The sequence below is a fragment of the Pygocentrus nattereri genome, chromosome 2 (genome assembly GCF_015220715.1).
Source record: "Pygocentrus nattereri isolate fPygNat1 chromosome 2, fPygNat1.pri, whole genome shotgun sequence".
Lineage (NCBI taxonomy): Eukaryota > Metazoa > Chordata > Actinopteri > Characiformes > Serrasalmidae > Pygocentrus > Pygocentrus nattereri.
In genome coordinates, this window is record NC_051212.1 from 6,120,071 (window position 1) to 6,183,490 (window position 63,420).

Sequence of the window (63,420 nt, forward strand, 5' to 3'; positions counted from 1 at the left end):
CCTCAGCGCTGAGAAATCTGATTACTGAGCTGAAATCCAGCCTCTTTATCAGATTTATTAATCGGGTTTCTAGACCTCAGTCTAATCTAAGAAATCAGAGTAAGAGTTCACAGCACTGAGAAATCTGATTACTGAGCTAAAATCCAGCCTCTTTATCAGATTTATTAATCGGGTTTCTAGACCTCAGTCTGATCTAAGAAATCAGAGTAAGAGTTAACAGCACTGAGAAATCTGATTACTGAGCTGAAATCCAGCCTCTTTATCAGATTTATTAATCAGGTTTCTAGACCTCAGTCTGATCTAAGAAATCAGAGTAAGAGTTCACAGCACTGAGAAATCTGATTACTGAGCTGAAATCCAGCCTCTTTATCAGATTTATTAATCAGGTTTCTAGACCTCAGTCTGATCTAAGAAATCAGAGTAAGAGTTCACAGCACTGAGAAATCTGATTACTGAGCTAAAATCCAGCCTCTTTATCAGATTTATTAATCGGGTTTCTAGACCTCAGTCTGATCTAAGAAATCAGAGTAAGAGTTCACAGCACTGAGAAATCTGATTACTGAGCTAAAATCCAGCCTCTTTATCAGATTTATTAATCGGGTTTCTAGACCTCAGTCTGATCTAAGAAATCAGAGTAAGAGTTCACAGCACTGAGAAATCTGATTACTGAGCTAAAATCCAGCCTCTTTATCAGATTTATTAATCGGGTTTCTAGACCTCAGTCTGATCTAAGAAATCAGAGTAAGAGTTCACAGCACTGAGAAATCTGATTACTGAGCTAAAATCCAGCCTCTTTATCAGATTTATTAATCGGGTTTCTAGACCTCAGTCTGATCTAAGAAATCAGAGTAAGAGTTCACAGCACTGAGAAATCTGATTACTGAGCTAAAATCCAGCCTCTTTATCAGATTTATTAATCGAGTTTCTAGACCTCAGTCTGATCTAAGAAATCAGAGTAAGAGTCCTCAGCGCTGAGAAATCTGATTACTGAGCTGAAATCCAGCCTCTTTATCAGATTTATTAATCGGGTTTCTAGACCTCAGTCTAATCTAAGAAATCAGAGTAAGAGTTCACAGCACTGAGAAATCTGATTACTGAGCTGAAATCCAGCCTCTTTATCAGATTTATTAATCGGGTTTCTAGACCTCAGTCTGATCTAAGAAATCAGAGTAAGAGTTCAGAGCACTGAGTAATCTGATTACTGAGCTAAAATCCAGCCTCTTTATCAGATTTATTAATCAGGTTTCTAGACCTCAGTCTGATCTAAGAAATCAGAGTAAGAGTTCACAGCACTGAGAAATCTGATTACTGAGCTAAAATCCAGCCTCTTTATCAGATTTATTAATCGGGTTTCTAGACCTCAGTCTGATCTAAGAAATCAGAGTAAGAGTTCACAGCACTGAGAAATCTGATTACTGAGCTAAAATCCAGCCTCTTTATCAGATTTATTAATCGGGTTTCTAGACCTCAGTCTGATCTAAGAAATCAGAGTAAGAGTTCACAGCACTGAGAAATCTGATTACTGAGCTAAAATCCAGCCTCTTTATCAGATTTATTAATCGGGTTTCTAGACCTCAGTCTGATCTAAGAAATCAGAGTAAGAGTTCACAGCACTGAGAAATCTGATTACTGAGCTAAAATCCAGCCTCTTTATCAGATTCATTAATCGGGTTTCTAGACCTCAGTCTGGTCTAATAAATCAGAGTAAGAGTTCACAGCACTGAGAAATCTGATTACTGAGCTAAAATCCAGCCTCTTTATCAGATTCATTAATCGGGTTTCTAGACCTCAGTCTGATCTAAGAAATCAGAGTCAGAGTTCACAGCACTGAGAAATCTGATTACTGAGCTAAAATCCAGCCTCTTTATCAGATTTATTAATCGGGTTTCTAGACCTCAGTCTGATCTAAGAAATCAGAGTAAGAGTCCTCAGCGCTGAGAAATCTGATTACTGAGCTGAAATCCAGCCTCTTTATCAGATTTATTAATCGGGTTTCTAGACCTCAGTCTGATCTAAGAAATCAGAGTAAGAGTTCACAGCACTGAGAAATCTGATTACTGAGCTGAAATCCAGCCTCTTTATCAGATTTATTAATCGGGTTTCTAGACCTCAGTCTGATCTAAGAAATCAGAGTAAGAGTTCACAGCACTGAGAAATCTGATTACTGAGCTAAAATCCAGCCTCTTTATCAGATTTATTAATCGGGTTTCTAGACCTCAGTCTGATCTAAGAAATCAGAGTAAGAGTTCACAGCACTGAGAAATCTGATTACTGAGCTAAAATCCAGCCTCTTTATCAGATTTATTAATCGGGTTTCTAGACCTCAGTCTGATCTAAGAAATCAGAGTAAGAGTTCACAGCACTGAGAAATCTGATTACTGAGCTAAAATCCAGCCTCTTTATCAGATTCATTAATCGGGTTTCTAGACCTCAGTCTGGTCTAATAAATCAGAGTAAGAGTTCACAGCACTGAGAAATCTGATTACTGAGCTAAAATCCAGCCTCTTTATCAGATTCATTAATCGGGTTTCTAGACCTCAGTCTGATCTAAGAAATCAGAGTAAGAGTTCACAGCACTGAGAAATCTGATTACTGAGCTAAAATCCAGCCTCTTTACCAGATTTATTAATCAGGTTTCTAGACCTCAGTCTGATCTAAGAAATCAGAGTCAGAGTTCACAGCACTGAGAAATCTGATTACTGAGCTAAAATCCAGCCTCTTTATCAGATTTATTAATCGGGTTTCTAGACCTCAGTCTGATCTAAGAAATCAGAGTAAGAGTTCACAGCACTGAGAAATCTGATTACTGAGCTAAAATCCAGCCTCTTTATCAGATTCATTAATCGGGTTTCTAGACCTCAGTCTGATCTAAGAAATCAGAGTAAGAGTCCTCAGCGCTGAGAAATCTGATTACTGAGCTGAAATCCAGCCTCTTTATCAGATTTATTAATCGGGTTTCTAGACCTCAGTCTGATCTAAGAAATCAGAGTAAGAGTTCACAGCACTGAGAAATCTGACTACTGAGCTATAATCCAGCTCTCTCTATTGAATTTTGTAACCAGATTTCCAGATCAGGCTGTGCCATTTACATGACCATTTGAAATATCAGATATCAGCAGAAATCCGATTATGATCGGATTATTGAGTGCATGTATATGCACTGTGATTTAGCTGCTCTCCAAAAGAAACCGCAGCCGGTCTCAGTGCGGACCTCTACGTTGGAAAGATTTGTAAACCTTTTCTACATCATCAAATCGTCCAGAAATACAGTGATGAAACGTGCAGTTAGAAAGCCTGAAACTCAGGATTCGGTTCCCACAGAATGTTTTACACTATTTACAGCAGTTCTGATCGTCTCATCACATCGTCTCATAAGCACATGATGTCAGTAATCTGTGTCCTCACCTTCAAAGCCTCGCCGCCTCCGCAGAGACACAATAATCCAAAACGTGGTCTGATAACCCGGCAAGAGTCAGAGATCAGTCTAGAGATCTGTGGGTCAGGAGGAAATAAGCACCTCCATTCCAGCCTCTGTTACTCCGTGTCAGTAATTCATACAGTTATTCTAACTTGACGGTGTTTCCTTTTAAATGAGACCAAAATCATGACTGCAGCCCAGAGTATGTGGAAACAGCGCCCTCTTTGACCTTGGGTATGCTATTTCAGGCAAAATTGGGGTGACCGCTAACAGGTTGAATGTACCTCGTTCCTGTAACTTGTTCGAAAAGGTGGAGTTTGTGTTGCAAGGCATGAGGCATATGTTGTGAAAATGTGAAGACCTGTGATGTTATTTTCTTTGCCCTGCTCATGTTCAGGGCTCATTTGCGTGTGATTGATGCTCTGAGCTGGTTTTGTATTTATAAACTACATACAGCATTTTGACTGTAATTATTATTCAGAGATAAGCAAACGCATGCAAAGCCGTGTGGAGCCTGCTTCAGTGGAGCACAGCTGCAGTCAGGCCGTTTCGATGCGTCACAGCTACAAAGTGCTTTCGCTCTGACAGAAGCAGAAGCTGCTGATCAACCACACTTCCTCTGTTTACTTTGGGAACTGAAGAAGCTACACTTGCTGGCTGAGGTTAATCAGTTCAGCATTCTCTAAAACTGACTCAGTGCTCATGATTCACTGGAAGAAGCTCAACCAGCCCAACCAGATGTTTGTCCTACATCTCACAGCATCTTACTAGCGCCAGTAATCTGAAAGGAATTGTTTTTAAATCGAAAAGATCAATCAGCCAACCAACCAATCAGCCAACCAGCCAACCAACCAATCAGCCAACCAGTCAACCAACCAATCAGCCAACCAGTCAACCAACCAATCAGCCAACCAGTCAACCAACCAATCAGCCAACCAGCCAACCAACCAATCAGCCAACCAGTCAACCAACCAATCAGCCAACCAACCAATCAGCCAACCAGCCAACCAACCAATCAGCCAACCAGTCAACCAACCAATCGGCCAACCAGCCAACCAGCCAACCAACCAATCAGCCAACCAGTCAACCAACCAATCAGCCAACCAGTCAACCAACCAATCAGCCAACCAGCCAACCAACCAATCAGCCAACCAGTCAACCAACCAATCAGCCAACCAACCAATCAATTAATCGGCCAGCCAACCAATCAGTTTATTAGCCAACCAACCAACTAACAACCCACCAATCAATATGCCAACCAACTAATCAATCAGTCAATCAATCAGCTAATCAGTCAATCAGTTAATTAATCAATAACCAATTAATCAATACATTAGCCAACAAACCATCCAGTCAATGAATAGATCAATCAAAAAACAAGACACTCAAAATAGTAAATATAAATTTATGATAGTAAAGATATTTCAAAGAAAATAAAAACAAATAAATATTATTATTATGCGTATTATTATTATGCTTATTATTATTATTATTATTATCATCATCATCATTATTATTATAATAATACGTAAACAATAATTAGGGAACTTTAAGACAAGATTAATAAATCAAAATAATCAAATAAAACTATAAGTTTTAGAAATATAAATAAATAAATAAAGTAAACTCTTAAAAAGTTTTTTCAAAGGTTCTTTAGTAAAGACAGCGGTTCTATACAGAACCATGAACACTCAAAGAAACCTCTGCACGCTTAAATGGCTCTCCGCATCATGAAATGGTTCTTCAGACAAAGAACGTGTTCTGTACAAAACCTTTCTGAAAAGAGTTCTATGTAGCACCAAAAGGGTTCTGCTACTGTGACGATGTCAAGCTTGTAACAATAGAAAAACCTTTTTTTGGGTGCTACAGAGAACCCTATGCAACACGGAACACATTCTCCATTAGTCTGAAGAACCAATTCACCGTGCAGAGAACAGTTTAAGCATGCAAAGCATCCTCTGAGTGCTCATTGTTCCATAAAATCACTGTCTGTGCTAAAGAACCCTTGAAGAACCATCAGAAAAAAACAGTAAAATGATAAAAATGATGGGAAATTAGTTACACCACTAAAAATCATAATAATAACAACAATAAAAAAAATAGTCCCTCCGCTGAGGAACATTTGGACGACTCGTGTGGGTTCTCTGGTGGTTCTGGATGGTAAATAAAGTGTCTGTATTTGTATTTGTAGTCATGGCGACGTCTGGTTCCCATCACCACCTCTGTAAAGACGTCTGAACCACTTCACACCAAACCCACTCAAAATCACTCTGTTCACACCTCACACACTGAGTTATGGAGAAAGCTCCCATAATGCACCACAGTGACCACAATGATAAGCCTCAAGGGACTCGGCGATGGACCAGATAACAGGAAGCACCAACGCAGTTTCAGTGTGTGATCAATAGCAGCAGAGCGAGGGTCACCACTGAAATGAGGGAGGCCACGTTTGAAGTGGAGGAGGTGACCTTTCTTTGGCCTCCACCTGACGTCACCGCACGTCTGTACACCATCCAAACGGGCACTGAGCTCAGCAGTCTGCTCCACTGCGCCCCCTTCTGACACCAGGGCAGCTCCACAGGCTGCTTTTCTTAATCCGGCTCATAGACCTGGTGTCATACCTGTTTATCTGACACGCATAAACATCTGTCTGCCTAAACACTGAACCCGTTAAACTACAGCCTTACTGTTTATTTATTCAATTATTATTAGATATAATCATAATATCATAATTATTATATCAACAACTACACTGCAAACAAGGATGTCCTGGTTTGGGAAAAAATCTGAAATATGATCAATATATTGAATATTTCTGCTGCTTTATTAAGACTAATGATGCTGTTCTGTGATATGTAGTCGTTATTTCACATCTTTACAGACTTTTATTGCTCGTTTTAATGTGACCTTGAAAATGCTAAATTAACTGTGAAAATAATTTCACTGGTTAAAACATCTGGGAAATTACACTCATCTCATAATAAGAAAAACTAGATTCAACACTTGCTAAGAGATTGGCTTTGTTATTTATATTTATTATTATGCAACTGCTTTTTCAGTAACTGCTATGGATTAATCCTCAGTTACGAATGATTTAGTGATCACTATGAACTAATCAGTAACCACTGTGAATTCTTCAGCAGTTATTATGAATTATTCAGCAGTTATTATGAATTATTCAGCAGTTATTATGAATTGTTCAGAAGTTATTATGAATTATTCAGAAGTTATGAATTGTTCAGCAGTTATTATGAATTATTCAGCAGTTATTATGAATTATTCAGCAGTTATTATGAATTGTTCAGAAGTTATTATGAATTATTCAGAAGTTATGAATTGTTCAGCAGTTATTATGAATTATTCAGCAGTTATTATGAATTATTCAGCAGTTATTATGAATTGTTCTGCAGTTATTATAAATTATTCAGAAGTTATGAATTGTTCAGCAGTTATTATGAATTATTCAGCAGTTATTATGAATTATTCAGCAGTTATTATGAATTATTCCATATCTATCATGGATTATTATCTAATATGAAGGATACACTATGCACTATGAGTCATTTATTGTCTATTGTAAAGAATTCAGTAACCACTATGAATTATTTGGTGTCTATAATGAATTATTCAGTGTCTATTATTAATTATTCAGCATCTGCTATGAATTATTTGGTGTCTATTATTAATTATTCAGTATCTACTATGAATTATTTGGTGTCTATAATGAATTATTCAGTGTCTATTATTAATTATTCAGTATCTGCTATGAATTATTTGGTGTCTATTATTAATTATTCAGTATCTACTATGAATTATTTGGTGTCTATAATGAATTATTCAGTGTCTATTATTAATTATTCAGTATCTGCTATGAATTATTTGGTGTCTATTATTAATTATTCAGTATCTACTATGAATTATTTGGTGTCTATAATGAATTATTAGTGTCTATTATTAATTATTCAGTATCTGCTATGAATTATTCAGTGTCTATTATTAATTATTCAGTATCTACTATGAATTATTTGGTGTCTATTATTAATTATTCAGTATCTACTATGAATTATTTGGTGTCTATTATTAATTATTCAGTATCTACTATGAATTATTTGGTGTCTATTATTAATTATTCAGTATCTACTATGAATTATTTGAGAAGATAAGATAATATAATCCTTTATTAGTCCCACAGTGGGGAAATTCACAGTATTACAGCAGCAGCAGAGTAACAGGAGTAAGGCACTCAGTAATAGAAACGGGAAACAGTATAAACCTTATCAACATTATAAATAATAAAAATTAAAGCTAAATCTCGAGACTATTTACAACAAAATAAGGATAATAATAAAATAAAATAAGAGTTGCATAGGAATCTGTATTGCACTTAGCACTTAGCATTTGGTGTATATTATTAATTATTCAGTATCTACTATGAATTATTTGGTGTCTATAATGAATTATTCAGTGTCTATTATTAATTATTCAGTATCTGCTATGAATTATTTGGTGTCTATAATGAATTATTCAGTGTCTATTATTAATTATTCAGTATCTGCTATGAATTATTTGGTGTCTATTATTAATTATTCAGTATCTACTATGAATTATTTGGTGTCTATTATTAATTATTCAGTATCTATTGTAAAGAATTCAGCAACTACTATGAATTTTTCAGTGTATTTAATGAATTATTCAGTAATCATGATGAACTTTTCAGCTACCATTATGAGTTATTAAGTAACCACAATTAATTATTCATTAACCCCCTTTAAAATCCCAGGTTTATTACATACTGAGGCGTATTATTCAGTAACTACAGGGACTTCAGTGCAAACTGGCCGAGCTGCTCTTAGCTTAAAGACGTGAGACCGTTGGGCCCATCGACTGGCTCTGGCCATGTCAGTAGTTAAAATATCAAGACGTATGTTGTACAGAGGACAGAATGACTTCAGCAGCTATGGGATTAAGTGGACCCACATACAGACGCTTAAGGATGTACACATCACTGCTGTCACTCTGATCGTAGTCATGAGCTAAACTGGACGAAGAAGTTGCACGTTGCTGAGACGTGTTTGAGGCGCTCTGTAAAGTGTATCAGATATTTTGCTGATCTGATGAGGCCTGGTCACGTTTCTCTGCCATGTCTGTGAGCAGTGGGGTAGAGTTGGGGGCTGGGGTGGAGGTGAGGGGGCTCCAGTAGAGGGGGGGTTGGCAGTGCAGGCCGTTGGGCGCCGGCCTGCTGCACTTCCTGAGCGTCTTAAGCCTGAAGAAGTTGTTTGTCTTCCTCTGAGAATGAGGCGGTGGTGCTGCAATGCTAAAGGCCCCGAAACCTCAAAGCAGACAGAGAGACAGGAGGCAGCTGCACAAAGAGCAGCAGATCAGTATCTCCACACTGTCACAGCACCACAGTAAAACACTGCACACGCCGTGTCAATTCAGAATGTGAATTTTCATTCTGTAAATTAACAACAGCTGCGTTAAAATACGGTAAAAGTACCGTTTCTTTACACAGGGTAAAAAAGGAGCGGCCCATTAAACGTTAAAGACGTTTAACAGTGAAGAGATTTCTTCCACAGTGTAATTCAACGGCGTGCAGTGATGAGCAGTGTTCCCAAACGCCTGAAAAGCTACGTTTCCTTCCAAAGCGGTCTTTAAAAAACACTTTTTACAGCGTGAAATCTTTGTCGATGAAGGCTATGGGAACATGCATCGTCAGCAAAACGTTTTGCATCGCCTAAAATGTTACGAACCCGTATGGCTGTGTTATCTTCTCCTGTAGAGGCTCACTTTTGGAGATACACCGCTTTGCTCCGACAGTGGCGATGTACTTATAGCAGCACTGTTAATTTATCATTTTATTAACGTTTCTACTCTTAGGGCAGGGGTGTCCAAACTTTTTTCACTGAGGGCCACATACATAAAAATATAGGAGGGGCTGGGCCACTTACTAGCAATGAGATATATAGCCTTAACTTTAGTGTATTCAAGTTAGAAAAATCAATTAAAAGTGGTCAAATATTTTATATTGTTGAATGTAATTAAAGACAACTTTCCATAAATGGATCTTTATTGATTTATTCAAAAAAAAACTTTGGTAGCTTTTTCTCAGAACAGCAGCCTCAGATTTCTTCTTAGAAGATTTACAGTACAGAGAAAAAACAATAAAGGGGAAAATGGGACGGGCAAATTTTAAGCTTGTTATTTAAGTTATTAACATTCGTTATCAACATTAGCAGACTGAACTGGACTTAATAACAGGAGTGCATATAATTTTAGTAAATTATTCTGGTGAGTAGCTGCGCTAGGTATGTAAATCGGGCCATCCAGCTGCGGTGCTGATCCGACGCCACTTGTGCCAAAAATCCAGACAGATGTAACTTGATCAAGTAGCACATCTGCATCAGATGAGATCAGCTGACTTTGTACGCTGTGTGTTAACAAGAAAAACGCATATAAGAAAGTAGGTAGTGACAGAATTGATGCGCATTATTGACATTTGCAGCATGTGTACTTGCACATGCATTCACTCACGGCTACTGTGGAATATATTTTTTACTCACCTAAAGTGGGAACGACATTGCACTCAGTGGGAGCAGTGCTGCTGCGCTTTGGAGTGAAGGATGGCTGGCAGGTCTGGAGTAAACTTAGTGGTTGAGATGCATTGTGGAGATGGCTGTCGGTCAGTTTGGTTCTCAATCTGCTTTTGTTCAGTGTTAACAGCGAAAATGTTTGTTGAGCCAAATAGACTGATCATTTTTTTCACGTTTTCACGTTTCCAAGCCCCGGTAGAACTCAGGGAGGGAAAGCTGCTGATGTTGGTTCTTCAGAGAATCATCACACTGGATTTCGATGAGTTCTAATTGCAGATTCTCTTCCACTTCTTCGGGATCCACCAAGAAAGGAGTGGCGAATAGCTTGATTTCTTTTTCAATGACAGAAAAATCCTGGAAGCGCTGTGAAGCTCATGAAGCTCATGAAGAGGTCGGTCCTTCTCCTTCAAAAACTGGTCAATTTCTGTCCTCAGGGAATAAAAACGCTTGAGTACGGCGCCGCGGCTTAGCCAGCGCACATCCGAGTGATAGAGTAGATCCCCATATTCAGCACCGACATCAGAAAGGAAAGCCTGAAATTCTCTGTGGTACAGTCCCCTTGTTTGAATTATGTTGACAGTTTTCACAACTTTGTTCATTACATCTCCAAGATTGACTGTCTTGGCACAAAGGGCTTCTTGGTGAACAACGCAGTGCATTTTAAAAGCCTCACCTCCAGTCTCTTTCACCTTAGAGCAGATTATAGAGGCCATTCCTTTGTGTGCACCTGCCATAGCTGGAGCCCCGTCTGTTGTAACTCCACACAGCTTGTCCCATTTAAGTCCCATTTAAGTCCCATTTTGTCAATTGAGTCTGACACAGCTTCAAAAATATCCATACCCGTTGTTGTGCCTTTTAGACTCTTAGGATCGAGCAGCTCCTCTGTAACTCCAAAGTTCTCATCCACTCCCCGCAAAAAAAATTAGCAGCTGTGCGGTGTCTGTGGCATCAGTGCTTTCATTGCATACTTCTTCTTCTTTCGGCTGCTCCCTTTAGGGGTCGCCACAGCGGATCATCTGCCTCCATCTTGCCCTATCCACTGCCTCCTCTACTTTTACACCAACCATCTCCATGTCCACCTTCACTACATCCATAAACCTTCTCTGAGGTCTACCTCTTCTCCTTCTACCCGGCAGCTCCATCTCCAACATTCTTTGCCCAATATATCCACTATTCCTCCTCAACACATGTCCAAACCATCTCAACCTGGCCTCTCTGGCTTTATCACCTTCACTGTCCCTCTGATCTGCTCATTTCTAATCTTGTCCAGCCTTGTCACTCCCAACGAAAATCTCAGCATCTTCATCTCCACCACCTTCTTTCTTTGCATGCGATGGAGTAAAAATTAAAAGCACAAGCTTTATCAGACAGTTTAATGTTGGCTGACATGTCTTCAATGCGTCACACAACTGTATTTCTGGACACGCTGACGTTGTTGAAGTCCTGCACTTTTTCAGGGCACATTGTTTCGGCGACTTTACCGAGGCATTGTTTTATGAGGTCTCCATCTGAAAAAGGCTTGCCATGTCTTGCGATGAGTTGGGTGACCTCATAGCTGGCTATTGTAGCCGTTTCCTGGACTTTTTGAGCACGAATAAAATACTGTTGCTGACCCTGCAGGACAGCTACCGTTTGCTTTCCTTTCTGCTCTCGCTCAGCACCAGTGTAGGATGTGTAGGCCTGATGTTTGGTTTCATAATGACGTTGTACATTATGCTCTTTCATAAGTTCCACAGTTTCAGTGCAGATCAGACAGACACACTTCCCCTTGAATTCTTTAAAGAAATATTCACACTCCCGCCGTTTCTGAAATTTTCTGCACTCACTTTCTACCTTTCGCTTCTTTGGTTCTGCCATGTTTAGTAACTTGGGGGAAATTTTCTTGGTGGAGCAACTGCCTTGATCAACAGTAAAAAACAGTAAAACTAAGAAGTGCAATACACTCAAGCAAAAGTTGAAGTGCGGGCCATATTCTATTCTATTTATAAAATGTCTTGTGGGCCAATTAAAAATGGACCACGGGCCACAGTTTGGACACCCCTGTCTTAGGGGCTCCGTAAAAAGGTCTTTAACAAACACTGAATTTTTTTTTAATGTAAAAAAAGAGTGTAATTTTCACAAGTGTAAGTTTAGGGGTGAGGGTTTGGGACAAACACCTCTCAGTAGAAAGTCTATGAATTACAGGTATATACACTAAAACCAGGACCTTCGCACCTCAGACCTGTTCGCTGTGGAAAGCTGAGGTAGCTGGAGGAGGGAACAGCAGCACTGCTGAGCTCAACACAACACAAGGTAGAAACAGCGTAGCGCTATCAGAAGGGCCTGGGTTCGATTTTCCGGCCGGGCGACCAGCATCCTGGCTCTGTGGAGTCTCCCCACATCTGTGTGGGCTCCCTCCCGCAGTCCGAAGACATGCAGTTAGATGTCTTAACTGGCCTTAGAGTGAATGTGAGGGTCCATGTCTGTCTGTCTGCCTTGCGATGGACTGGCAGCCTGTCCAGGGTGTCTCTTGCCTCACGGCCAGCACCCCGTGCGACCCAGGAGGATAAGCAGCTTAGATGATGAGTGAATGAATAAATAAAAGGAGTAACTTTTTAAACTAGTAGTAAACTAGACTAAAACCATGAAGGTGACAAATAAAATGATAACCCTACAGCCTTAATTTCCGTTTGAATGAGTTTCTATACCGGCTGCATACGGAGTGTGAGCGGCTGAGCTTCAGCCTGACTGTTAATCCACTGTTGCCACCTACAGGACATATTGTGAACTGCAGCTTATGAAGCAAACGGGAAAGGAAGTTTAATTATGAGGCATGAACGCGTTTTTACAATTAACGGTTCTTCAATGGTTCTTCTATTGTTCAAAGCTTGACATCATAATAATAGCAGAGCCCTTTCCGGTTTTACCCGTTCTTAGCCACGCTAGCACTGCGACCCTGCTAATATTCTACCATTCTTAGCGTTGTTAGCAGTTCTAGCTATATTTTTAACCGTTCTTAGCCACGCTAGCACTCCGACCCTGCTAATATTCTACCATTCTTAGCGTTGTTAGCAGTTCTAGCTATATTTTTAACCGTTCTTAGCCACGCTAGCACTCCGACCCTGCTAATATTCTACCGTTCTTAGCGTTGTTAGCAGTTCTAGGTCATTTCTACCCGTTCTTAGCCACGCTATCACTCCGACCCTGTTAATATTCTACCGTTCTTAGCCTTGTTAGCAGTTCTAGCTAATTTTTACCCGTTCTTAGCCATGCTAGCACTCCGACCCTGCTAATATTCTACCATTCTTAGCGTTGTTAGCAGTTCTAGCTATATTTTTAACCGTTCTTAGCCATGCTAGCACTCCGACCCTGCTAATATTCTACCATTCTTAGCGTTGTTAGCAGTTCTAGCTATATTTTTAACCGTTCTTAGCCACGCTAGCACTCCGACCCTGCTAATATTCTACCGTTCTTAGCGTTGTTAGCAGTTCTAGGTCATTTCTACCCGTTCTTAGCCACGCTATCACTCCGACCCTGTTAATATTCTACCGTTCTTAGCCTTGTTAGCAGTTCTAGCTAATTTTTACCCGTTCTTAGCCATGCTAGCACTCCGACCCTGCTAATATTCTACCATTCTTAGCGTTGTTAGCAGTTCTAGCTATATTTTTAACCGTTCTTAGCCACGCTAGCACTCCGACCCTGCTAATATTCTACCGTTCTTAGCCTTGTTAGCAGTTCTAGGTCATTTCTACCCGTTCTTAGCCACGCTAGCACTCCGACCCTGCTAATATTCTACCGTTCTTAGCCTTGTTAGCAGTTCTAGGTCATTTCTACCCGTTCTTAGCCACGCTAGCACTCCGACCCTGCTAATATTCTACCGTTCTTAGCCTTGTTAGCAGTTCTAGGTCATTTCTACCTGTTCTTAGCCACGCTAGCACTCCGACCCTGCTAATATTCCTCTGTTCTTAGCCTTGTTAGCAGTTACGTAGCCGTAGCAAGGTTAGCCATTATACCCTGCTGGTTTTGTCCATTAGGCCTTGGGTGCATTACACTGTTAGTTTAATACCCACTAAACCTGATTAACATTAAATAAAAAGCTTCACATGATTATTTTACTTTGGGCCTTTTGTAGGGGACAGTATCACTGGAACACAACAGGAATACACTCACTGGCCACTTTATTAGGTACTCACTAGCAAAAGGTTGCCTTCAGAACTGTCTTAATTCTCCATGCCACACTTTCAACAACGTGTTGGAAACGTTCCTCAGAGATTCTGGTTGGTTATTTGAGTTCCTGTTGTCTTTCTATCATCTGGAACCAGTCTGCCCATTCTCCACTGACCTCTCACATCAACAAGGCATTTTCGTCCACACAACTGACCGCTCACTGGATATTTCCTCTTTTTCGGACCGTTCTCTGTAAACCCTAGAGATGGTTGTGTGTGAAAATCCCAGTAGATCAGCAGTTTCTGAAATACTCAGACCAGCCCGTCTGGCACCAACAACCACGCCCTTAAATCCCCTTTCTTCCCCGTTCTGATGCTCGGTCTGCACTTCAGCAGGTCGTCTTGACCACCTCTACATGCGTAAATGCACTGAGTTGTGGCCGTGTGATTGGCTGATTAGCTATTTGTGTTAACGTGCGACTGAATACCTAATAAAGTGGCCGGGGAGTGCAGGTGTGTTGGTCGTGGTCACGCTGCTGCTGTTAACTGAAGGATGAAGTTAATCTGAGGTTGTTTAACTTTTTAAGCTAAATGAGTTTGTTTAGGGGACAAAACTGTGACACAGAGTTCTCTGTGCATCGCTGACGTCAGTTAGCTGTGTGCTATTTTATCTCAAGGCCCCCCGGCTCACTGCCGATGAAGGTGGTCCGCAGACGTGTTTTAAATCATTGTCTCCCTGCTATAAACTTGACAACTTGATTTCCTGCAGCTTCTCTGGTTTGTCAAAGCTTTAGCGGGCTGTACGTGTCAGGCAGTGAGCTACGGACTGCTTGTTTGGTTGTGGTCGAGTTGTGGTTTTAACTGTTTGTTCAACACAAGGCAAAGCTACACTGCAGGCCGAGTGACCCAGAAATAACGAGAAAGGCTTCGGACTCGCCGCCACAACGCATACGAGTTTCCATTTCCGCCCGCTGACCTTCATAGTAGTGCTAAATGTTCCACTGTGACCTGATTACACACCCAGACCCAGGGTTTGGGGGCCGGCTACTGGTTAAGTGGGCCAACTAGAAATCTTTATGAACCCTGAGACATGAGCCCTGAGCTATAGTGAGGAAGACCACCAACCAGCCGGATTCATCATAGCCAAATAACTGGAAAATGAGTCGCCTCATTACTGTAATCAGAGAGGAATGTTTCTCGCCTCATGTTTGACTGAGTGCGCTGACATTGTACCATGGATGGAGCTCAAGCTGCCTCCAATGTTAACCTCTTCAACTCCTCAGGACCACCGGTGGGTCCGAACCGCACTTCCTCATGTTCTTCATGACGTTCATATTCCATAAGCTCCATTCAGAAGCTGGGCGTCGTGTGAGGCTGCAGCTCTTCTCTCCAGTCTAATAGACGGTGATGTCATTTTAAACCCTTATAATAAAAGAAGCTGAACTCAGTTTGTTTTTCTACTGAAAGTCGACCCGTTTTTCCCCAAATCTGGGCTCTAAACTATAAACAGACGGCGTCTCTTCAGTGATCTGCTCTGGAAACATCACTTTTAGAAAATAACACAAAGAGCGTCAGAGATTTTTGGCTTTAGCAGTAAACTGTGAGCATATGTGGAGATCATAAAACACATGTTCTGTTCATTTGAGGGAACTTTTACAATAAATAAATAAAATAAAATAAAAAAATCACATTTATTTCTTGCAGTTACTGAATAACTCGCCTTACGATTTGGTCAGATGGACAAACCAGAGCCTACCCTGAAGAATAAGAGGTTAAGGCCCAGTTTTCTCTTTCCACCTTGAAGAGCACAGCAGTTTAAACCAGAAAAAAAAAAAAAAGTACTTAAATATCTGGAAAAAAAATTGTAAGCTTGAATGAAAGGGAAAATTTGGTCCATCAGTGAAGGAGAAATGGGAACAAATGCTGACGTGAACCGATTTTTCACCGATTTTTCAGATGGGAGACGAAGCCACGCACTTCCACTCCATCTGACGCAGATAAGTCTTCAGCGCTGCGTCTGGACTGGCGTTCGCAGTGTTCGGTGGGTGGTGGGTGGTGGGTGGTGGGCCGCTCCGCTCCGGTCGACGTGAAATGAACGGGAAAGGTTCAGTAAAAGTTCTATATCTATAAGTTAAACTACAGTAAATGTACTGTTTATTTACATGCAGTAAAAATGAGTTCTCCATTAAATTCTGGAGAAATTTAACAGTGAATTTTTTTTTGCAGTGCAATTCAGTGGCTTGCGGTCAACAGCGGTGTCCCCATTCAAACATTTCGGAAATTTTAAAGCAAAAATTCTGAGATGTCAATAAAAGAGAACATGAATTATTGAGAAGCTGGAAGTTTTTCTTTTTCTTTTTTTTCCCAAAAAAACTTTTTAAAGCTTGAAAACTGCGTCGATGTTGGCTACGAAAACGTTTATTATCAGGAAAATGTTCTTCCTTTTAAGTTTGCCAGAAATGTTGCAAAAACTTGGAATGTTTTTTTTTTTTCTCCAAGGAAATTAACACAGAAATGTGGACAGGGAGTGTTTTCAAAGGGAATACTGCCACATTTCATACTGCATGATGAGTAGCTTTATCTGCAGGCAAGTTGGACAATCCAGCAGCACTGCTGTGTCTGATCCACTCGTACCAGCACAACACACACTAACACACCACCACCACGTCATCGTCACTGCAGTGCTGAGAATGATCCACCACCCAAATAGTACCTGCTCTGTGAGGGTCCATGGGGGTCCTGACCACTGAAGAACAGGGTAACAGAGTATCAGAGAAACAGATGGACTACAGTCTGTAACTGTAGAACTACAGAGTGCAGCTACACAGTAAGTGTAACTGTATATATACACATATTTAATATTCATGATTCACGATCGGAGCCCTGACTGCACTGGAAGCAGATCGGAGAAGTAAAGACCTCCATAGAGAACCTCCATCCTTGCAGGTGCCACGCTTTACGTTTTATTTTCCTATATGTTGACTTTAGTGAATAAACGGTAATCACACCAGAATCACACCAGCATCTTCAGGTTCACCCCAGATCTGCCGCGACGAGGGAGTCGGGCCTCCAGACGTCCCTGTCTGACAGCTCAGAGACGCTGGGAGGAGCAGGGACTCTTTAAGGAGGACTGAAGATCACCATCACCCGCTTCCTCCCCGCTGCATCACTCCTCACTCTAGACATGGTTCCATCACCTTTTCACACTCCTCCTACACCAGCAGGCCAACCGTTCCACCTCACGCAGGAGTAAAGTGTAAAGTTACACACACACACATACACACACACACACATATACACACACACACACCTGCACACACACACACATACACACACACACATACACACACACACACACACACCTACACACACACATACACACACACACACACACATACACACACACACACACATATACACACACACACAGTTCGAACATGACTGGACAGTTAAATGTTTTCAAGCGGTTTTTATTGATAATAAAATATAAACATGTCATTTACATATTAGAATATATAAAAAGCGAAACTCAGACAATTTTATTCACTTAGAAGACGTTACACCTTAAACTGACACTTAAAAACACACAAACGTTTTTATCGCTGTGATAATGAACTGAATTTCACACACAACACATTTTGTTCCACTGCAAGACACACGAAGCAGAGATGAGACTCGCTGAGAAGCCGCGTGATGAAAACCTCGACTACGTCTGTTTCGCTATTAGTGCAGAGAAAAGCAGCAAACCTCAAAACATTTCACAGAACTGTAACGTGGTAGACAGAGAGACAGACAGAGAGAGAGAGAGAGAGAGATAGAGAGAGAGAGAGAGAGAGAGAGAGAGAGAAGAGAGAGACAGAGAGAAGAGAAAGAGACAGAAAGAGAGAGAGACAGAGATAGAGAGAGAGAGAGACAGAGAGAGAGAGAGAGAGACAGAGATAGAGAGAGAGAGAGAGAAGAGAGAGAGACAGAGAGAAGAGAAAGAGACAGAAAGAGAGAGATAGACAGAGATAGAGAGATAGAGAGAGATAGAGATAGACAGAGATAGACAGAGTTAGACAGAGAGAGAGAGAGAGAGAGAGAGAGAGAAGAGAGAGAGACAGAAAGAGACAGAGAGAGAGAGAGAGAGATAGAGAGAGAGAGAGAGAGATAGACAGAGATAGAGAGAGATAGAGATAGAGAGAGAGATAGACAGAGATAGACAGAGACAGAGAGAGATAGACAGAGATAGACAGATAGAGAGAGAGAAAGAGAGAGAGACAGAGAGAGAGAGAGAGAGAGAGAGAGAGAAGAGAGAGAGAGCCGAGAGAGAGAGAGAGAGAGAGAGAGAGAGAGAGAGAGAGAGAAGAGAGGGATGAGGCCAGGTGTGCTGCTGGCGCAGTGCCGGCCAGGTGGGGTCCCTGCGCTCTACTGCTTCTCAGGGCCGTTAGACTTTTTACTCCAGCCGCGTTTGATCGACTTGATTGACCGCTTCGCCGACTGCCGCTTCACCGACTGCCGCTTCACCGACTCCTCGTCTTTCTCCGACTCGTCCTCTTTCGCCGACTCTTCTCCTTTGGGCGGCTGCTCCTCCTTTGACTCTTCGTCGTTCCTCTGCAGATCGAAGTAGGACTCGTACACCGGGACCATGTACTGAGAGAAAGAAGGACAGAACTCGTTTCAGCTCGGACTCAGACGAGCAGCCACGCTGCAGGACAGACGTCTGTCCACTGCTGCTTCATCTCAGTCGGCTGTGAATCACAGCCCTGTGGGAGACCCGTGCGTCTCACCATGCCCTGGTGTTTCATCCGCGCTCAAATTTGACGCTACTGGCGTGACTTTGTCAGTTTGTCGTGGAAGTAAGTCTGAGAGTCAGACCTGCGGGACGAACCTGCCGGCGCAGAGCGGAAATCGAACCGGACTGTAGGACGTAACGCAGAACTTTCCACACGGCCGGCCGGCCAGACGACGGCTCTGCTGAGCGTCTGAGTGAAAACAGGCGAACCGTCTGAAGGGAGCTTCAGATTTCAGCTTCAGTGTTTCAGCGCTGAAACACTGAAATATAAACAGAACTCTTGTGGGTCACATCGCCTGTTTTTCCAAAACATTTAAAGATCAACTCAAATAAAAGCGAATATGAACAATTAAATTAAAGCATGAATTCGCTTAGAATGGTTTGTTTGTGTTTTCGTGGTGTAGCAAAATAACAGTGACTGGATTTCTACGAGTTCAGCAGCGCAGCCACTGTCTGTCTGTTTTATGGTGAGACAGTGTCTCTCTCTCTCTCTGTCTCTCTCTGTCTCTCTCTCTCTCTCTCTGTCTCTCTCTCTCTCTCTCTCTCTGTCTCTCTCTCTCTCTCTCTCTCTCTCTCTGTCTCTCTCTCTCTCTGTGTCTCTCTCTCTCTCTGTCTCTCTCTCTCTCTCTGTCTCTCTCTCTCTCTGTCTCTCTGTCTCTCTCTCTGTCTCTCTCTCTTTCTCTCTCTCTATCTGTCTATCTCTGTCTATCTCTCTCTGTCTCTCTCTCTCTCTCTGTCTCTCTCTCTCTCTCTCTCTCTCTCTCTCTCTCTCTGTCTCTCTGTCTCTCTCTCTCTCTCTGTCTCTCTCTCTCTCTCTCTCTCTGTGTCTCTCTCTCTCTCTGTCTCTCTCTCTCTCTGTCTCTCTCTCTGTCTCTCTCTCTGTCTCTCTCTCTCTGTCTCTCTTTATCTCTGTCTCTCTCTGTCTTTTTCTCTGTCTATCTCTCTCTCTGTCTCTCTGTCTCTCTCTCTCTCTCTCTGTCTCTCTTTATTTCTGTCTCTCTCTGTCTTTTTCTCTGTCTATCTCTCTCTCTGTCTCTTTGTCTCTGTCTCTCTCTCTCTGTCTGTTTGTCTTTTGACATAGACAGAAAGACAGAATAACAGACAGACAGACAGACAGACAGACAGACAGATAGATAGATAGATAGATAGATAGATAGATAGATAGATAGATAGATAGATAGATAGACAGACGGGTGTCCCATTCAGTTGCTCAGCCGGGTCAGTGCAGTAATACTGTGCAGTAAGGTATCATAGCTACACGTTGGTCTTGGGCATAAAACTGTACGCAGTGACTTAACATTACAGACCCAATCATAACAGCCCTCTGCACTGCCAGACCACAGCCCTCCCACCCCCACACTGCAGGACCACAGCCCCCCACCCTCTGCACTGCAGGACCACAGCCCCCCACCCTCTGCACTACAGGACCACAGCCCCCCAACCTCTGCACTGCAGGACCACGGCCCCCCACCCCCCGCACTGCAGGACGCAGTACAGTTTCTCTCTGCAGTTTCGAAAGATAGAGAGCAAAATAAAGAAATGAAACATGGACTGAAGTCTCCTGTGATCAAACTGTGTTAAAAAGTTAAAACACTGAGAAACGAAACAAGCTAAGAATCACCTCACGCGTCGGCCCTGAGCCGCCGCGCTCAGCTGGCCTCCCGCAGCTGGTTTTAGAGCAGTGCAGGTTTGTTCTTGTTACACCTGCAGCTCAAAGGGATCTTGTGGTGCGAGCTAGCGTGAGAAACAGCCTCGACTTGGTCTCTCAGAAGACCTACTTACCGTCTGGCTGAAACACACGGGTCAAGAAACAGAAGCCGTTCTTAGTTTGCGAGAACTGAGCGCATTTGTGTAGACGCCACGGCCCTCGGGTGCACAATCTGACGCTGGAGCTGGACGATGACCGAGTAAATCTGACCGCAGTCACTGTTTCACAGCAGTCCTGCTCCGGGTGTGAGTTTGAGAGACGTCTCTTACCCACTGGGTGGATCCTCTGGAGTTCCTGGAGCTGTCGTCCTCCTCGCTGACCTCTGGCTCGTCTCCTTCACTCGGCGGACCCTCCCGAATCACCACCCTCTCTACAACCGCAAAAACATCACAAGAGCGGTCATCCACCCAGCAGAATGTACATCTATAACTGCTTACTTGTGTTTCGGCACGCCCTCATATCCGCTGTGTTTCGTTAAAGGGGCATTTCGGCCTGAAACAAGTTTAATATTTTATTTGTTCATGTTTTAATTCTCACATCATCCAGGACGCACTACATAAGTACATCATACAGCCTTTGATGGTCCCTGTGGTGTCAACCATCCTGACTGCTATTCCAGCTGCTGGTATACAGCCTAATAAATACAACCAAGCCAGCATTACTAGAACTACCTTGGTCGTCGTACAAAATCATAAACAAATCAATGATTCAATATTTATTCAGTACAAAATTGATCCAGACATGTTTTTACCCTTTCAGCCAGAGGAAAGGAGCCAAACTGAGGTGAGGATCTAGATGGTCAAGCGATTGCCTTGCTGTCTTTGGCTTTTAGCTCCCAATCTGATGGACCATTTCTGCTTGAGTAGTTAGTTCTGTCCTTTATAGCTCGAGGATGATTTGAAAACAGGTACAGCTGCCCTGCCGCAATAAGATATTGAGCTTCCCAGCTACAAAAACCAAGCTAGATTAGCCAGGCTGGTCACCAGTAAAACCAGCATATCGCTGCTTTTGGGACAAAACCTCGTATCTCCAAAACTGTGACTTTACAGGAGAAGGAAAAAACCTACTGTACTTCTAATGTAAGTCAATGCAACCAGAATTTTTTGGGGTCTTTCCTTTCTTTTGGTCCATTCATCATGAAGTTTACATACGGTGAAAAGGGAAACAGGCATTTTCAAATATTGTCAAAACCTGAAAAAAAAAACGGCGAAAAATGGAGATACGGGGTTTTGTTTTCCGTCAGCAGCGATATGATGTGTTTTGGATGCTGGTATGCTGGTCAACCAGCATGACCATGATGGGTGCTAGGGTTCCTAGCAGTAATGTTCAAATGAAAGCAAAACAGACTGGTGCTAAAAACCCACCCTAAAGCAGCAGAGCTTTCCTCCACCTTCACGACGGTTTTCCTGGTCTTTAAACCTGAAAATCTCACGAGTCAAGTCAAGTCGAGGTTTAGTTATAGAGCTCTTTGTATAACAGGCGTTGTCGCAAAGCAGCTTCACAGAAAAATCTGAGTCCGAGCGCCCACATGGCAAGGGAAAACTCCCTAAGAGCAGGAGGGAGAAACGCTGAGAGTGATGCACTTTTATTGACATAGTCTTGTAGCTCTAAAGAACTCTAGACACCAAATCCTCTCTTTCCTGATTGACTCGATTTGTGAGGTGAACCGTATTCTTGATATGGAGACATTTTTGGATGTGAGGACTTTTTTTTGGTGCTAATATACTCTATAATATAATATAATATAAAAGTCCCTAAGTGGCATTTAATCAGTACAGAACCTTTAGAAAGTTCTTATGCAGTAAAAAGGCAGTTTCTTTGCACGTTAGTGAGACTTTCGGGAGCAGCATATTAAAAAATACATCGTTTTTGATAATGCATATGATAATGCAGTGTGGTAAGAGGTAGGTAGCCCTGCCTTCCTTGGCCACAGTTGCTCTCAGTCTTCAATGGTAAAACCCTCAGTAAGAAAGGAGCAGACAGAAGGTTCTTCAACACACGAAACGCTGTGATCTTGCAGTTATTTGATGTTGCTTGTTGTCTGATGTAATGTAGCTCGTCTCCCTACATGCTTTATGTTATCTACAGGAGGTGCGGCTTTAGTGTAAGAATGAACATGTTCTGTATCCTCAGTACAACTTGGCTGTACCTGTTTTTCTGCAGGTTCTCCACACAGCCAGAGACACACAGAGGAATATCAGAGCCAGAGCGCCGGACACGGACAGCACCACCACCGGCAGTTCTGGAGATGAGGCTTGTGTCGATGTCAGAGCTGGAGTCTGCGTGGTTGGACTCTGTGCCGACTCACTGGCTTTACAAGTGGAAGATAAAAACAGCTATTGTCATTTAAAATGTCCCCACCGTCATTTTATTGCCCCAAACCTGTACCCAAAAAGGAAAAATATACCACATGATGGTGTTATGATAGACACAATATGACTGTTTTCCCTCAAACAGAAAAGAGCTGATCAGTTTGTTCTACGTCGCTGTGGGTCTCACACACCACTGACCAGTCTGTGCGCTGAGAGCACAACTGTCTCTATAGGAGTGAATTCAATGCAACACATAAAGGGGAGATTGAGATGTAAACAGAGGGGTTTGGTGGGAAACGCTCTGTTCTAGAGAAACTTACTGTCCACAGTGGTGGCGATAAGAACCAGACGTCCCTCTAAAAGCTCCCCACAGAAAGTTCCTACATGAACTGGTTCTGAACTCAGTGCCTGATGACTGAGACACTGTTTTATGAGAGTTTAGAGAACTTCAACCACCATTCATGGTGGAGGGAGACATGCAGGGAGCTGTGCAGCAAAATAGTTCCCAAAGGAAACTCATTATTCCAGATTTTCCACTATTTTCCACCATCAACTTTCCATATAAGCTCAGAAGACTTGTGTAGGTTCTCTGGTGGTTCTGGATGGTAAATAAAGTGTCTATATCTGTGCTGTAGTCATGGTGACGTCTGGTTCCCATCACCACCACTGTAAAGACGTCTGAACCACTTCACACCAAACCCGCTCTGTTTACATCTCGAACACTCAGTTATGGAGAAACGTAGAAAAGTCAGTTGAATTGTGGTTTCACGGGAGTTTTTCCAGTTGAATGGTTCCGATAAAGCATTCAGTAATGCAGCAGGATCAGCAGCCAGCTCAGCAAAGCCACGACACTAACTCATCTGCTCATCATCATGTGATGTCCATGTTAAAACGTTGTGGAAATCTTTCTGACGGCTCTACACTGATGTGGAGGAAAGGAATTTCAGGAGTATAACCCTATAAAACAATTCAAAAGATGTTTCCAGTTATCAGCCTTTCCGTAAAGATAAATTTAGCATGTTGTTCCTGCTGGAACCAAATCTTGTATCACTCAAAAAAGTAACTTTACAGGAGAAGGAAAGGCGTTCTTAACTTTTAGTCAAGGTGATGTAAAGGATTGTACTCACTTCGTTTTAGACCATTTCTATTGGTCCATTTGGCAACAAATTTCTACAAAATTCTGCAAAGTTTTGTTCCAGTATAAGATGCGTTTAAGATAAGATAAGATAAGATAAGATAAGATAAGATAAGATAAGATAAGATAGGATAAGATAAGTTAGGATAAGATAAGATAGAATAAGATAAGATAAGATAAGATAAGATAAGATAAGATAAGATAAGATAAGATGCGTTTATTGTCGTTGCACAGTGTACAACGAAATTGAGCAGCAATCCAACGGCACTTCCTACATACAAAACAATTTAAACATAAGGCTGAAATATATAAAGTGCAGATTTAAGGGGGAAAAAAAAGTATCAAAATCTTAAATATGAAGAAAAAAGACTATAAAACTACATATTCTAAAACAGTCGATAGACAATAGTCAGGTGAGGTAGCAGCTGTAGTGGCACATTCCCTGGACGGCTTATAGAGTTTTATATAATACTATATAAATAAACAGAACAGGGGTGGAGTGGAACTCTGGAACTCTGAACACTGGACCAGTGTAAAGTGTCCTATGAATCAGTGCCAGTAGAGGGTTGTAGTGGAGTTCAGTCGGTTCTACTGAGCACAGCGTTCTATAGAAAGTCCTTGTCAGTGTGTTTGGAAGTGTTCAGTTCCCATACGGCTCTGGGGTAAAAGCTGTTTTTGAGTCTGTTTGTCCGGGATGGGATAGACCTGAAGCATTTAGCAGAGGGCAGCAGGTCGAACAGATGATGTGTTGTGTATATATATATATATATATATATATATATATATATATATATATATATATATATATATCACTGCTGTCAGAACAAAACCTTGTATCTCCAAAATGACAACTTTAAAGGAGAAGGACAAAACCTGCTTTACTTTTAATGTAAGTCAATGGAACCAGACTTTTTTGCAAGTCAGTGTGGGTCGTTTCTTTTGGTCCATTCATCATGAATTTCACACACCATGTAAAGTGTACCATGTATTTTCAAATTATGCCAAAAACCGAAAAACGACAAAAATGGAGATACAAGGTTTTCTCCCGACAGCAGCGATGTAAAACACTCACTCATCAATATGTACGTATGTTTTTTGGGGTATCTGCTCCTCTACGAATTCTGCACTGCAGCTTTTTGAAACATACATTTTAATAACAGTTAACAACTCACCATTTTCAGCCTGGACATTCACAGCCGTCCCTTCTCCTCTTCTGATGTCCAGTTTTGGGACGTCTCGCGTAACTTCACAGATGTAAAGCCCCGTCTCGTTGTTACGGATGTACTTAATGGACAACACCGAGCAGTTCCCCTGGATCTCGCTATGAAGGCGCTCATCACTCCAGTGTCCAGTGAGTTGATCATCTTTAAACCATTTCACTTTCACTCCAGTGATGTTTTTATCCCAGCAGCAGGCGACGCTAACAGAGCCCCCCTCCTTCACTGTGAGTTCAGACAGAGTCTGAGTTACAGCGAAATCTACACTGGAATCTAGAGAAAGAGCAGACGGACACACAGAGAGACATTCATATCAGAGATATTAAAAAAACTATATAAAAAACACTTAAAATACAAAAGAATTCAAAGAAACATGGAAAAAAATGGCCTGAACAACATTTTGAAAAGTCATGAAATGATTAAAAAACCATCATAAGACGTCTCAAGATGTAGAACTGTGTCACAGAAGTTTAGACCCATCAGCGGCTCCTGACCACTAAAGGGGTCAATGCAGCATTTATTGCGTACAGATGATGAACTGTTTATATTAACAGACACAGACAGATAAAGAACAGTCATAGAGAGAAAAAGAAAATAGATAAATATCAATAAAACTAATACCAGTAATACTAATTTGGTGACATTGCAGTGTGTTTATACTGTAGATGTGAAGTGACTGAAACCATTGGGACATAATAAAGGGGACGGGGGGACATCTCTCCTCCACTTTCTTTCTTTTTTGAACGATTGTCGCGAAAAGTACAATATTACTGATGACATATTTTAGAGGGTGACACCAGTGATTTCAGACCGTCACTGTACCTGATTACAGTCAGTCAGCTGCTCATACGAGGACATAGTTCTGACTGTATTTGTCTTTAACCGTCTTATAGAGCTGAAACGTCACCGTGTTGTGACCGTACGTCTGGGCCGGATGACTGTCTTTATCATTAAAGTAAATTAAGTAATCATTATCATTAAGTAAAGTGCATTGCAACATATCACAGAATGCTTTTCTGAGATTACTGTGGATATAGTCAGCACTTAAAAACGCCTCCCAGCTGGATGTTTCGTTGGATTTAACGCGCCGCGGTGAGTGGACAAATAACTGAGTTTCCTAATTTGTGATACTGATTTTTATTGTGGCCCCACTTTATCTGTCCCAACTTATGGGACTTCAGAGAAATTATATTGTGCCACGTCATGTGTCATGAAATTACATTTTTGTCATATTAGTCACACAGTTATGAGCGGGATTCATAAATCTGCACCAAAAGGTTTTTTTAATGCATTAATATATGAGAACCCAGAACTGAAGCTCTGACTTTCTATCTCTCTATATCAGTTGCAGTCTGTGGGTTTTATATGAACCAGACAGCGGCAATAAACAAAGAATCTGGTTTGTTATTAACACTAATATTGAAAAATAGTGGGTTTTAGACAGATCAGATACCGGAGCTTGGCGAACACCAAAACAAGAATCGTTCAGAGTAGTTTAGTGTGAAATGTTCCGTTCTAGACAAACTTCAAGGAATTCTAGAGAACTGTTCACAGTGGTGGTGATGGGAACCAGACGTCCACCTCTAAAAGCTCCCTCACGGAAAGCTCCTACATGAGGATCTGAATTCACTGCCTGCTGACTGAGACGCTGTTTTATGAGAGTTTAGAGAAGATTTTGGCCTTAATCTCCATTCATGGTGGAGGGATACATAATATGCAGGGCGCTGTGCGGCAAAATAGTCCCCAAAGAAAACATATTATTCCAGACTTTCCACTAGAAAAAATATTATTCCAGACTTTTCCCATTAATGTTCCATATAAGCTCAGAAGACTCGTGTAGGTTCTCTGGTGGTTCTGGATGGTAAATAAAATGTCTATATCTGTGTTGTAGTCATGGCGACGTCTGGTTCCCATCACCGCCACTGCAAAGAAATCTGAACCATTTCATACCAGACCCTCTGAATCTCTCTAAATCCCAACTAGGGACAGATTAGTGACTGGACCACTGGGGTTGAAGCTCCTGGGCTCCTCAGACTACAAAGCCAGAGCTACAAAGCCTTTTGCTTTGAGTAAGAGTTTACGGTTCCTCTAAAGGTGCTTGTTCTCAGGCCTCGCAAGACCATTAGGCCTGATTTTATGACTGAATTATGCAGCAGAAAGTTGAATAATCAGCAGACGCCCCTTCATTTCAATGGGTCAACAGGAAGAGCAGGTGAACCGTTCCACAGTACATCACAGAGGGAATAAATAAGCCATGTGTGATGGTTTTGAGCTGATGTTGTTCAGAGCTTCTGAAGCGTGTGTGTGTTTTTAGACTCACCTGAAGAAGAACAGCTGCAGCTGCAGAAAAGTAAAAGGCCCCAGAGCAGAAGAGCGAAAGGCATCATCTCTGAATGTCCTGAACACTCTGAACACCTTCCTCCCATTGTCGTGACATTTCCTCACTCACAGTGTGGCCTCAGAGTCAACCACAAACTTTCCGCTGCCTCTGCAGATGCGTTGAAGAGCACACTCACCACACTGACACAGGACAGATAGCACAACGACCTCGGCAGGGCGGAGCTGAGTCTCACTGTCAGAACAGAGTTTCACATCTCCAACGTTCACGTAACACCACGTCTTTTGGTCCATTTCTTATAAAACATTCACACAGTGTAAACAACAGCTGGCATTTTCAAACAAATCAGGAACTAGACTCTTACAAAATGAGCAGTGGTGGACAGTAACTGAGTAACTGAGTAAATGTAATTAGTTTCTGTACTTTAGTATTTTTGGTGTATCTGTACTGAAGTTTCTCCGTTCTGGGCGACTTTTTCCTTTCACTCCACTACATTTCAGAGTCTAATATCCGACTTTTTCCTCCTACATTTTGAGAAATCTGTCGTTCCTTTTGGTTTCTGTCTGTATAAAAACGTAACATGTCAAAACGAAAGAAGCGCAAAGCCAGAGCACCAATCAGGGCCCAGCGGTCACTTTGTTTAGAGCTGGTTTTGACCCGTTGGTCATACCGACCCAGTGCAGCACGCGGTTCAACGTCAGCGCAGCAGCGTAAAACTTTGGGAGAGTCTGTTCAACATAAATGATGAACTAACCTAACTTTGTGTAAATAGAGCTCAATATAGAAATATGTCCACATATGCAGTCGAGACTGACGCGGCTTTTTTCTGAATTTCTACAAACACCATTTCATTTTATAGTAAATGAGTTTGGGCTGGTTTATGTTTATGAACAGACGCCTACAGATCAACATAGTAAAGGAGCTCATCTGTGATCCTGAGTTTAAAGCCAGTTTTTATTCAACTTAAACTTGGAACTAAGTTGTAAATAAATCTGAAACTGAAACTTTGCTTGTGTGTAAAAAGTGATTTCAGAGCCACTCGGTTCTCCCTGATGGAAACTGTTTACCTTCAGTGTTTTGTGCTTCTGATCATTTTAATAGACGTCAGCGTCACTAATTAATGACGTTCTATTAAAAGACTGGTTTACCAAGAGAGACGCTGGAGGACTTTCACCTGAAATGAGTTCATGAAGCCAGTCTGGTTATAAAAATGATAACAGGACATCAGAGCCAGAATTACTCTTTTAGTACTTTTACTTTATACTTAAGTACATTTGAAGGGAAATACTTTAGTACTTTTACTCAAGTGGAGGTCTAAAGGGAGGAACTTCTACTTTTACTGGAGGAATATTTTACCTTGGGGGTCTCAACTTTAACTCCAGTACATGGTTTGTGTACTTCATCTACCTGTGAAAATGAGGTCGTTTAAGGGTTCTTTAGTAAAGAAAATTGTTCTATATATAACCATGAATACTCAAACCATCTGCATGATTGAAGGGCTCTTTGCATATTAAAAAAAGGTTCTTAAGACTGATGGAGAATTTTGAAATTCGCTCTATATAGCACCAGAAAGGCTCTTCTATTGTTATGATGTCAAGCTTGTAACAATAGAAGAACCCTTTTTGGGGGGCTGTGTAGAACCATTTTCTAAAAGGTTAACTTTTACTTAATAAGTAACAGCAATGCTGTAGAATATAAGTAAATATACATTAATGTACCAGGACTTTCAAAAGAATCTTAGATTTTTATCAGTTTTTTCAGAATGACGTTTGAACCCAATTCAAAGAGTTACTGGACTTTTCAAACTATGCAAAAAAAAAAGAAGAAGAAAGATAGTGATACACAGTTTTAACACAATATATATTATAGATATACATCATTAGTGTTAAGCAAAAACATATATACGCATGTATATATTTTTATCAAGTTTTATTTATGTGTATACATGTAGAGATAGAAATAGTACGTGAAGAAAACCTTGAATAGTATGTGAAATCCGGGCCAGGATGTTTTCACTTCCTGGACCTGATCTTACCACCTCTGGTGGCAACCGAGGAACAAGATTACCATTAACTGAGAAACGCTATGACAGAAAATTGAACCAGTTCAGTACTGCCCCCTGCAGGCCAATCCAGTGCTCAAGGCCCTCAGTGAGGATGTTATGAACGGTGTCAAAAGCAGCACCAAAGTCTAACAGAATTAGCAGATGTTGTGAGAACCCTTTGTTTGGGAACCCTTTAGAATGATCTAGATTTCTGCCTGAATGGATCCTGACATTCATACTACAAACATAAATAAATAAATACAATTTGGTTTAACAAACCTTGCGGATAACGTTAAGGATGCATTCAAGTTTGAAGTAGATAGACAATGGCAAACCAAATATTGCACTGTTTTCAATGAAGCTATGACAGAAAACATTGTTACCGCAAGACCGCAAGCCAGAGCGCTCCATCACGAGTACAATTTTCCCTACCTTTGCTGTCGAATGCAATAGTGGAATAAACCATATGTTTATTTGTTTGGAAGCCATTGATTGTTGCTGAAGTCCAGATGAGTCCAGTATTATGCAACACAAATAAAAGTAAATAAACAGTATAAACTGCTAAACTGCTCTCCTCTGATAATTATCCATTTTTACTGCCACTACAATGCCAACGTCTGTGTGGCTTCATGCCACCATGTACTGCTATGAAGTGCAGAATAATATTTTCTTCAATGCAAACTTGTGAATGCAGCATTACACAGGCCCAGTATGCCGTTAGACAGACCCAGCACCCAATACAAATCTCTCCAGTTGTTAATGGCAACAGACTACACTAAATTTCAATAAGTTGATTCAACTCAAAGATCATATGTGAATACATAAAATCATGAAAAGAATTCCTGTAACCCAGCGACAACATGTACTGAGAAGTGGATAGGCCCTAATATTGACCCTTGAGGGACCCCGCAGCTCATGGTGGCAGCAGAGGGAAAGAGATGGCCAGTTACATTCAAGAGATTCCTCCTACCGCCACAAGGTACTGTTTTTATATAAGCCTAATCCAATGCACACTGACCATCAAAAATTTGGGGACACCTAGGGCTTTTTAAATGTTTTAAATAAATGATCATGTCTTTGTTGGTATGCAACAATTTAACATTTTAAAGCCTAATCAAGGTAATTTATAGTAAAACAATATGGATATCCGTAACAGCATCAGCGACCGTGCTCTTGTTGTGACGTCAGCACCCATCAGCACTTAAACGTATTAGGTGTTTAAACCACCTTTGGGCTTAAAAGAGTTTCAGCATGGGCTTTTAAAATAGTTTGGAAAAGAAAACTATCAAATCATTATTTAAAACCTGCTCTTCACACCAACGAAGATGAAGTGTGGAAGGTAAATACGCACAAACATTTAATACTCTTACAGGTATTTTTACTGCAATTAAAAGTAACAAAGAAACCATTTCCCATTAATGTATTTGGAAAAGTTTTAAAAAGAAGAGCGTTTCAGCTTTTGATTCACTCCTGCTGATGTCCCAGAGTTATAGTTCCTGTTGTGTCAAAGGAAGGAGAACAGGAACTCTTCAAGAGCAATGTTCAACCAAACATCTGCTACTCTAACCTACTCCACATCACCAGAGGAACCACCAGAGGAGCCTTCATCCTCCTTGTCATTCATTGCTGTCATTCTCTTTGCTCTGAGCAGGTTCATCCATTTTCACGTCCTGCTCTTCTACCTCTGCTCCCTTCTTCTCCACAAGTACTTCTTCACTCCTCTTGTTCTTTTCTTCATCTTTCACCTCTCTTTCTTGTCTTGTTCGTTCTTGCCTCTCTTCCAGCTCCACTTTCCCACCCCTTTCTATATCCTCCTCTTCCAGCTCTGGTTCCGTTCTTGTTTGCTCATTTCTCTCTTCCAGCCCTGTTTCTCCTTGCACTTGTTCATTCCCCCCATCCTGCTCTCTTTCTTCTCCCGTTTGTTCTTCCCCCTCTACCAGCTCTCTTTCCTCCTCTTCTGCATTCTGTGAACCTTACAAACAGAAACAGTCAGTTCTCAGATGTTCTGGTTTCATTTCGATGATAAAAATATTTCATCAATCTCTATCAGTTTCACAGCGTACATTAAAACTCAGACTTGTAAAATGAAAGGTCCACATCCTACACCTGTATTTTATTGCATTGTATTGTAGGCTGTTTCTGTTATTGTGTGTGTAAGCCTGATATATGTAAATGTGCTCTGTTCTGATTGGCTTTTTCAAAAAGCTGTCCAGACTGAAAGACTCCTTATAACTTCAGTGTGAGTGTTAGTGGTGGTGAAACTGGTGTGCACTGAATATATAAATATATGTAAATGTGTTTATGTCTTCACAACATAAACAAAAATAATCAATTCAAAACAGGCTGTTCCTGCAGCTCAATCTCTAATGCGGACTGTATATGTGCACAATCACAAAGACAATCACAGCCACTTCATCAATACACGGTTGGCTGGTCACCATAACAACGCACACAACAGTCTTGACTAGCTACTAGCTAACGAAAAGGCAAAGAGAGAGATTTAAGATGAACATCGGTAATTTGGAGATGAACGAACTTATTTGCATAATCACTTCAGCTGGTTTCCTGATATGTTTAATCTGCAATGAGAAACTCTCAGACACTAAAGAGCTGCAAAGCTGAGCTTCTCATTCGCCAGCTTCTCTTCTCCCTTTCCACCTTCAATGACACAAACATTCAGCTACCCCAGATAGCAGATTTGATATGGCCCAGGCTCAGGGAGAGGTGTGGGCTACCGGCTGCAGCTGGCTATGCTGTGGATGGGATTTGAACTCACGAGTTCCTGATAAATGTGCAAACGCTCAGCCCACTGCACTACTCAGTTACTTCTGTTTATAAGCCTACATATCCAAAATGTGTACTACAGCATGAAAAAATGTCTTTAATTTAAAATAAGTGATGTGCCTGAAAGAAAAGGTTAAGTTCAGTGAACCTCAGATCAGTTTTGTTGTTTAATGAACACAAAGTTTTAAGCAGCCATAAATCACTGTAAACCAAATCTGAATTCAACTGCAAACTAGGATATGTAGAAATGTGTCTAGTACTGAAGCAGATTGTGTTGAATGAACTAAAATGACCATTTTAACTTGGTGTTTTGCTGAAATAACAAATGAAATGTCACAAAATGTAAAACATTTTAGGTTGGATGTTTTACAGTGTACTGTGCTGTATATGGCCAAGATCGGACTGTAAGCTATGCTCCCCCAAAGTCCTTTTAACCCCTGTTTAAAATATAAATGACTATCATGTAGCTTATATCAGCACTGGCAGTGTTTGTCAGAAGTGGCCCAGATCTGTTTTGAGACATGTGGGCCATTTAAGCATTTTAATATGTGGGCCACTTTTGGCTCACATGTAGCTCACATGGGCCAGCAGTGCCATATCTTCGTCAGAAGTGGCCCACATCTGCATGCTATCTGGGACAGCTCAACCAGCTAAAAAGACTTCAACAATACTAAGTGTGAGCGCCTCAGATGTGTTAGCCTTGGATGTGATTCCTGCCGTTATTCTGCTGCTGCTGAAAGAGACAGGATCAAAACTATGAAACCTACTTGCAGCCATATAGAAGCGCTTTTCTGATAAGGAACAAAACCCACTTCTCTCTACCGCAGCGCTACTTGATCCAAGCTATCTACTGTAGCATAGCAGTTAAATTTAATAATTTAACTGTTAAGATTCATTGCACTCATTCCCACTAACAACTACTTAATACTAAGTAGCATTCTGGTGTGGCATCAGACTTGGTAATTGCTGAAAAAGTGGTATCAGTGCATTCATTTCCAACATATATTACTAACGTATTTACGATGTAAACATTTGGGTCGTTAAACTTGATTTTCTAGTTGTTGATTTTACTCATGTCAATTCAATTTAGTTTGCTAGAGCTGATCCTAAAGTGGTCAGTGTAGTGTCCAGTCAGTACAGTGCTCGGGCCTAAGTGAATTTGGGTCAAACATAGGTAAGCTTGAAACTGTTCTTATAATTTTGGTTCATATTAACGACACTTTGGTACCTATTTAAATGCCACTAGACCAATCACCGGTCAGTCAGTGATAGCAGGTTTTGAAAAGATCGCCTGATGTGTTGCTGTCCCATTACTGTGTATAATTAACACACAAATAAATGTGTGGATTAATCTGAATCTCAACCACATGTATACAGAATTTCTTTTGGAGTAGGTCTCAATATACAATGAAATCTAATTAAAAATGATTTAATGAAAAATCTATGATAAAATAATAAAATCTGTAAAAATATAAAATAAAAGTCCTCTGTTGTACAAACATTTTCTAATTCAATGCAATACAGCTTACATATGCATATGTTGATTTCATACAGAACATAAATCTGAGTTGTAGTACAAAATATAAGATGAACAATGAAAATATAACAACAGAGTTATAACAACTGTGTTTTATACACAGCGTAGACAAATGTAGACAAGTTAAATATAACAATAATAAGGATGATAATGATGAAAAAATATGGTAACAATTTTTTTTTTTACAGGGATTTGACCAGCAGGTGGCGCCAGCATTCAGATCAAGATCTGATACCCTGATAAAGTGGAGGAGTTTAGAGTGCCTTGAAACAACAAATCATTTTTCATATCAGTTAGTTCAGAGCTTCATAAAGCCTGTACTGTACAGACCCACACTCAGCAATGTAGAATATGGTAATAGGGTCAGACAACATTGAGACTAGACAATTAACTCAGTACAAAATATATTCATAACAGTGATGAACGGATTGATACTGAAAGATCTGCACTTTCAATCCAGATGTTTCTTCTTGAGAATCAAGTATCACAATATTGATGCTAGCTGTTTTCTTTAGGAGTGAACTGAATACACATCAGTAGTACTGTATTAGCCTGTTGCCTGTTGCTTTGATTTTGGACTGTCCATCCTCATTTAGTGTGTAAATACACCGGTCAGGCATAACATTCTGACCACCTTGTTTCTACGCTCACTGTCCATCTTATCAGCTCCACTTACTGTATAGCTGCACTCTGTAGTTCTACAGTTACAGACTGCAGTCCATCTGTTTCTCTGATACTTTGTTAGCCCCCTTTTACCCAGCACGATGGCGTGGTGGGTAGCGCTGTCACCTCACAGCAAGGAGGGTTTGGGTTGGAGTCCCCGGCCGGGTGACCAGGGTCCTTTCTGTGTGGAGTTTGCATGTTCTCCCCGTGTCTGTGTGGGTTTCCTCCAGGTACTCCGGATTCCTCCCACAGTCCAAAGACATGCAGATAGGCCGTCTTGACATGCTAAATTGCCCTTAGGTGTGAATGTGTATTTCTGTCTGCCGTGCGATGGACTGACGACCTGTCCAGGGTGTATCCTGCCTTTCGTTCAATATCAGCTGGGATAGGCTCCCGCACTCCTCACGACCCAGAAGGAGAAGCGGCTTAGAAGATGTATGCATGGGGACCGTAAACACGAGACCTGATACCCTGATAAAGTGGAGGATGCTTGTTTGTAAGGGCCAAACTTAAGAAAAAAAAAAAGCCATTTCACTGTCAGTAGTGATCTGTGAATGGTCTACTTATGCACACAGAGTCATCAAAGGTAAGATATAAATGGTCCAGTTTTAAAGGTGGTGCTGTTTTATCTATCTTTATGTACATCTCAGCTGTCTGATTTTAATATCTTCTTGCTTTATAAAGAAGTGGTTGTCGGGTTTATGTTAACCTGTGTTCTTGTTGACGTGGACCAGGACAGGTTTGTTCTAAACAACAACAAATCCATGTCAAATGACTTTACCTTATATTAGGCTGTCATCATTTTTCAGTGGCTTCTAGATTCACTTAGATAACCTGATTTTAGTTTTTGTGTACCACGAGCCCCCAGGTTATGCAGCTTAGTTAGAACATTCAAAAACATTCCTCAGAAAACAACAACAACAAAAAAAGAACTTGTTTAAAGCGGCGACATGCACCCAACACAGGCGGTTAATGTGCTGGCAATGTGGTGCTGTGTTACTGGCACGTCACCTGCTATGACGTCATAAAAACATTCCCTGACCACAAAAAAATGAAGCAAGGTAGAGACCAGGACCTGAAAACATGCACTGCTTTTTAAATGGGAAAAATAGGCAAATGCAATTAAGCATGATACACCAAAAAAAGGGAGTTAATCATTTCACAGCTATAGGTTTAATACTTTGTCTTGTTTTTTCTTTTTAAACAATAATATAAGATGCATTTTCTGAATATGCTTTACAAACGCAGTTTGCCATTCTGTGACCAAATCAAGATTTCTTCCATTTTTACCTGGCCACCCTGGTGTGGATATTACCAAATCAACCAAAAGAACCAGCAGCTCTTATATTCGCAAAGCTAAATACAAAGAAAAAGACTTTTATATTTAGAAAAATCAGTTTTCATTTCAGTTAACTTTCAACATTTATTATTTGCTTTTCTTGAAGGGACTCACGTGGTTTCGGCTGTGGTCTCCTTTTGGTATCGCTGTTTAAGTAACACACCGCCAGCAGCAGAGTAACGAAGGGAAGGCAGCGGACTGCGTAAACGACTCCATCGTGAGATGTAAATGGAACTTTATTCTCTGTTAAAATAAACAAATAAAAACACTAAATACACAACACAATCCCTCTACATAAAGCAGAGTGCTCAGTCATGTAGGTAATCAAGCATCTTAGTCTTTTTCATGAAACAATATGCACGCAAACCGCCCCCCCACTCTGTCGACATCATGCCTTCTTAACCCTTGTGACTTCCAATAATATACAATCAATTTCCAACAAAGTCATGCACTGACTTACCTTCTGTACTGGGTGGCTTGTGAAAGTTCACATCTTTTGACCTTGTTTTGATGGGCCCTGTTTAATATGAAGAAATAAATAAAAATGTGGATGTTGTGTTAGTGGTACAGGGCCTCCTTTGGCCAGTGTGGAAAATTTAGTCACTATTTAAAGATAGTTAAAGATAACCTGGGATAACCTTAGCCTGTAGTTAATCATAATCTGGGATAACCTTAGCCTCTAGTTAACCTTAACTTTGAGGTGAAGATAACCTGGGACCAATATAACCTGTATTCTCATTCTGGAGCATTTCTATTGGTCCATCTATTATGAAATCTAAATACATTGTTCAAATACTGCTGTGTTCAAATAATGTAGAAAAATGAAGATAAACATTTTTTTGGTTGTTTTTTGGACATTGACTTATTTATCCGGTTTATTGTATCTTCTCTGTTGATGAACCATAATGAACATCAACGGATATTTAAAGAACAATATTAAGAGTAATAATCTGACAATGTAAAATAATTGAAACATGACATTTGTATATATTGTCAGTGCTTATCATGTGCAGTACTAGTCACGATTATGGTAAGAAATATAAAGACTACACTTTATATTTAAAGAGGAAGCATGAGGGACTTCCCGTTAATAACAGCCACAATGCACCATGAGTTCCAATGAGTTTATGCAGGCCTTTTTGACTGTGTTAAGTGGAACCACTGCCCAGTCAAAGTGCAAAGTCTCGTACTTGTGGCCCAGTCAAACTCCACTGTCATAGGACAAAGTACCTAACTCGCGGCCCAAACTCCACTGTCATAGTACAAAATCCCTGACTCATGGCCCAGTCAAACTCCACTATCATGGTGCAAGGCCCCCAATTTGTGGCCTAATCAAACTCCACCTTCACAGTGCACAGTTCCCAACTCATGGCTTGATCAAAGTTTACTGTTACAGTGCAAACTCCACTGCCATAGTGCAAGGTCCCCAACTGACAGCCAGTCAAACTTCTCTTTCATAGTGCAAAGTCCCTGACCTGTGGCCCAGTCAAATTCCACCGTCATAGTGCAACATCCCCAATTTGCAGTCCTCTTTTATTGTGAAAAGTCCCCAACTCAAAACCCATTCAAACTCCACTGTCAAAGTGTAAAGTCCCTGACTTGTGGCTCAGTCATAATGCAAACTCCCTTATGACCCAGTCAAGCTCTGATTTAAGATCTCTTTATCTTTTTCACAGAATCTCTCTCAGCGCTTATTGTGTGAGAGCTATAGTGTGAAGTTGTGAATGTGTGGTGTCGTTTTCTTCCACTTCTGTATCTTACACTGCACTGAATTCAGAGCTCCTGAAATGGGTTTTTGTTCATAGTCAGATCCCTGACCTGCTTATAATGAGTCTTTATTGTACCAGTCAATTCAGACTTAACTATAAAGGACATAAATGCTTTTAAAAATCAGAACAGGCAAATCAGATTTCCACTTTTTTGTATTTTTGTGAACTGCTGGACAGTTCTGATATGTTTTATTTGGTCAAACTTTTTAGATTTTTGAAAATAGAATTTCTTTAAAAATGGAAAGAAAGAAGATGAGAGTATAAAACTTGTGGAATCCATCAATTCAATTCAATTCAATAAAATCAAACAATATTAAGGTTGGCATAAAACACAGGAAACATACAAAGTGTGAAAATATCTGCGCAGAAGCCACATTTTATACTTTATTTATACTATTTTTTTCTCCAGTATGTTAAACTCATGAAAATAAGCAGCGACTTTGCATTAATATGTGTAGAAGTGTGTTCTCTGTAGAGAGTGTGTTACATTATTTACACTTTTAAAAAATCAACATCATGTATATTTGATCAGTGGTGTTTAAACTATTGCCTATAACGTTATCTTGTCAGTAAGTGTGTTTTTTTTCTCAGATGGTCTAAGACCTTGGAACAGTGCTGTATGTGTAGTGGGTTTAGTGTCCGTGGTTAAATAACAGGTAGCAGCTTGTAAGATCAGCGGGGTTCTGTGACAGGATGTGGAGATAATAATGAAAGAGTGAAAGTATGAGAGAGGAGAGTTGATCAGTCAGTCTGTAAGTCGGGGGAGATAGATAGATAGATAGATAGATAGATAGATAGATAGATAGATAGATAGATAGATAGATAGATAGATAGATAGATAGATGCTTGATTAATTATAAATAATTTTAAATTGATTAATGACAATTAATTGTTTTCATTATTACTGGTTCATAATAATTACATTACCATCTGCTTTTAATGGATTAATAGATTCAGTGGAGAAATTCATTACTGATCATGAATCGACACGGAAATCTAAAACTTAAAGTTAAATACATTTATAAATTACCAGTGGTGGGCGAAGTTCACAAACCATGTACTTGAGTTAAAGTCGAGACCCCCAAGGTAAAATATTCCTCCAGTAAAAGTAGAAGTTCCTCCCTTTAGACCTCCACTTGAGTAAAAGTACTAAAGTATTTCCCTTCAAATGTACTTAAGTATAAAGTAAAAGTACTAAAAGAGTAATTCTGGCTCTGATGTCCTGTTATCATTTTTATAACCAGACTGGCTTCATGAACTCATTTCAGGTGAAAGTCCTCCAGCGTCTCTCTTGGTAAACCAGTCTTTTAATAGAACGTCATTAATTAGTGACGCTGACGTCTATTAAAATGATCAGAAGCACAAAACACTGAAGGTAAACAGTTTCCATCAGGGAGAACCGAGTGGCTCTGAAATCACTTTTTACACACAAGCAAAGTTTCAGTTTCAGATTTATTTACAACTTAGTTCCAAGTTTAAGTTGAATAAAAACTGGCTTTAAACTCAGGATCACAGATGAGCTCCTTTACTATGTTGATCTGTAGGCGTCTGTTCATAAACATAAACCAGCCCAAACTCATTTACTATAAAATGAAATGGTGTTTGTAGAAATTCAGAAAAAAGCCGCGTCAGTCTCGACTGCATATGTGGACATATTTCTATATTGAGCTCTATTTACACAAAGCTAGGTTAGTTCATCATTTATGTTGAACAGACTCTCCCAAAGTTTTACGCTGCTGCGCTGACGTTGAACCGCGTGCTGCACTGGGTCGGTATGACCAACAGGTCAAAACCAGCTCTAAACAAAGTGACCGCTGGGCCCTGATTGGTGCTCTGGCTTTGCGCTTCTTTCGTTTTGACATGTTACGTTTTTATACACACAGAAACCAAAAGGAACGACAGATTTCTCAAAATGTAGGAGGGAAAAGTCGATATTAGACTCTGAAATGTAGTGGAGTGAAAGGAAAAAGTCGCCCAGAACGGAGAAACTTCAGTACAGATACACCAAAAAATACTAAAGTACAGAAACTAATTACATTTACTCAGTTACTCAGTTACTGTCCAGCACTGAATAACAATAATAACAATAATAATAATAATAATATTTTAAGGGCTAACTTTAAGCATTTTCTTAAATCAATTTTCTTAAATGTTCCATTGATATTGTTTTTGTGTATATATGGTTGTAATTTGAAATCGTATCATTCATTGTACCTGTTTTTCTCCTTAATATATAATTTCCATTGTTTATCTCTGATTAGCTGCTTTATTAGAGCTGTAAAGCCCACAGTGCTGTATTTCTGTGTGTTCTGAGCGATGAAGTCAGTAATAAACGCTGCTGCTCTTTTCGTTTGAGCTCACTACTTGAAAGTTTAACTTTAAACTCCTGACCTTCAAAGTTTGCCACTGTTAGTTCTCGAAAGCGCGGCAGGTTAAACGGTTGAGATCTCAGTGTTGATCTCCAGCGGAACACGGCTGGTGAGGCTTCTGCGTTCAGTCTGAGCCTCAGATCAGAGTTTCTGTACCAGCTTTAACGTCAGACCACAGAGGAAAACTCAGGTCGTCATTTACAGCCGGATCTTCACCACAGAACAGACTCTGCTCAACATGGTGTTGAAAAGAAAAGCACACAAAGAATTACAAAGAACTATTTTCTCATCTAGTTGAAAAGCAACGGAGAAACACGGACACTTCTCCGATTCGTCGCATGCGGTGTACCTGCTGTAGGAACATTCAACCATACAGCCGTGCGCAGACGTTTCAGCGCAGTCAAATGAACTTGTTGAAGTGTTAATGAGTGAACTCGTCCTCTACAGAGACACACTTAATTTTGGACATTTTGGACAATTTCATGCTCTCAACTGTGTGGGAACAGTTGGGGGACGGCCCCTTCCTGCTCCAGCATGATATTGTATTTGTGTATATATGGTTGTAATTTGAAAATGTAGTTTTTTCACTATATGAATCATTTCACACTCTTAAATGGTCAGGACCCACCAGCTGGCCCCAAACCTAATAGTTCAGCCAGTTTGCTCTGAAGTCCCTGCAGTTACTGAATAATAATAATAATAATAATAACAGAGGTGGACAAAGTCCACAAACCATGTACTTGAGTTAAAGTAGAGACACCCAAGGTAAAATATTCCTCCAGTAAAAGTAGAAGTTCCTCCCTTTAGACCTCCACTTGAGTAAAAGTACTAAAGTATTTACCTTCAAATGTACTTAAGTATAAAGTAAAAGTACTAAAAGAGTAATTCTGGCTCTGATCTGGTCCTGTTATCATTTTTATAACCAGACTGGCTTCATGAACTCATTTCAGGTGAAAGTCCTCCAGCGTCTCTCTTGGTAAACCAGTCTTTTAATAGAACGTCATTAATTAGTGACGCTGACGTCTATTAAAATGATCAGAAGCATTAGTGTTAATAAGTGAACTTGTCCTCTACAGAGACACTTCTGCACATTTTAATGCACAATTACTGTTTATTTACTGAATTTAACACATTGGGGAAAAATAAAACACGTGGCCAATTTACGGCAGATTTAGTTTTGTATTCATTTTCCCCTCCAATCTGTTAAATTGAGTAAATAAACAGTAATTGTTTATTAAAATGTGTTCACTTACTTACGCTCAGAAAATCAGCAGCGCGTACAGTCGACCAGGGGCGTGTGTGTGTGTGTGTGTGTGTGTGTGTGTGTGTGTGTGTGTGTGTGTGTGTGTGTGTAAAACAAATTCAGGAAAATAGAAACTCACTCTCTTCTTCTGGGAATCTTCCAACACCATTTTCAGCCTGGATTTTCACAGCCGTCCCTTCTCCTCTTCTGATGTCCAGTTTTGGGACGTCTCGCGTAACTTCACAGATGTAAAGCCCCGTCTCGTTGTTACGGATGTTCTTAATGGACAACACCGAGCAGTTCCCCTGGATCTCGCTATGAAGGCGCTCATCACTCCAGTGTCCAGTGAGTTGATCATCTTTAAACCATTTCACTTTCACTCCAGTGATGTTTTTATCCCAGCAGCAGGCGACGCTAACAGAGCCCCCCTCCTTCACTGTGAGTTCAGACGGAGTCTGAGTTACAGTGAAATCTTCACTGGAAGCTACAGAAAGAGCAAACGGACACACGGAGAGACATTCATATCAGAGATAAGGACAAATCTATAATCAATAAACTGAACAGAGCAAACATTCCTCACTCTTTTACAGGGTTCATGTTTAAAATCTTCAAATTAGATGTTAAACAAATGACTGTGATAAAATGTTTGAAGTCTCATTTTTGTACTCAGTTCTTGGATTTTGCCTAAAGATGGGATTGCATGTAATTGATCTATAGTGTACTGTAAGTAGATTGTATGTTATTGATCTATAGTGTACTGTAAGTAGATTGTATGTAATTGATCTATAGTGTACTGTAAGTAGATTGTATGTAATTGATCTATAGTGTACTGTAAGTAGATTGTATGTAGATGTTTGAATAGACTTTTCTAAATATAATTCATTCACTATTTCTATTTATTTGTTAACTTTAACATATTTTAATATTTAAAGAAAGAGACATTTTTTGTGTTAAATTCAGTAAATAAACAGAAACTCTTTGTTAAAATGTACAGTGGTGTTTCTGTAGACGACGTGTTAACTTACTTTCACTTAGACATTCAACAACATGGAATTTTAAAAATTTTAAAATGTAAAATTTTTAAAAAGTTTTTGCCTAAGACTGTATATCATCGCTGCCTCATATAAGAGAAGGACTTTGTTTCATTGTGAGGAAAAAGCCATAACATTTGATTTGAAGTCATGTTGGACTGTTTCTATTGTTTTTTCCACAGCTTTTGTTTTCAAATTTAAGTAGAACCCTATTATCATATTTTATTTATTGAATAAATTGTGCTTTAATAAATATTTCATATTTCATATTTTTATGCGGTGGTTATTCGTTCTTTTTAGGTTCTTTTAGGCACTAAAATGTATTCAATTTAACATAATTATGTAACAACCTTGCTTATTTATAACTATAGAACAAAATTTCAATGTTTTAGCAAATTAATATTAGCTGAATTTTAGGACGTGGACGTATGAAACAGCTATAAATCACCATAAAACATGAACCTCATCATCACGTTTTACCTCCGTCTCCAGCTCCCGTCCTCACACAGATAAACACTCGCTACTATGACCACTAATATCAGTGTTATTAGTGCTAATGACGGTAATAAGACGCTGTTTCTGAGGTGCAGTGTGTTCAGATAGTATCCGTTTATAGGTAAAGGATAGAGTGTTTGGTTCGGCCGGTGCCGGACTGTCGGTGTGGCTGCTGTTTGTTTCTGGACTCACCGCAGTAACAGAAGCAGGTAATGGTCACAGCGCAGAGCAGGACGCTGAGCGGCCGCATTTTCTGATGTCCAGCACGGTCTGAACCGCCTACTGCTGCTTCACCAGCCTTTCACAGAGACGTCCAGGCTGACCACAACAAGCTCTCGCTCTCTGAAAGACTGTGACGACTACAGGCCCCCTCCTGCCCCCACCTTTGGGCCTCAAAGCAGCCACAGAGCAGCTTTCTGTTCCTGTGCTCACCAAACACTCACAGCAGCAAGCCAAGTCAAGCCAAGTCAAGTCGAGTCAAGTCAAGAGGCTTTTATTGTTATTCCATCTATGTACAAGTACACAGTGGAGTCAAATTATGTTCCTCCATGACCGACACGGTGCAACACAGAACAAAAAGAGACAATCCAAAGTGCTACTGATGATTTCCACAGCAGAGCCAGTGATGTTGAGGGGGGCTGGTCACCTCACGCTCATCTGAAGCCAACACCCATCTCCTTAGCTCTGTCCACATTCAGAGACCGGTTGTTGGTTCTGCACCAGTCTGTTAGCCGCTGGACTTCCTCTCTGTATGCTGAGCAATGCTTAGCTGTTTAACCTGCTGTTGCGATGCTTCCAGATTTCTTCCAGACATTTCTACACATGTACACATTAATCATTCGGTTTCTCCAGAAATGTGCACCAGCACCTTCAGATTATGGGTGACCTCACGTCAGCAGCGTCGTCAGCAGACTAGGGGAGAGGGCGGCCGTGTTTGACCCAAGTTGGAAATAAGTTATGCACAGGAAACAAAGTGGGAAAAGATGACGTGACCTTGGAATCGACTGAACAAGCCTCGAAATGCACCTATTAAACTCAGCACAATGAACCAACAGGGCTGCTGGACTTACACGCTGAAAATATGTTGACATTAAATGCATGAATTATGTTGTCGTCCAGTTACTGGTTTATGCAAAATGGAGAAAAAATAATTTTAGCCTATGTCAATAAATGAAAACTGTTCCTGTTGACCCAACGAGAATTCTGTCCCAATGAAAGCCAAATAAACGGCACAGCAATGTTTTCATTTTGTTCCAACAGCATTGGACCTTTGCGCTGTGCTAACATCTGCGTACTCTGACTCTACTCTATTTGAGTAACAAGGTCACCAACAGCACATGACTGAGGTGTCCTTGAGCAAGACACCTAACCCCCAACTGCTCCCCGGGCGCTGTGGATAGCTCCAACCCAGGCTGCCCACCGCTCCGGGTAAGTGTGCTCACTGCCCCCTAGTGTGTGTGTCCACTAGTGTGTATGTGGTGTTTCACTGCATGGATTGGTTAAACGCAGAGGTGAAATTTCCCCGTTGTGGGACTAATAAGCGTCACTTAATTTTATCATAAAACATGGCTTATTGTCATTCCCATTACAGACGCTGGATTTTAAATTTTACACTAGCAACAGTTTGAATGGTCCCTTTCTTCTTTGGCTCAGAGAAGACAAAATCCATTATTTCCTAAACAAGCTGAATGGCTGTCTCGTCAGACCACAATACATGTTTCCACTGAGCATCAGTCCATTTCAGATGAGCTCCAACCCAGAGAAGTCAGCGTTGTTTCTAGATGCTGTTGACATATGATGTATGTGTATAGTTCAGTCCTACCTAACATTTGTGGATGCTGCAACCAATATTTTTAATTGACAACATTTTATCAAAGTATCCATTGTGGTAATGTATTGCAGGTTTTTAAAGCAGTGCTGTCCGAGGGGTGGAAGCTCACAGGCATGTACCTGTGGTTTTCCTTCACAGATTCACTGAGTCTGTTGCTGATATTATGCAATGCAGAGGGTGAAATACCTAAAAAACCTGGCAATCGCCCATTATAGCTCATACATTTCAATTTATGACACACTACATCACCAGTGTCGGATTAGTTATTCAAACTGTATCAAATTATAAATGACTAGCTACTTCTTTAAACTTATAATGGGATTACTTTACCTATTACTTTCTGGACGTCTTTTAATTTCACTACACCTTACTTTATTTCCAAGTTAATCTCTGCAACACAAACACACATATTCCAACTGGAAAGTACAAAAGAAGTTTAATTTCCATTTGAACTACAGCTTGAGGGACCAAGTTTGAACAAGGAACGCACAGCCTGGTGATATAAATGAACAGCTGAAGTAGAAGTGGCTTAACACGAAGAGGTAAATAAATCATTGTCATTTCATCTCATCTTAGACGTGTTGAGTGAGAAGCAAAATCTAGCTTCTGCAGTACACAGTGCAACATCTAACACAGATGAGCAGCCGACACACAATAAATACAGCCTTCTTTGAGATGGGAGTGGTGTAAGTGTGTAATGGGACAGAACGAGCGTAATGGGACAGAACGAAAGAGGAAGTGGAAACAATCAGCCTTTATAGAAGAGTGTTGATGAAGTTAAGGTGTGACTGGTTAGTATTCTGGTGACGCTAACCTTGAGGGTGGTAGGCATGACAGTGGTGTGACAGTGGAGTGACAGTGGAGTGAGAGTCGATCAGTGTTCTGGGTGCTCAGAACTACAGACCTGGAGGGAGGCGTGACAAAATGATCCATGTTGGAGAGGGATCCTTTCCTTTCACACCGTTTGGTGTAGATGTCCTTAATGTCCTTAAATTTCACTACCTGCTTTTGTGCTTTCCTGTCTGAGCCAGAGCCATTTCTATAACAGAGAGTGATGCTGCAGGTCAGGATGCTCTCTATGACGCTGCTGTAGAATGAGCGTGTTCTTTGATTTCATTAGTCTTCTTAGGTAGTAGAGCCGCTGTTGTGCCTTCCTCGCTAAGGAAGAGGGACTAATGGCCAAGAGAGGTTGTCAATGATGTACAATGAAGTGTAGAACCTGGTTAGAGAGAGACGAGCTGAGGCCAAGTAAGTTCAGTTTGCTGAGATGCCTCTTGGATATGAAGGATTACTGATCAAGGGTATCAAGGACAGTTGCTGAGCTGAAGTTGGCAAACAGCATACCAACATAAGTGTACTTGTTGTCCAAGTGTGATAAGGCCAGGTGGATGGCAGTGTTTCTGGTGTCATTAGATGAGCAATGTTGCCTGTAGGTATATCGATGGGGGTCCAGTATTGATGGAATGGATTCCTTAATTTGTGCGATGACCTATGAGGACAGCAGCCTTCTTTGTCACTGGGATGATGGTGGCTAATTTGAAGCATGTTTGGACAGCCTGCTCCGGGGACTTGTTGATGTTCATGAAGACAGCAGCTAACTGATGGGCATGTCCAGGTACGTTGTCAGGGCCTGCAGCTTTATGTGGGATCTGAGCAGGGCCTTCACAGTCAGTACCTGGTGTCCAAGAGAACCAAGATTCTCAATGCTGCCTCAGTATTGGAGGCTTCAAAACGAGCACATGAGTTGTTTAAAGTGTCCGTGAGGGCAGTGTTGATGATGCAGAAAGGTGATTCTTCCTCCTGTACTCAGTGGTAATTTGAATGCCCTGTCACCAAAGTGCTCAATACAGGGGATCATTGGGGGTCTGGGACTCCTTAATTAATGTCTTAGAATGTCTCAGAATCAAAATTCTGGAGGGGTGGTCTGTGAAAAGGGGTGGTCCGTCAAGATGAAATAGATACTCAAATACAAATTCAGGGAAAGGCCATTATTTGGTCTGCAAAGTTCTGTCTTTGGTGTTCTTAACTAACTAGAGCTACAGCACTGCTGCGCCTCAGGGTGGCTCCGAATGCAATGGGGCTATTTTTCACACCCCCTGCCACAAACACATCATCGTAACCATAAAATGCATTTCCGCCTGTTTTGAAGGTCCCATTTGTTGATATATATACCTTTTTCTTCAGAAAAACTACAATTGTATCTCAGTTTGGCAGGAGAGGTGTGAAGAGTTTTTCACAGCAGGGGGTTCTCACTCCTCATCATTGCTCACTAGCAGCTCAACACAGAGTCCTTGCTCATCTGATAACAGAGACGCAGGGAACAAAAGATTTATTTGATTATATTAATTCAAAATGTCACAGTCAGTTTTTTGGAGTGTCCACTAGGGGGCACTGCAGAAAGAGGCCAGCCTCCTCAGCATTTTCTCTCACCACGTTTGTCCATCTTCATGTGCTGCTCTTCCCCCTCTGCTCCCTTCTACTCCACCATCACTTCTTCACTCCTCTTGTTCTTTTCTTTGTCTTTCACCTCTCTTTCTTTTTTCTCTTTTCTGGCCCTTTACTTTATCCTCCTCTTCCAGCTCTCGTTCCCGTCTCATTTGCTCATTTCTCTCTTCCAGCCCTGTTTCTTCTTGCACTTGTTCATTCCCCCCATCCCGCTCTCTTTCTTCTCCCATTTGTTCTTCTCCCTCTTCCAGCTCTCTTTCCTCCTCTTCTGCATTCGGGACATTCTGTGAACCTTACAAACAGAAACAGAGTCAGTTCTCAGCTGCTCTGGTTTCTTGAATGCAAATGGTTTTAAATGTCCTGATTGTTGATTCTTTCATCGGTGCCTTAAAGCGCACATGTAAAAAAGATGGTTCTTCATAGGTCCTTTAGTAAAGAAAATGATGATATATAGAACCATGAACACTCAAAGAACCATTTGCATGAATAAAGGGTTCTTTGCATCATGAAGTCATTCTTCAGATTGATGGGGAACATTTTATTCTGTATAGAATCTTTTTGAAAAGGGTTCTATATAGCACCAAAAAGGGTTCTTCTAGGGTTACAGGCTTGACATTGTCTCAATAGAAGAACCCTTTTTGGTGCTATATGTGTGTATGATATGTATGTGGAGGTTAGGGAACCAGCCCTGTGACCGGAAGGTGTGCTCACTGCCCCCTAGTGTGTGTGTGTTCACTAGTGTGTATGTGGTGTTTCACTGCATGGATGGAGTTAAATTGTGAAGGCAACATTTTTCTGTTGTGGGACTAATAAGAGTCTCTTATGCGGCATGCAAATGTGTTCATACACTGCAAAACATGGCATCTTGTCAAGTAAAATGATCTTAAATATGGTCAATGCATCTAATATTTCTCTTGTTGAGGTTATTGTAAATTTAATTTAAGATTATTCACTTTATTTCTAGGCATTTTTACTTGTTTTTAGTCATTTTCATAAGCAAAAATGTTTTGCTTGTTTTAAAAAATGTGCTTGAAACCGGAAAAAAGTATCTGCCAGTATAGTGAGATAGTTTTACATAATAAAATGACTTAAAACAAGTGAAAAGTCACTAGAAACCGATATAATATAAGATAACCTCATAATAAGTGCACAACCATCACAAAATTGGGAAATATTAGACATATCAACCAGATTTAAGATCATTTCACTTGACAAGTTGACATTTTTTGCAGTGTAATTCTATATTGAACCATTTTCTTTACTATAGAACCATCAGTTTTAAGTGTGTAGATTGTGGGTTTATAAATGTTTCATTTATTTTTACTAAATTGTCTGTCTTGATCATTTTGAAATACCGGTTTCTATAAAGAGGACAGAACACAGAGCAGGACAGCAGAGCCTGTTATCAACTGTTCTTATACAACCTTTGCAGCCTAAACTCTGTTTCTGTGTGTAGTTTTCTATATTGGTGTAGATTTGAGATTGTTGTGTTGTGGTGGTGGACAGTAACTGAGTAACTGAGTAAATGTAATTAGTTTCTGTACTTTAGTATTTTTGGTGTATCTGTACTGAAGTTTCTCCGTTCTGGGCGACTTTTTCCTTTCACTCCACTACATTTCAGAGTCTAATATCCGACTTTTTCCTCCTACATTTTGAGAAATCTGTCGTTCCTTTTGGTTTCTGTGTGTATAAAAACGTAACATGTCAAAACGAAAGAAGCGCAAAGCCAGAGCACCAATCAGGGCCCAGCGGTCACTTTGTTTAGAGCTGGTTTTGACCTGTTGGTCATACCGACCCAGTGCAGCACGCGGTTCAACGTCAGCGCAGCAGCGTAAAACTTTGGGAGAGTCTGTTCAACATAAATGATGAACTAACCTAACTTTGTGTAAATAGAGCTCAATATAGAAATATGTCCACATATGCAGTCGAGACTGACGCGGCTTTTTTCTGAATTTCTACAAACACCATTTCATTTTATAGTAAATGAGTTTGGGCTGGTTTATGTTTATGAACAGACGCCTACAGATCAACATAGTAAAGGAGCTCATCTGTGATCCTGAGTTTAAAGCCAGTTTTTATTCAACTTAAACTTGGAACTAAGTTGTAAATAAATCTGAAACTGAAACTTTGCTTGTGTGTAAAAAGTGATTTCAGAGCCACTCGGTTCTCCCTGATGGAAACTGTTTACCTTCAGTGTTTTGTGCTTCTGATCATTTTAATAGACGTCAGCGTCACTAATTAATAACATTCTATTAAAAGACTGGTTTACCAAGAGAGACGCTGGAGGACTTTCACCTGAAATGAGTTCATGAAGCCAGTCTGGTTATAAAAATGATAACAGGACCAGATCAGAGCCAGAATTACTCTTTTAGTACTTTTACTTTATACTTAAGTACATTTGAAGGTCAATACTTTAGTACTTTTACTCAAGTGGAGGTCTAAAAGGAGGAACTTCTACTTTTACTGGAGTGATATTTTACCTTCGGCGTCTCTACTTTAACTCAAGTGCATGCTTTGTGTACTTCATCCACCACTATTGTGTTTACATTAGCTGTGTTCTAGAGTTCACAGTGACTCGGGTTCTTTAAGGGACTCACATGGTGTAGGCCGGGGGCTCTTTTTAGTGCCTCTGTTTAGGAAACACACCACCAGCAGCAGGGTTATGAAGGGAATGCAGCGGATCACGTAAATGATGAGTTCATCCTGAAGAGAGACTGGAACTACATCCTCTGTGAACATAAACCAATTACAAGAAATATGAGAAATAATAAATCATTAAAATTATTTAGTGCTAAAGCTTTGTAGGAACAAAGTGCAGACAAACTCTCAAACAATCTCTCTACATACTGCACTTTTGTCTTTGATATTTTCTTCTGTCTTTTCTTTTTTTTTTTCAATTATTAATTCACTTTTGTCCCAAAACAATACCAAACTAACTCCCACCTACTATGTGGATGTTTTACCATCTTAACCTTGAGAAAGTATGGTAAATTATCATCAATATCCACAGAAATGATTCACTAACTTACCTTCTGTACTGGGTGAGTGAGGAGAGTTCACATCCTTTGACTCTGTTTTGTCTGGTCCTGTTTAAAAAGTCATACAATTTAATTAAATGTAATAATATAAAACAATTAACTGTATAAATATTTTAGCTATTTAAGCACTAAAGAAAAAAAATATATTTGTGTGACTTTTTTTAATTTTCAGAAATGATGGCAAAAATGGTTCCTTCCATTAATGTTAGTTATTAAAGTTGCATTATGTAAGATGTAGTTAAAGCTGAAAGAGGATCTTTGCTGAGTGAGGAGAACAAAAACAGGCTAAATTATGGTGCGTGTGAGCTGCTGAGTCGCCCTGTAAAGCCTGAAGAAATCATTTAGAAGTCAGAGGCATCAGGCCGGGAGTTTCACACCACATCGTACGTCTTTATGTATTAACATCACACACGCAGACTCAAAAAGAAGGTCTGGCTTGATGTTTAGGCCTCAAACGAACTCAAAATCAACATCATACTGATAAAGATGTGATGACAAAAGGTGGAGCCAGAGGTGAGAGAGATTCACTGCTAACAGCTCCAGGTGCCTTAGGGAGAGTCAGCACCCCTTCGACTCCGGCGTTAGAGCCCTCACTGTGGGGTGAATGGCTCATCTCGGTGACATAGCTGGAAAGCTAAGGCTAATGCTAATGCTGAGGCCAAAGCTAGCCCAGAAGAACACCACGCCCCTCCAGTTCCAGTGCCAAACAGGTTTGCCCTGCTCAGCGAAGCACCTGCTGAGGAGCCTGTTAAAAGTGCTCTGGTTATAGGAGACTTGATTGTCTGACACATGAAGTTAGCTACTCCTTTAGGGGCGCCAGCAGTAACAGGAGCCAGAGCGCCGGACATTAGTGGCAACCTTAGACTGTTAGCCGATAAGAGGTATTCGAGGATGGTCATTCATGTAGGGGCCAATGATATCCGTCTGCGGCAGTCTGAGGTAACTAAGGGTAATATCAGAGAGGTGGTTAAACAGGCCCAGACGATGTCCGATGCTGTAATCTCGCTCTAGCCCCATCCCAATGTGGTGCGGCGCTGAAGAAAATCAAGTGGGCTTTAAGTGATACTTTTTAAATCCCATAAACGGGGAAATTCCACCTCCACATTTAACCCATCCGTGAAGTGAAACACCACATACACACTAGTGAATACACACACACATTAAGGGGCAGTGAGCACACTTGCCCGGAGCGGTGGGCAGCAATATCCACAGTGCCCGGGGAGCAGATATAAATAATTGGTTACATTTTGAGGGCAAGCCTGGTCTCATAGGTAGGGCTGGTGTCCACCCCACGCGGGAGGGTGCTGCCTTACTTTCTTGCAGCATATCTCATGGTCTTTTAGTTAGTCGGCAGAGTAGTGTAAACAGCTGCTGACAGTCCAGAGCCGGGACCAGGCCGCAGACAGACAGGCTAAACCGACCGTCTGTGACTCCAAATCCAAGTCTTAATGCAACACTGGGAGATAAATAAGAACCTGTAATAGTTCATAGAAACTGGGCCCAGTGATCCCGCTGTTTTCAGTGAGGTCCAGCTGAGCAATAGCCGAGCAGTTTGTAGAAGCTACTTAGCAAAATTTAGTGTGTTAGCTGAACCGAACAGAACCCATTCAACACAGCGCAGTGCACTGCCACCACGTCATGAATTTTAATCACGACTTCCTCGGCCATTGGCTGTTTGTGTAACGTGTGTTGTAGAATTAGGGAACAGAGCCCGAGAACAACACAGCCGCACATACAGCTAAAGCACGACAATAATAATAATAGCCTTATTCTTCTTATCAGTATTAATATTACTTTCATTTACTTTATAATAACCATTATAATGATGCTGTAGCTGTGTGTATAGTTAAGGCTGTTTGTCTACACTTAGTGCTGTTATTAGTCGATCAAAACGAATTCAAATTATACATTAATAAATGAATAAATACCCATAAGTTTATGAGTTTGCGTGTTGTGATTGTCCCTCCTGGTATCAAACATTAAAGTTTTCATGAAATTAATGTTGTTAAGAATGACTGTTTACTATGTGTATGATTATTATCATCATCATCATCAGTGAACCTGCGCTGTGCTGTATATGATTGAGGAGCTTCTACTTCAGATGCTATAGTTCAGTGTTTTGAGTCAGAGCTTCATCACGTCATTTTCTGCGCGGTCACGGTTCGGTCTGAAGCTGTAAAGTGATGGCCGAGTCTGTAGATAAACTGACAGACCGTCCAGTCTCTGTAGAGCAGGGCAGGGCTGTTAGGTGGTCAGGCTCCCGTGAGGCCTTTATCACCGGACCAAAGACAGGCTGAACCATGCCTATAACCATAGCAGTTCAGTTTGTGAGCACTAAATTATCAAAAAAAAATTTTTTTGATTGATTTTTTGTTGTTTTGGATTTGGTAAAAAATGATCAAATATGAGGCTTTTCCAAAATTACCATTCAGTAAGTCACCTGTTGATTTGCCCTCTTTTGGCTCTGCTGCGGCTGCCTCTGTTTAAAACAATAGAATATATTAGTATAACCATAAGGGCTCATTTGAACAGGTCTGAGCGCCAATAAATAAATAAATAAATAAAAACAAATAACAACTTGTATATTGTGTGAGCGACCCCTTCTGGCCAGTCTGAGGAATTGCGCACAATAACATCTGCATCTAGGTCAGGATAACCTGGACTAACCAAAGTCTGTGGTTAAAGATAATCCGGACCAGCCTTATTGTTTAAAGATAACCTGATATAACTTTAGAATCTTTAGAATAATCTGGGATTAGTGGGATTAGTCTCTATTTAAGGATATCATGGATAGCTTCTAGTTAAAGATAACCAGCGTTGGATAACATCAGTTTCTACATAACCAAGGATAAGCTTAACATCGGGTTCAACATAACCTGGGATAACCTTTGCCTACAATTTGGTACATTATCAATACTTATGATGATAATCTACTGATGTTAAGCAGTGCGAGGTCCAGTGTGAAGTCCAGAGATGTGTCCATATAAACGCCTTGGAGAGGACGTGGCTTCCTGATGGTAAATGTAAAAGACTAAATGAGGTTAAGGGGAAAAACGGACCTCGATGATGGACATGAGGAATTATACTCATTTAAAAAGTCTATTAACCGTCAATGATAGATTTTTTTTCTTTTTGTTGATTTTTTGTGTTACGTGTGTTGCTTTCTTAAATTGACACTTGCTGTAAACATTTTATTAGAAGGACTTGTTGATGTGTTTAGATTATTAGATTAAATATCATCGCTATCTTAAAAACAAAAAAAACTAAAGTAAAAAAAAAAACTTATCTGCATTTTAGCTTTACAGGCGGAAGCAAAATCCTTTTTAGCCTTTCATGTAAATGAACGCGAAGAGGTTTTATTCCTAGTGCTTCTGGAGCTTTTCTACTGGTCATTCATCACGAAATCTCCAAACACTGTAAGGCTACGTTCACATTACCAGGCTGAAGTGGCACAAATCAGATTTTTAGCCCCAATGTGAATCAGATCTGGTGTTTTCAGGGCTGTGTGGATGCAAATCTGAACTTTTCAAATCCGACCTGAGCCACTTTCATATGTGGTCCTAGATTGGATGCGTATCGGATTCATGGCCATGTGACCTCAATGTGACGCTCAGATCGGAATTCATGTGTGGCTTTTCCACTGCGTGTGCACCATCATTCAGCGTTACCATGGCAGCAGCGCTGAGCAGAAGTTAACGCCTGTAAACGGTGGAAAAGCTGTGGAAGTCCTGAGAGGCCATGAGCTGTTGATATCATTTTCAGGATTGTTTTCTTGAGATAAAAGAAGTAACTCACTATTTCAAGATAACAATGTTGTTATCTTGAGATAACAAGATCAGTAACTCATTATCTCAAGATAACTTTAGTTATCTCGAGATAAGATAAGTAACACATTATTTAAAGATAACAATGTTGTTATCTTGAGATAACTAGATTATTAACTTGTTATCTCAAGTTAAAAAAGATAAATACAAGGTAAATACAGAAGTTGAGAACCCATACAAATTAAAATAAAGCGTGGCCACAATTTAGTAAGGCGTGGGGATGAGGCACATTACAATCTCATTCCCACACCTTACTAAGTCTTGGCCATGCATTTTTTTTGTTGTTTATATAGGATATTACCAGCGGGGCTCCATACAGAGAGAATTAGAAGTTAGAATTTTCTGGATTGTTATTTTGATCTAACAAGTTAATTATCTTGTTATGTTAAGACAGCAAAGTTATTATGTTGAGATTATGAGTTATTTATCTTGTTATTTCAAGATAACAAATGTGTTATCTTGAATTAATGAGTTTCTCATCTTGTTCTCTCAAATTAGCAAAATTGTTTTCTTGAAAAAATGAGTTCCTTACTTGTTATCTCAAGATAACAATCCAGAAAATTATTGTAAATAGCAGCTTTGGCCTCTACCGACTTCCGTACTTACCTAAACGAGTGTGAGCCGTCAGGTCAGATCAGATCTGACCAATGAATTGGATTTGAGCAGCGAGGCTTGTAATGTGAACGTAGCCTAAAGGGCAGCTGCCCAACTCAAACGATGTAAAAACTACACAGGGCCTTCACTGTTGATGAACCTTTCTGAATTCACATCTGGGGACATCTGGTTTTATGTGAATTCAGTAGATCCATCTTTTTGGAGCAATAGTCTGTTAATACACACACACACACACACACACACACACACACACACACACACACACACACACACACACACACACACACACACACACAGACACACACACACACAGACACACACAGACACACACAGACACACACACACACACACACACACACACACACACACACACACACATATATATATATATATATATATATAAACACAGCTAATGTAAACACATCAGTGGTGGACTAAGCACACAAATCATGTATTTGAGCTAAAGTAGAGACCCCCAAGGTAAAATATTACTCCAGTAAAAGTAGAAGTTCCTCCCTTTAGACCTCCACTTGAGTAAAAGTACTAAAGTATGTACCTTCAAATATACTTAAGTATTGAAAGTAAAAGTACTAAAGTATGTACCTTCAAATATACTTAAGTATTGAAAGTAAAAGTACTAAAGTATTTACCTTCAAATATACTTAAGTATTGAAAGTAAAAGTACTAAAGTATGTACCTTCAAATATACTTAAGTATTGAAAGTAAAAGTACTAAAGTATGTACCTTCAAATATACTTAAGTATTGAAAGTAAAAGTACTAAAGTATGTACCTTCAAATATACTTAAGTATCGAAAGTAAAAGTACTAAAGTATTTACCTTCAAATATACTTAAGTATTGAAAGTAAAAGTACTAAAGTATGTACCTTCAAATATACTTAAGTATTGAAAGTAAAAGTACTAAAGTATGTACCTTCAAATATACTTAAGTATTGAAAGTAAAAGTACTAAAGTATGTACCTTCAAATATACTTAAGTATTGAAAGTAAAAGTACTAAAGCATTTACCTTCAAATATACTTTAGTATTGAAAGTAAAAGTACTAAAGCATGTACCTTCAAATATACTTAAGTATTGAAAGTAAAAGTACTAAAGTATTTACCTTCAAATATACTTAAGTATTGAAAGTAAAAGTACTAAAGTATGTACCTTCAAATATACTTAAGTATTGAAAGTAAAAGTACTAAAGTATGTACCTTCAAATATACTTAAGTATTGAAAGTAAAAGTACTAAAGTATGTACCTTCAAATATACTTAAGTATTGAAAGTAAAAGTACTAAAGTATTTACCTTCAAATATACTTAAGTATCGAAAGTAAAAGTACTAAAGTATTTACCTTCAAATATACTTAAGTATTGAAAGTAAAAGTACTAAAGTATGGACCTTCAAATATACTTAAGTATCGGAAGTAAAAGTACTAAAGTATTTACCTTCAAATATACTTAAGTATTGAAAGTAAAAGTACTAAAGTATGTACCTTCAAATATACTTAAGTATTGAAAGTAAAAGTGCTAAAGTATTTTCCTTCAAATATACTAAAGTATCGAAATTAGTGATGCTGATGTCTATTAAAATGGAAAAACTTCAGTACAGATACATGAAAAAACGACTTAAGTAACTAATTACATTTACTTCATTACTCTCCGCCTCTGGCAACATTTGTGCATATTGTCAGCGCTTGTCATGCACAGTACTCGTCACAGTTGAAGCAGGAGGTGTGAGGACTCTTTACAGAGAGAGTGAGCTGAGCGGCTCACCACAGCCAGTCGGTTTTGATCTCATAAAGCCTTCCGAGAGCAGGAAGGCTTTATGAGATCAAACCCGACTGGCTGTGGTGAGCTGCTCAGAAATCTCCAGCAGACTCTTCAGGCCTCAGAGGGCCCCTCAGAAGCCTCGTTATGAGGCCAGCGCATCGTGTGAATGTGTCTTACACTGTGCTGGTCACCGACAGGTCACACTCCTGAAATGGGTTGTTGTTTACAGTCAGACGCCTCACTTGATTATAACAGCCTTTCAGACCTTTTCTAAGAGCCGTAACTGAACCAGGCGATTCAGACGTACAGTAACGGACGTGAACGTGTGTTTTTAACCAGATTGTTTCTCTTTCTTGTTATTTTCCGTGAACTGCTGGACACAGCTGGTGGTGCGTGGTGCCAGCAGCGCTTATCTGAAAAGCAGAACAGAGCTGCTCATTACAAGGATATGCAAAGAAAGGTGGGGAGTTCAGTTTGAACACTCAGTGTGAAATCGATGAATTCAATACGGTTCAGTTCAGACCGATGCCACGTTTCCTGACGGTGATTTTGAGCCACAAAACATGGAAACTGTTCAAAAGTCTTAGCCGTGTCGTTCAAAACTATTTATCTCAGCAGTAAATTGTTTCTGCCAGTAAGAATAAAAGTTCTTTTGCTCAGATAAATAAGTTTGTATGTCAGTTTCTCAGTTGCCTGTAAGTCAGAATACAGAATACATTGTTTATTTGCTTGATTTAACATTTTAGGGACAAAACCTTGCACGTCCGTTTTTTGTCATTTTGCAAAAGTTTGAGCACCCCCCAATCTAGCTACAGGTTTTATTGCAGAAATAAACACCACGTCTTTTTCTGCTAAGTTTATAACATTCACGCCTTTTTTACAATTTATATTTCTGAGCCTCGAGTTTAACACACTGTAACATATACTATATATACACACACACACACACACACACACACACACACACACATCTATATATATAGTATATATATTTCATATTCATATTCATACACACACACACACACACACACCCACACACACATCTATATATATAGTATATATATTTCATATTCATATTCATACACACACACACACACACACACACACACACACACACACACACACACACACACACACACATATATATATATAAAGGACACAGTGTGTGGTGTGCAGTCGTATGCAAAATTTTGAGCACCCCTGGTCAAATCGTCAGTGTAAATAAGTGAACACATCCTCTACGGAGAACGTAACTCTTAGTGCACAGTTTCTATTTATTCGCTGAAAGTAACATAAATAAATAAATAAATAAACAAACAAATAAATAAATAAGTAAACGTGCCATAACTTTTGCAGAGCTTTATTTCTTTCATCGCCTACACGGAGTTCAGTAAATAAACAGTGAAGGTGTATTAAACGCGCAGCAGTGTGAGTCTCTACAGAGGACGTGTTCACTTATTCACACTTAAATCAGCCAAACATGCCGTTTCACACTTTCCGCAGGTATTTTTCTCACTTCATGAACATGAACAGCAGAAGTAGCAGTGAAACTCTAAAATGTTGAAAGGGGCTCTTTTCGTCATGCAGTGTAGCTGCTGTAATAACAGTCAACCTTATTTTACATCACAGACTGAGGAAAACACTAACTCACCATTTTCAGTCTGGACATTCACAGCCGTCCCTTCTCCTCTTCTGATGTCCAGTTTTGGGACGTCTCGCATAACTTCACAGATGTAAAGCCCCGTCTCGTTGTTACGGATGTTCTTAATGGACAACACCGAGCAGTTCCCCTGGACCTCGGTATGAAGGCGCTCATCACTCCAGTGTCCAGTGAGTTGATCATCTTTAAACCATTTCACTTTCACTCCAGTGATGTTTTTATCCCAGCAGCAGGCGACGCTAACAGAGCCCCCCTCCTTCACTGTGAGTTCAGACGGAGTCTGAGTTACAGTGAAATCTTCACTGGAAGCTACAGAAAGAGCAGACAGACACACAGAGAGACATTCATATCAGAGATAAGGAACATATAAAAGCCCCTCACTCGTTTACAGGGTTCCCACCAACACTAAAAAAGCCTTTTCACATCTTTAAAGCAGGTTTTAAACAAACGAAGGTCATAAAATGTGTAAAGAGTTTTATTTTAGAGGCACTAACTCTGAGGATCAGGCCTAAAGACGGAGCCACAAACTAATTCAAAACAGTCCAGGGACCAGCGGATCGGGTGATGGGCTGTGAGACGGCAGAACTGATAAAGACCCTGAAAAGACCTTGAATACAGATGTGCGCGAAAAAGTTTGAGCACCCCAACACATTGGAAAAAATGTGTTAAGCACCAAAGTGTCAAACTTAGAAAATGCAGTAATAGTGAGTTAAAAACCGTAGTGAAATTTTATTAGTGCTGTTTCAGATCTGGATTGTTTTTATTGGTCTGTTCATCATGAAATTGTGACACGGCGTAAAGAGCGGCTGGTCTTTCTCAAATAATGCGAAAAATCCCCGAAAATCTGTTCAGACCTTTTTCTTATTTGAATCTGTTTGAATAAATTGTGCTTTAATAAAGTACATATTTCAGTTTTCATACGGTGGTTATTTGTTATTTTTAGGTTCTTTTAGGCACTAAAATGTATTCAATTTAACATAATTATGTAACAACCTTGCTTATTTATAACTATAGAACAAAATTTCAATGTTTTTGCAAATTAATATTAGCTGAATTTTAGGACGTGGACGTATGAAACAGCTATAAATCACCATAAAACATGAACCTCATCATCACGTTTTACCTCCGTCTCCAGCTCCCGTCCTCACACAGATAAACACTCGCTACTATGACCACTAATATCAGTGTTATTAGTGCTAATGACGGTAATAAGACGCTGTTTCTGAGGTGCAGTGTGTTCAGATAGTATCCGTTTATAGGTAAAGGATAGAGTGTTTGGTTCGGCCAGTGCCGGACTGTCGGTGTGGCTGCTGTTTGTTTCTGGACTCACCGCAGTAACAGAAGCAGGTAATGGTCACAGCGCAGAGCAGGACGCTGAGCGGCCGCATTTTCTGATGCCCAGCACGGTCTGAACCGCCTGCTGCTGCTTCACCAGCCTTTCACAGAGACGTCCAGGCTGACCACAACAAGCTCTCGCTCTCTGAAAGACTGTGACGACTACAGGCCCCCTCCTGCCCCCACCTTTGGGCCTCAAAGCAGCCACAGAGCAGCTTTCTGTTCCTGTGCTCACCAAACACTCACACACAGCAGCAGAGCTCAACTGTTCGGCCTGCTGTTGTTACGCTGTTGATGGTCTTAAACCAAATGAACTTTCCTAAGAAAGTTCTGGAGAGTGTCCTTTGGGGATGAGTGAGTTCACATCCATAGTGTTGTCAGAGAGGTCGGATGTGTGTCACCCAAGCTGGAAATAAGTTATGCACAGGAAACGTCAGTGGAAAAAACGACAGGCCTTTTATTCAAGTTGGGGCAGTCGTGGGCTGCAGGTCAGGGAACCAGCCCTGTGACCAGAAGGTCGCCAGTTTGATTCCCTGAGCCGACAGTACGTGACTGAAGTGCCGCTGAGCAAGACTCCTAACCCCCAACTGCACCCCGGGCGCTGTGGATAGGGCTGCCCACCACACTAGCCACGGGTGCTCACTGCCCCCTAGTGTTTGCGCAAATTCCCTGTTGTGGTACTAATAAGGGTCAAATAATAATTGTCTAATACACTTATTTACCAACCTCAGTTCCAAGAGTTGGGACAGTACGGGAGCTGCTAATAAAAACAGAAAACAGTTATTCATATAGAGGCATTAGTTTGACCTGCACTGTAAAACATTAATTACTGGCTTACTACATAATTACTACATTAATTACTGGCTTATTACATAAATTACTGGCTAATAGCTGTTTTACTTTCACAATAACTGACTGAACCATATTAACAGTAAATAACAGTGAAATATCAGCTTTATACAGTGATGGAGCTCATATTCTGCTCAACACTTACAGTAACACACACACACACACACACACACAGACACACACACATTTTCTAAGCCACTTATCCTTCTGGGTCACTGGGGGTAGCTGGAGCCTCCTTGTTGTCATCAGGTGGGAAAGAGGAAACGCCCCGGACATGCCGCCAGTCCATCACAGGGCAGACATGCAGTAAAACACTGTAATTCCAATACAGTAACTTCCTGTAAAAGTAATGCAAGTCCATAGCCAGTAATTTACTGTAAATTTACATATCACTGTCACATAAAATCAGTTTATCTCCATTTCTGCTTTGAAAACTCCAGTTATTGTTTGCATTGTGTTAAAATTTGACGATGAATAAAACAACAGAAGTCACACTAAATTGTTCATAAACAATCTTTTTTTTACCAACATGCCACCAGCATTGTTGGGGTAGTTACTTAAAAAGTAATTCAATAAAAATGACTAATTACTTTTCTAACTTTACTCTGTTACTCAACTTAGTACTAAGTACTTAGCCGATGAACTTAAGTACATGGGCTACTGTACAAGTACTATACTAAGTATTTAGTACAGTACTCTGTAAAACGTAATCTCACTATTCATTACTTTACTTCTATGTTACTCTCTACAACTCAAACACATAAATTCCAAGCAGAAAGTACAAGAGATACTTCCAGGCCTGGACCAGCTGTCGATGACGGGGGTGTTTGAAGACCTTTCACCTCAACTACAGTTTGATTGTTCCAGCTGGAACACAACAAATGCAGTTTGGTGAAAAATTTGGTGAAAAAAAACACAGAAAATAACAGCAACTCTGTTGTTTTAGTTTTAAATGTGTTCTCTAAATAAAAATGTACTTATTTACCTACTTTCTCTCTTGGAGATGCTCATGTTTACTGACCAGGCGTATATTAGGCATAAACAGATTGTCTGTGGTTTTAACTCTCCATTCATTTTTTGTTAGGTCAGTCGCAAAATGTCAATCTAATCCTCTGCCTGTCGTTTGGAGTTTGTGGATAATTACTGTGCAATGATCATGTGCTAAGCAGATTCATACGTATCAAAGTAGTAGTCAACTGAACAAGCTGAGAATTATGGGATGAATAGAATTCTCCATAATAATTACAAAAGTATTAGATTAGAATTACATTAAACACAAAGTTACTATTTAGAATTCGTATTTACAAAGCAGTGATCACAGCTTGAGGTACATATAATATATATTGAAATATTTCATTAATATTTCTATTTTTTTATATACAATCTAGCAAATATTTTGTTGTCCCAAATATTTATAATACTAAACATTTAAACATAATATTATAATTTGGTGTATGGGTAACATTGTTTAAATTATATTTTTATGTATATTATTGAATTTAAATAAAATGTCAATATCTGTTAGTAGACTATCACAAGTTGTTCCTCACTTTCTTCACTGAAGTCTGAAACAGATGCTTTCTCAAAATCAGCCTCTAGAGGGCGTCAGAGTGTCGCGTCCAGTAATGCTGTTGGTCATGTTGAACAGTCATAAATAGTTTTCTAATTAGACTTTAATATTGCAAAATTGTGTCTTCTATCATTATACTTCTTTATATTTTTGTTTATTTATTTATATACATAAACATACCGCTGCTGTCAGATTCAAATCTCCAAAATGGTCACTTTACAGGAGAAGGAAAAAACATGCTTTATTTTTAATGTAAGTCAATGGAACCAGAATTTTTTGCAAGTAATTTTGGGCCGTTTATGTTGGTCTGTTAATCAAGAAATTTGCCCACAGTGTAAAGATCAACGAGTATTTTCAAATTATATCACAAACTGAAAATCAACAAAAATGGAGATGGTTTTGTTCCGACAACAATGATATGTAAATTTAGCAACCGACTAGCTTTATTGAGATTGGTATGATGTCTGAGTGTATAAAACATGGGCATTAACTCTAATGAGCTAATGCTGGTGTTTACTGCCCACATATTAATCTGTAATAACCTTTTTTATTATTATTGTTAATAGAGTCCGTTATTTTCTGCTCTAACTGTGAACAGGGATATAATATTATATTTAATGATATAATGCTTTTTTTAATCAACTACTTATATGTACAATACAATGCAACTATGATGTCTACATACCACCACTTATTTATCTGACCAACAACACTCTACGGTCAGCAATACAGACATATGTATAAAAATATGTGAGTTCTTCAAATGTCTAAGTTTAATTTTTGAGTTGACATTTTATGACCTCATTGATCTCAGTAGAATGATCGCATCATCAAATACTCCCAGAAAAACCTCAGAACTTTAGAGGCGTTAAAGTCCACCCAGCACTGACACCCTGTTCCTCCTGCTTTCTTAATTTAGGCTGTAGGAGGTTGGTTAGTGAAGTGGGTAACATCTCTGCCTTCTACACTGTAGACTGGGGTTCAATCCCCACCTGGGCAGGCTCCCTACTCTATACCAATAAGAGTCCTTGGGCAAGACTCCTAACACCACCTTCACCTCCCTGTGTAAAACGATCAAATTGTAAGTTGCTCTGGATAAGAGTGTCAGAAAATGCCGTAAATGTTTTTAAATTTTTAATTTTCTTTTGACTTTGTCAGTGTCAGATTTTACTTTGTTTGATTTTTTGAAAAAAAAGTGTAATTTTTTGTTTTAATACATGAAAAAAGGTTTGTTTTGAGATTTTTAAGTTTGTATCATTTTCATTTAGATATAAATACAAAGTTAAAAGTGGAAAAAAGCAGAAAAACGATTCTATTATCATTCAAAACTTTTGACATTTTTGGGGTCTTTTCATTTTAATTTAAGATTTTTTTTCATTTTATTCTGTATTTTCATTACATCAGCACAACTATAGAATATAACAGATTTAATCGGACGTTGAGCAGTTATAGAGTTATACAACCTACATTGCATTAAAAATAACTTTAATTGTATTTATTCATGCTGTAATTTGTCCCGTCCAGGTCCGTCTTGGTTTTTATTTCAATCATTGTCTTTAAGGAGTCCTA

The 63,420-nt window shown here is 40.0% G+C and overlaps 2 protein-coding genes across 5 annotated transcripts; both read right to left on the minus strand.

Annotated features, from left to right (window-relative positions):
- Positions 1 to 18,436: 18,436 nt before the first annotated feature.
- Positions 18,437 to 44,252, minus strand: LOC108439995 (histone acetyltransferase KAT6B-like). 4 transcript variants are annotated; one of them, XM_037545205.1, is made up of 5 exons: positions 43,104 to 44,251; positions 41,552 to 41,869; positions 22,785 to 22,946; positions 20,905 to 21,005; positions 18,437 to 18,785 (listed from the first exon to the last, which is right to left on the minus strand). In XM_037545205.1, exons 1-5 carry the CDS (start codon positions 43,159 to 43,161, stop codon positions 18,561 to 18,563), a joined length of 864 nt encoding a protein of 287 aa, XP_037401102.1. In that variant the 5' UTR covers positions 43,162 to 44,251; the 3' UTR covers positions 18,437 to 18,560. The 4 variants fall into 4 exon arrangements, with proteins under 4 accessions (XP_037401102.1, XP_037401099.1, XP_037401097.1 ...); XM_037545202.1 differs by lacking the exon at positions 41,552 to 41,869 and adding an exon at positions 25,255 to 25,572 and having other exon boundaries at positions 43,104 to 44,250; XM_037545200.1 differs by lacking the exons at positions 41,552 to 41,869; positions 43,104 to 44,251 and adding exons at positions 25,255 to 25,572; positions 27,620 to 27,814.
- Positions 44,253 to 44,394: 142 nt separating this feature from the next.
- On the minus strand, positions 44,395 to 60,649 carry LOC119265416. Its single transcript, XM_037546082.1, has 8 exons — positions 60,467 to 60,649; positions 60,159 to 60,192; positions 59,428 to 59,838; positions 58,089 to 58,406; positions 52,651 to 52,704; positions 50,217 to 50,273; positions 49,785 to 49,916; positions 44,395 to 47,479 (listed from the first exon to the last, which is right to left on the minus strand). The coding sequence occupies exons 3-8, from the start codon at positions 59,483 to 59,485 to the stop codon at positions 47,238 to 47,240; spliced, it is 861 nt and encodes a 286-aa protein (XP_037401979.1). The 5' UTR covers positions 59,486 to 59,838; positions 60,159 to 60,192; positions 60,467 to 60,649; the 3' UTR covers positions 44,395 to 47,237.
- Between the last annotated feature and the right edge of the window lie 2,771 nt (positions 60,650 to 63,420).

Bases quoted from the DNA above. Each gene is read 5' to 3' on its own strand.
- LOC119265416 (XM_037546082.1), bottom strand. From the start codon at position 59,485: ATGCGGCCGCTCAGCGTCCTGCTCTGCGCTGTGACCATTACCTGCTTC. The intron at 58,407-59,427 runs GTGAGTCCAGAA...CTCTTTCTGTAG, and splicing joins TACCTGCTTCTGTTACTGCG to CTTCCAGTGAAGATTTCACT. The intron at 47,480-49,784 runs GTGAGTCCCTTA...TCTGTTTGTAAG, and splicing joins GAGCCCCCGGCCTACACCAT to GTTCACAGAATGTCCCGAAT.
- LOC108439995 (XM_017718679.2), bottom strand. From the start codon at position 43,161: ATGCGGCCGCTCAGCGTCCTGCTCTGCGCTGTGACCATTACCTGCTTC. The intron at 41,870-43,103 runs GTGAGTCCAGAA...CTCTTTCTGTAG, and splicing joins TACCTGCTTCTGTTACTGCG to CTTCCAGTGAAGATTTCACT. The intron at 36,248-36,464 runs GTAAGTCAGTGC...TTATTTTAACAG, and splicing joins CAAGCCACCCAGTACAGAAG to AGAATAAAGTTCCATTTACA.